We start from the raw sequence: 72089 nt of genomic DNA on the forward strand, positions 1-72089 counted from the left end.
TACTTTACAAAATCATGCCGATCACTTCAAAAAATTTTAAGTGGCATGATGATCAAGCTCTCACATGGGACATTTAAGATATAAAACTCAAATTTCAGCAAGAGTAATAAACTACTTTACCTAATCACAATTCATAAAGAGAAGGCATTATGCAAATTGAAGCTTTAAAATCATTTCCACTTCAAAAGGACCAAACCTTACTCTTCCACTAAAATCTAAGTGTTACTTGATAGCTTTCGAATATAGTATGATGAACTAATCTCTCCCCCCAACCTAATTCTTTTTCAACACTTAGCAAACTGACCAAATTCAATAGGCTAAGAACACACCCTTTTGTTTCACAATTTTTTTTTCATTGTAGGAGTACAAGGCTTAAAGGTATTCTTTTCTAAATTGTCCATGTAACGGGGGTCCATCGATGACTCCCAACCAATTAAGGCTTAGGGCATCAAGCTTTAAGGATCTTTTAACCACTAGCTCCTCGGATTTTACCCCGGACTTTTGAGAATGAATTTCAATACCCAAGCACCTACAATATGTTAAACTCCACCTATTCACCCATGTACCGAGCATTGAGATCGGTGACTCCCAACCAATGAAGGCTTAGGGCACCAGGCTTTAAAGATTTTCACCATATACCCCTCAAACCTTGCTCGGGTTTCAAGGCAAGCAAACATTTTTCTTTCTTTCTCTTTTTTTTTTCAAAGGCTCATTGGCCTTTTATAAGGTGTCCTAACACTATTAAATGAGGTTAAAGGTACCAAGTCTAAATTTTCCTAAGTCAAGAAGGAAACAATTTTTCATCTTATAATCGAAACCTATTGTGCACAGTGTGTGAAAAGCTTAAAGTGGAAGAACTAAGCTTGAATTCAATAGAAGTTTCAACAATTCATCAACTTTAGTAAGCATAATATAAACTCTAAGTCAAGTGAAAAACAAAAATTCAATTTCTCTCATTTTAATTTGAGAACTTTTCCTTAATAACTATGGAGAGTAAAATAAAAACTTAAAAATTTTTAAAATTAAACAAAAATCAACTAAATTACCAAAATAGCTTAGCATTAACAACAAAAACTTCCTTCCTCAACTCTCCCCCCAACCAAGCTGAACATTGTCCTCAACGTGGCATGAGCGATTTGAAATTACAGGGAAGGAAGTGGTGCCTCCTGAATGATATCAAGTTCGAGTAGAATAGGAGAAACCACATGTTTCAAAAACAGTAAAAGATATGAGTAGAGGAAATAAAATAAAATAATACTAAGTATGCTCACAAATTGATAGATTTGTATTACTTCATGAAAGTACAATATAAAAGAGACCAAGTAATACAACTAATCCCAATATATGAAATATCAAAAGCATGGGATTACAAGTGCTACTATGGTAAGGAAAACATAAGGGAAATACATAAAGGAAATATATAAAGGAAACTATGTAAATGATCAGATAGAGGTTGGAGGATGATGTGGAGATGATGGCTCAACTACTTCTGCCTCTCCTGTAGTCGGCTCCTCAGAGGGCATAGTCTGCTCTACGAAAGGAGGGACTTGAGATGGCTCTGGTGGGATAGGAATGGCATGCTTAGGAGCTGATATAATACCCAGATGGTGCTGAATCTGCCTCAGGATGGCAGTATGCTAGGTCTAAGTGGCGATAATCTGCCCCTGATGAGCACGAAGAGCTGTCATCTGCTGAGTGAGGATGCTCTGAGAAGTGGCCAATGCCTGGAAAGTGTGGCATAGGCCTCTATACTCGGAAATGGGTATAGCAATCCTAGGCTCAGATGAAGGAGATGGCTCAGATGTAACTGGAATAACAGGGGGAGTCCGTGGTGTGGCAGGAGGAGCAGAGGGTGCAACCTCAGGTATAGGCTCTAGAGAGGCCACTGTAGGGGCAGGTGGTGTAATGTCAACTGGTATCTCAACCGGTTGTGGCTCTTCTGGCTGCTCTGCATGTGGAATCTCTAGATGCTCTGGTCCAACTAGGGCTCCCGGCTCTGCACCATATGCTGTCATACTCGTCCATTTTTCGAGAGTGAATATCTCTCGACAAATACGTCTACGCTCAAGCAGAGGGTCTGATGGGTATCCCAAGTGCTCCAAAATCTGGCATAGCAATCTAGGGAAGAGAAGTGGAATGGCATCCACTTTGAGCAGCTTCTTCCTATGGACCTTCTCTTCAAAGTACAGAAGAGTGTCCATAATGAGATGATGAGGGCCAAAGAAGAATCCCTCAGATATCCTGAACAATGCCTCTAGCAAAACTTCCCTCCTCTGCACCCAATGTTGAAGTAGAAAGATGTTATGGCACAGGAGTGCATCAATGAAGAACATGCTGGGGGGGAGCTCCTTCCTCAACAGATACTGGCGCGAGGATGCCTCTCTGGACAGAATGTGGACTATGTCACTCTGTGCAGGATGAGTCCAGACTTGAAAATCCTTTGGACGTGCTGACTCATAGGGAATACGGAGCGCCTCTGCTATGTGCCTGGCTCCCAGAATACCATGGTGTCCGTCTATGGTGAAGTGGATAACAGTAGGATCCCGAACCGTGTGTGTGGTCATGGACTGATAAAAGTCCAATGCGATACGGGGATAGAAAAAATCCCTAGGAGTTAGGAGGTGCTCCATATGGTACCTTTGCAGCAGATGGAAGGAATCCCTGAGCTTAGGTTGAAGTCTGAAAGTGGCTATGTCAAAACAGAGCTCGGAATGGAATAGTCTTGCCCTGTAATCCAAATTACCCTCAATGGGTGGTTGAGTGACCATTGGACGTCTGATAACCACCTTAGGAGTCATGCCTGAGAGAATCTGAGACTCTTTGGCTGGTGGCTGATTACTACTCAAAACATGTTATTTTGTAGCTTGTAATTAGCTCTTTTAAACACCCTTGAGTAGTAATTATTACCTTTTAACTCAATTGGCATGTTAGGGACCCTTGCAATCGTTTTTAATCAAATTGTGTTAAGTTTTGGTGTTTTTGATAGCTTTTTGCTCACCAAAGCAATTTAAGAATGAGGGAGAGCTGTATATAGTTCATGGAAAAGCTTTTGGAAGCTCAAATTCATGAAGAAACCAAGCTGTGGAGCCTCATAGTCCTTTGCCTTAGTCGTTCAAAGTATGCAAGGAAAAAGCAATGGAGAGAGGAAAACAGAGTAAGGAAAATATAGGACAGCAGCTACAGTATTCATTCGCACTTTTGGAGCAATTCCCGAAGTCCATTTTCTACATGCTATATACCATTTCAAAGCTCAGGAAGTCAAGAATCCAACGCTTCAAACCGTGTACGATTTGGAGCTGAAATGAGGAATCTATGGCCTTCGAAAGTCAACTGCATCAAGCTAAGGGACAATTTCGCACCTTGCGAATTTGGAACTTCAACGTGCGAAATTTAAAGTGGATGGCAGCTGTGTAGTCATGGTGAAGCCTAGCATTCGAAGTTGATTTTACAACTTGCAAACTTGGATCTCAACGTGCGAAAGTGGATTCTAAGTTGCAAAATCAACTTGCAAAATTTTCGCAAATCACCATGCAACGTGTGAAACTGGGATATTTGTGCCGACTCTTTTTCTTCTGATATTTTTGTGTCTAAATTTCCATTTTCTCCTTGTATTCAGCCACTCGTGTAATTCCTTAGCTAGGAAGTATCTAAGAAAGGGTAAATTACCTTCCTATATAAACTCTCTTGTAAACACTAAAAAAAGGACTCTCGGGGAGCTTTTTCCAAGAGACCAACTTATGTATATTTTATACTTAGTGAAATACAGAGATCTCTTTTACTTTCTTTTTCTCTCTACTATTTTCTTTTTCTTGGAATCCAAACAACCTCTGAGGATGTTTTCCCAGAAGATGAGAGGCTAAACTTTTGGTTTCTTGGAGTGAAGGAAGCTAGGTGAAAAGTCCAGATGCTAAAATGGAAAACTCTCGTGCATTAAATACAGGTAGTTGGAGTTCATAAATGGCTTTTAAATCTAAAGTTTTGCTTTAAATCCCTTAGAATCACTTTGAATGGCCAATACATGGTAAGCTTTAGGTCTCTGTGGATACTTATTGCTAGATCCACATCAGACCATTAGTTATCATGTACGAGCCATTGGAAAGTGGTTCAAGGTGAAGACCCATAGTGTCTAAAGCCATTAATGGAACTTAACTACCGCTTCTATTGACTTTTTATGGATTAAATCTTCATTGTTAAACCTATACCGGTTCGGGAAACAACCATCCTTTATGTTGTTGTCCCTAATACGAGGAAAAAAATCCAGAATTTCCCACTTTGCATTCTGAACTTGATCCTAGCAACCTCTAGCTCCGGGAGACTTTCTTTCTTTCATTTCTACCTAGTTCTATATTAGTTTAGTTCCAAACACCACTTTCAAGACAAATTTTATTTTCTTTTAAACTTTAAGTTTTTGACAAAGGAAATCATCAGACTCAATTTCTAATCTTGAGTCTATCACTGGTAGAGTGAAAACCCATCCCTGAGTTCGACCCTAGAGCTGCTATACTATAGTAGCTTTGCTACGCCAGTATAAGGTCATAGGATTTATAAATATTTTTTATTAAAATACTCAACTGGGCACGAATCAGTGGTTGAGGCTTTTTGACAGGTGTTTGAGATGGCTGAGGCTCTGATTCAGGCTCTAAAGACGGCTCTGTTAAATCAATTGGCTCTGATACCTTGGCTTTCTTCTTTGGGGGACCGCTACATGACTTTTTGGCTTTCGAAGAGCTCGCCCCGGCCATGGTGAGTGACCTCCTTGTCTGATAGCGCCTCGAATGAGGACTCATGGGTGCGTCCTCAACCGGAGGTGGGACAACCAGTGGTCGCGGAGGCTCGGGAATGGCAGCTTGGATAGGGCTCTCTCTTAGGATTCTTAGGCGAGTTGATGGGGGAGAGGACTTAGCTCCTCGAGTTTTGGCATGGCTATCTCAGGGAAGGTGGCCGGAGGTGCGCGCGGCTTAGCTCAGGCAGAGGGGGGTCAGACGGAAGGTTGCTCTGGTTTGGCTCCTCTTTGGCACCTATTTGAAGTTCAAATGACCGGTTAAAAACGAAATATGGAATTTATAACGTTTAAAAGGATGCCAAGGGATGGTTTTTATTTTCACAGCAGATGATCGATTTCGCGGCAAGGGGTCAATTTCGCAGCGGAGAGGCATTTTTGCAGCCCATTTCGCAGCTGTGAAATGGCACTCGTGTGCCAACGGGAGGTTTCGTAGCTGTGAAACCACCTGCGAAATGAGGGTGTGGCTGCGAAAATGGGAGTTTTTAGGCGTGGAGGATTTCGTAGAGCATTTCGCAGCTGCGAAATTGAGGGGGAGGGGCTACGAAATGGCACTCATGTGCCAAGAGGGTGTTTTGCAGCTGTGAAAATTTTCGTAGAGGGGGGTATGGGGCTGTGAAATCACTTCGCAACCATGGGGTGATTTCACAGCGGCTTCTTGGGGCTGCAAAATTATTTTGCATCCAAGGGCCATTTTTGCAGGAGCCCTTTTTAGGCTGCGAAATCTCGCAGACCATGAATTTTTCCTTGCTTTTGAGCTCCTCTTAATTCCTAGAGACCTTCCTTCAATTTCTTTGCAATTCCTCCTAAATTAGATCATTCGAAAATATTAAGTTACATACAAATATTACAATTTAAGACCAAAATTAAAATAAAAATAATCACAAAAGCTTTTAAATTAACAAAATTAAACAAAAATATGGACTTTGGTGAAACCAAGTCCATCTAACCCTTTTCTGATTAGGCTCTCTATGGCTCAAGGAGGTTGATTTCCTCATTTTCTTGCTTGAATGGCTCAATGAATGGCTTGAGACGATGGCCATTGCCTTTAAAAGTGTCTGTGCTATTGGAATTCAGTAATTCCACCACTCTATTGGGACACACTTGGTGAATAATGAAAGGACCTATCCACCTTGATTTGAGCTTCCTAGGAAAGATATGTAGCCTTGAGTCATAGAGTAAGACTTTTTGTCCTTTCCGAAATTCTTTGTTGGAGATTAATTGATCATGCCACCTCTTCATCCTCTGTTTTGCAACTTTGGAATTGATGTAAGCATTGATTCGTTCCCAATTGGTGTCTCAGCTGATTCATGTCCTCTCAATGGTCCCTGACAGTGGTACCATTTGATTCGTGTCCAGCTGGTGTCCCTTGATTGTGGTCCTCAGGGAGTAATCAACAAAATTTATAACCTATTACACCATGTACTAGGATAGCCTTAGCTAGCATAGCATAGTGGCTCTAGGGTCGTTCACTGAGATGGGTTTTCACTCTACAATTGATATTAATTCAAAGTTGAATTGGTGCCTTTTCATTTCAAGGTTAGCTTTAAAAGAAAACATAAAGATGTTTAAATGAAAAAGGTTTGGTTTTAAACTAACCAAAAATAGTAACTGATTTTACTTACAAAGAAAAGTGTTTCTTGGAGTTTAGATCACTAGGTTCAGGTTCCTCATACAAAAAGGAGAGTTCCGGTCACTTGTTTCTTTTCCTCGCATTAGAGAATTAACTTATAGTTAATTCTCTAACCGGTGTGGTACAGATGCTTCCCTTTAATGGGTTCAAACACTAAATCCCTCTCACTGATGCAACTTGCAATGGCTCGTGCCTCTCGCCTAGGATTTGCCATTCAAGGTGATCTTTAACCTTGGATTCCCTTCACAAGCTCGCAAGAGATAACTAATGGATGTCTCCTTGGAGTCCAAAAGCTTACCAAGTGTTGGCTATTCTAGAAAATCCTACCTTCAAACCACCTCCCAAAGGCTCGCAAGAGATAAACAAGTGCATCTCAATGGATGGAGATCACTTGCCTTATCAAGTGTTGGCCCAGGTGAGTTAAAGGCATTTTAAGTTAACTAAAAAGATAAAAACCATTAACGGGTCATACTTTCTCTTCATTAAAAACTAAAACAACAAAACTTCCAATTTATGCATGAAGAAACTTACCCGGCTTTCTTCACTCCAAGAGACGAAGAGCCTAGCCGCTCATCCTCTGAGGAAAAATCCTCAGAGTTTGGTTGGCTAGAAATAAAAAGAACGAGAAAACAAAAATATGACGAAGAAACAGAGCAAGTGCTCTGTTCGTCGATTCCATATCTATCTTTCTTAAAGAAAATTACAAACTATATATAAGAGGTTATTCACCCTTTTGTTCTTACTTAACGACTAAGGAATCCTATGATAGGTGGGTTACAAGGAGAATTTGGGGATTTAGACATCAAATATCTAAAGCAAAATATCTCAAAAAGTCGGTCGGAAATATCAGGAAGCTTCAGGAGAAATTCCGCTGCACTATGCAAAATTAGCTGTCGGGGGAATCTAAATTGTCGGCCGCGGATGCTCTCCGGGTAAGCGCTATCAAAGGATCCGAATATGTCTGACCGGACAGAATTCCGAATGTAAGGTATCCGGAGAAGGTGAAACGTCCTCCTCTCCCATCTGGTTGTGCGATATCCAGATAAGGTGAAATGTCGGCGGACGAAATTCCTGATGTTAAATATCCGGAGAAGGTGGAAATTCAGCCAGATAGAATTCCTCCCCGGGCGGAATGAGCTATGTCGTGCGTCGCTATCCGGAGCAACTCCATCCGGATTCGCCAAGAGGACATGCGCCGCCATGCTATCCGGAGCAACTCCATCCGGACGATAGCATATCCTATCTGGATATGTTGTCCGGATGGAAAACATTGACTAAAGTGAGCAAGCCTTACTACAACTCACGTTCCGCCGCCCTCAGATGGTGTGTCCGGACACCCTGTCCGAACACCTTTGCTATGGATTCCAAAGAACTCTCCTCAATCTCGAATTGCTTTGGTGATCAAAAAGCTATCAAAACACCAAAACTTAACACAATTTGATTAGAATTGATTGCAAGGGTCCTTAATATGTTAATTGGGTTAAAAGGTGATAACTACTACTCAAAAGCGTTTAAAAGAGTTAACTACAAGCTATCAAATAGCACTTTTTGAGTAGTAATCAAGCATCATTTCTTAATTCCTCCATCTCATTAAGGTCTAAGCAGCTCTTTGCCCCGGCCCTGATCAAGTCCATGTTTAACTTCTTGATTGCCCACCAAGCCTTATATTCAACTTCCACGGGGAGATGGCATGCTTTTCCATAGACTAGGCGATAGGGAGACATGCTAAGAATAGTCTTGTAAGCTGTTCTATATGCCCATAGTGAATCATGAAGCTTAATAGACCAATCTCTTTTGCTCGTGATCACCACCTTCATCAATATGTTCTTGATTTCCCTGTTGGCTAACTCAACTTGCCCGGAAGTCTGAGGAAGATAAGGTGTGGCTACCTTATGCTTCACTCCATACTTGGCTAATAGGGTTTCAAAAGGTTTGTTGCAAAAATGAGTACCTCCATCACTGATAATGGCCTTGGGCACCACAAATCTTGAGAAGATATTCTCCTTAAGAAACTTGAGAACCACCCTGTGATCATTGTGTTTACAGGAGATTGCCTCAACCCATTTAGAAACATAGTCCACCCCCACAAAGATATAAGAGTTACCAAAAGACATTGGGAAAGGTCCCATGAAGTCAATGCCCCAAACATCAAAGAGATCAACTATTAGAACGGGGTTCATGGGCATTTGATTTCTTTTTGTAAGCTTCCCGAGCCTTTGGCATCTATCACAACTCCTACACATGATGTGGGCATCTTTGAAAAGTAATGGCCAACAAAACCCTGATTGCAACACCTTCATGACCGTTTTCTGAGAGGCAAAGTGGCCTCCACATGCATTCTCATGGCAATGGTTGAGGATTCCTTGTTCCTCTTCTTCAGGGACACACTTCCTTATTATTTGGTCTGCACAATACTTGAAAAGGAAAGGCTCTTCCCAATAATAAGCATGAATCTTTGCAAAGAAGTGCTTTTTATCTTGTGCTTTCCACTCACTTGGAACTTCACCAGTAACTAAATAGTTAGCAATATGAGCATACTAAGGAGTTTTTTGCTAGCAACATAAGTGATTCCTCAGGAAATTCATCATTAATAGGTAAGACATGGGAATTGTGTGCTATAGCCAACCTTGAAAGGTGGTCAGCTACCACATTCTCCACTCCTTTCTTCTCTCTGATTTGGAGATCGAACTCTTATAGTAAAAGAATCCATCTAATCAACCTTGCTTTTGCATCTTGCTTTGTCAATAAATACTTCAAGGCTGAATGGTCAGTGAAAACAATGATGAAAGACCCTACTAGATAAGCACGAAACTTGTCTAAGGCAAACACCACAGCTAGCAATTCTTTCTCTGTAGTTGTGTAGTTCCTTTGAGTTTCGTTCAATGTCTTGCTTGCATAGTAGATCACATAGGGCTTTCCATCTTCTCTTTGGACAAGCACAGCTCCTATTGCAAAGTCACTGGCATCACACATTACTTCAAAGGGTAGTTGCCAGTTAGGAGCCCTCACTATTGGAGCAGTTGTCAAAAATTGCTTCAATTGATCAAAACTCTTTTGACATCTTTCATCCCATATAAACTTAGCATCCTTAGCCAAAAGTTCACAAAGAGGCTTTGAAAGCTTAGAGAAGTCTTTTATAAACCTCCTATAGAACCCTGCATTGCCAAGAAATTGCCTTACTCCTTTCACAATTGTTGGGGATGGCAATTTGACAATAAGTTCCACCTTTGCTTTATCAACTCCAATGCCTTTCTCGGAGATGATATAGCCAAGGACAATTCCTTGATGTACCATAAAGTGGCATTTCTCCCAGTTGAGCACCAAGTCCTTTTCAATGCATCTGTGAAGAACCGCTTCCAAGTTGACTAGGCATTCTTTAAATGTACCTCCATATATGGTGATGTCATCCATGAAAACCTCCATAATTCGCTCCACCATATCACTGAAGATACTAAGCATACATCTTTGGAATGTTGCAGGTGCATTGCATAAACCAAAAGGCATTCTTCTGTAGGCATATGTTCCAAATGGACATGTGAAAGTGGTCTTCTCCTGATCTTCAACATTAATTTCAATTTGAAAATACCCGGAGTACCCGTCCAAGAAACAATAAAAATGATGGCCAGAGACTCTCTCCAACACTTGATCAATAAATGGCAATGGAAAATGATATTTCCTTGTCACATCATTCAATTTTCTATAATCAATACACACCCTCCAACCTGAAGTGAGGCGTGTAGCAATTTCTTCCCCTTTTTCATTTTGAACCACAGTAATCCTTGACTTCTTTGGTACCACTTGAGTAGGACTTACCCAAGGACTATCAGATGTGGGATAGATAATACCTGCTTGAAGTAGCTTCAACACCTCAGCTCGCACCACCTCTTGTAAATGAGGATTCAATATTCTTTGAGGTTGACGAATTGGTTTAGCTTCTTCCTCCATGTATATATGATGCGTGCAAACCAAAGAACTGATGCCTTTCAGGTCAGATATTTGCCATCCTATTGCTTTCTTGCACCTCTTGAGAACTTCAAGTAGAGAAATCTCCTGATGATTAGTAAGAGATGAAGATATAACAACATGCATTGTTTATTTTCTTCCAGGTATGTGTATTTCAACTCCATGGGCAAAGGCTTCAAATTGAGCTTTGGGGTCTCTTCTTTAGCAGCTTCTTGTGCCTCCTCTTTATTGAACAAAGGTAGAATCTCTTCTCTCCTCCTCCAACTTTGTAGAGTAGTGATGCGACTCATGGTAGCTTAGCTTTAAAGGCGTATCAATAAAATTTATACCTTAAATACTATTACTAAAGTAGCCAAGCTACTATAGCATAGTGGTTCTAGGATCGTTCACTGGGAAGGGTTTTCGCAAACACTAGTGATATTCAAATTATGAAAATAGGTGATTTTCTTATGGATGTTAGCTTTAAAAGAAGATGTAAATGTTTTAGAAAGATTTAAACTAATCTAAGCTAACATTAAAGACTAAAATGAAAGGGTGTAAAAACAAGTTTCTCAAAGATAGGATAGCTATGCTCTGGCTCTTATGCAAATTGGAAATCTCAGGATAGGCTCCTCGCGTTGGGGTTGCAACTATGGTGATGCTTGCTTCTCGAACCGGTATGGATTTAGCAAATCAAGTTTTAATCCTTTAAAATGGCAAAACAGATGGTAGTGAATTTCATCAATGGTTATTCACCTTAGACTTCCTTTGAATGGCTCGTAAGAGATAACTAATGGTCTAAAGCCAAAAGCTTACCAAATATTGGCAACTCAAAGTCATTCCAGGTGATAAACTCACCTTTCAATGGCCATTGAAATTGGTTCTAACGGATTAATGCAAAACTTGGAATTGAAAATCTCACCTTCCAATAGTTCGTAGGAGATAACTAATGGATAGAAATCCAAAATCTTATCAAGTATTGGCCGTTGGATGTTGTCTAGAGGAAATAAAAACCAAACTTTACATTAATGAACCATTAATGAAAAACGACTACCTTACCTTCCAGGTGCGAGAAATTTCCATGGGATTGCATCCAAGCCATCACATAACATCCATACTGTGAGAAACTAAAAGTTTTAGCCAATCATCCTCTAAGGAAAAGCCCTCAGAGGCTGTTTGGCTACTAAGAAAATAGAAATGGGGAAGAACGGGAGAAGAGAGAAAAACAGAGCTTTATATATTTCTAAGTTAATGTACAGAGGATCGATCCCCCAATATATTTTGGAGGCGTTGTGCACCTCTATATATAGCAAAATTACAAGATAAAGCCTTATGTCGGTTGAATACAAGGTTACAAAAGGAATTTACACGAGAAAATATCAAGCTAAAAATATCTGGGAAGTCGGTGGTGCGTGCGTGGAGAAACAGAGGAAATTTGGCAAGGTAAAAGGTTACTTGCGAAATTTTGGCAAGGTGAATTACTCATGATGCGAAGTGCCATATTTTCGCATCATGAGTAAATTCACCTTGCCAAATTTGGCAAGGTGCATTTTCTCCTTGCGAAAATTGCATTTTGGCAAAGTACTTTGCCTTGCCTTACGAAATGGTTATCCCTTTGTTTGTGCTCGTGTTTCCACTTGAAATTTAAGCCTGTAAACTTCCAAAATCCTTGCTTTAACTTGTCCAAGTAACTCCTCCATCATTTGGCATGCTTGAATTGATTCATAAGCTAATAAAAACATGTAAACTTGCCACAAAATGGTTAAAACCAATTACTAAGGACCTTAATGAATTAATTGGGTTAAATGAATATGATTACTACTCAAAGATGCTTAAAACCATTATAATTAGGTCTACAAAATAGCACTTTTTGGTAGTAATCAAGTAGCAAGCACATCAGAGGGTTCAGGCAACCCTTCTTCAAGATCCCCAAGACTTTCATTCAACTTGTCTTGCAGATTCTGATTACAGTGCTCCTCCACTAGAGTGTCAATAATGCATACCTCTTCTGGACCTTCTTCTTCTTCCGGAGTGATTAGCTTTTTGGACATATAAAAGATATTGAGCTCAAGTGTCATAAAGCCAAAAGTGAGTTGCATAAGTCCATTCCTACAATTGATGATTGCATTTGAGGTAGCAAGAAATGGCCTTCCAAGGATGATAGGAACATAATTAGATTCCTTGACAAGGGGGTCCGTATCAAGAACAACAAAATCTACTGGATAGTAGAAGTTATCAACTTGAACTAGGACATCTTCAATTATCCCCCTTGGAATTTTCACTGATCTATCAGCTAGATATAGCGTGATTGATGTTGGCTTCAATTCACCAAGTCCCAATTGCTTGTAGACAGAGTATGGTAGCAAATTCACACTTGCTCCCAAGTCTAACAAAGCTTTCTCCACTACCTTTCCTCCAATCATGACTGAAATGGTAGGACATCCCGGATCTTTGTACTTCAAAGGAGACTTGCATTGTATGATAACACTTACTTGCTCAGTCAAGAAGGCTTTCTTATTCACATTCAACCCTCTTTTGATAGTACACAAGTCCTTTAGGAATTTTTCATATGTTGGAACTTGTTTAATCATATCCAGCAATGGAATATTGACTTTCACTTGTCTCAATACTTCAAGGATTTCTGATGCATTTCTGATCCCCTTTTTCCCATGCAAAGCTTGAGGAAAAGGTGGAGATGTGTGTTTCTTCAGCATTTCTTCCTTAATAAGCACTTTCTCCGAATTTGCATTCACTGTTGAATCATGGTCCTCTTTCCCTTCACTGATATCTTTCTTCTTTCTTTTGATTTCCTTCCTCTTCTTTGTCTCTTCTTCCTCTTCAACATGTGGCTTGGGTGTTGGCAACTCAACCTTTTTACCACTCCTTAGAGTGATCAAGGCTTTAACATCTCTCACCTGTGAGGATTCTCCCTCATGAGTTTCCACTTCATGGATACCCTTGGGGTTTTGGTGAGGTTGAGAAGGAAATCTACCCTTCTCTTGCACTGTGTTCAGGTTAGTGAGCCTTGAGATTGAGTATTGGAGATTATCTATCTTCTGAGATAAGTCATTTTGCATCCCATCCATCCTTTTATTCAATGTATTCTCTACACTGTCAATTCTTTGACTGAGTTGAGCATTGATGGATTTTTGGTCTCCAACAAAATCTCCCATAACCTTGCTGAGATTCACTATTGCTTGTTCAAGACTTGAAGCTTGTTGAGATGCTTGAGTTGGCTGTTGGTACTGAGGTGCTCTTGGCTTCCATGAAAAATTTGGATGGTTTCTCCAACTTGAGTTGTAAGTATTTCCATACGAAGCATTGTTATTGGGCTTGAATTGTCCAATGACATTTGCTTGATCTCCAAACATTTCCCTAGTAGATGGAATTGTAGGGCACTCCTCCACCAAGTGTTCATAAGATTGACAAATAGGACATGGCTTTACTTGCACTGGTGTTTCAGCAACAGCTTGCACTTCATGCATCTTTTTCAGTTCTAGCTCCTCCAATCTTCTTGTCATAGTTGCAAATTTTGCTTTCATATCAACATCTTCATTCAAGGTGTACATCCCAGCCTTAGCATTGAAAGCATTCAGTTGAGACTTCATTTTCCCCACTTCTCCTTTGTTCGGTTCATCCCATCCGCTTGAAACTTTAGCTACATAACTCAAGAAATCCATAGCCTCCTCTGGATTCTTACTCATGAAATCTCCTCCACACATTGTCTCGAGGAGTTGCTTCATTGAGGAAGACATCCCATCATAGAAATAACTTACCAACAGCCATGTATCAAAACCATGGTGAGGACAAGAATTTATGGCTTCCATGTATCTTTCCCAACACTCATAGAATTTCACATTCTCTTTAGTTGAGAAGTTCGAAATTTGCCTTTTCAAGCCATTTGTTCTATGAGTAGGAAAAAACTTCTTAAGGAATTCAGCCTGTAAATCAGTCCAAGTACGGATACTCCTTGGCCTTAAAGAATTAAGCCAAATCTTAGCCTTATCCTTTAAAGTAAAAGGAAATATCTTAAGCCTCAGCAAGTCGATTGAAGCTCCTCCTTCTTGGAATGTATTACGAATATCTTCAAATTCCTTGATATGTGCATAGGGATTCTCACTTTCCATCCCATGGAAAGTTGGTAGAAGTGGTACAATATGTGGTCTGATCACTAGCTGCTCTGTAGGGGGCACTATACATGATGGTGCACTCATACGAGGTGGATGCATGCGGTCCCTCATTGATCTGAATTCATTGGGATTGTCTTGATGACCATGGTGACTATGCTGATCTTCAGGGGTAGCTTCCATGATATTCAAGCTCAATTCCAATTCCTTGATATGAGGTGTTTCACATTTAACAAGCCTTCCTCCACTGTCTCGTATCCAATTTGGCATACACAACTAGTATCAACTGTAACAAAAACAAAAACAAAAACAAAAGAAAACAAGACTACAACAAGATTAAAATTAACTAAAACTGAATTAAAAGATATGTTAGAGTATGAACAAGTAAAAGAAACAATTAAAAGAGTTAGTAAAATGAAAGAAAAATCACCAAACTTGTGATGAAAATCACAAGTACTCTGAAATAATATCACTGTGAAGTTGGCACCTTCCCCGGCAGCGGCGCCATTTGATTCGTTCCCAATTGCTGTATCAGTTGATTCATGTCCTCTCAATGGTTCCCGACAATGGCGCCATTTGATTTCGTTCCCAATTGGTGTACCTTGAGTTTGGTCCTCAGACAGGAGTAATGAACAAAATTTATAACCTATATCACCATGCACTAGGATAGCCTTAGCTAATATAGCATAGTGGCTCTAGGATCGTTCACTGGGAAGGGTTTTCAACTTACAACTGATACCAATTCAAAGCTGAATTGGTGCTTTTTCATTTCAAGGTTAGCTTAAGAAGAAAACATAAACTTTGGTTGAAAAAGGATTTGTTTTAAGCTAACTAAAAAGAAAGTAATGGGAATTACTTATGAAGAAAAGCGTTCCTTGGAGTTTTAGGTTCACTGGGGTCAGGCTCCTCATGCAAAAACAGAGCTTCGGTCACTTGAATCTTTTCCTCGCATTAGAGAATTAACATATAGTTAATTCTCTAACCGGTGTTGTATAGATATTTCCCTTTAATGGATTTCAGCACTAATTCCCTCTCACTGATGCAACTTGCAATGACTCGTACCTCTCACCTAACATTTACCATTCAAGGTGATCATTAACCTTGGACTTCCCTTCTCAAGCTCGCAAGAGATAACTAATGGATGTCTCCTTAGAGTCCAAAAGCTTACCAAGTGTTGGCAATTCTAGAAAATCCTACCTTCAAGTCACCTCTCAAAAGTTAGCAAGAGGTAAACTAGTGCATCTTAATGGACGGAGATCACTTGCCTTACCAAGTGTTGGCCCAAGTGAATTGAAGGCGTTTTAAGTTAAATAAAAACATAGAAATCATTAACAGGTCACATTTTTTCTTCATTAACAGTTGAAACAACAAAACTACCAATTCTTGCATTTGGGGCCTTACCCGGCTACCTTAGCTCCAAGGAACTAAAATCCTAGCCACTCATTCTCTGAGGAAACATCGTCAGAGCTTGTTTGGCTAGTAAGAAAAAATAAATACAATACAATCAAATTGAGTAGGTAAGGCAAAGCAAAGCTCTGTATTTTTACTTCCTTCAAAACTATACAAAAAGTTGTCTCTGAGAACAAGCTCCCGAGATATCTCTGTGTAATGAAAATTGAAAAACAATATATAAAAGGTTATTCACCCTTTGTTCTTGCTTAATAGCTAAGGAATCCTATGATTGGTGGGTTACAAGGAGAAAATGGGGATTTAGACATCAAATATCTGAAGAAAAAGATCTAAAAATGTCAGTCGTAAATATCTGGAAGCACTCAGGAGAATTTTGCAGGCGTGCAAGATGGCTACGAAATTTTGCAAGCTGAAGGACACCATTTCGCAGCCAAAGGCTGATTTCGCAGCTAAAGGCTGATTTCGTAGCCTGCGAAATTGACCTTCAGCTTGGTGTGATCGGCTTGCTCTAACTTCTTCATTTCAACTCCGAATCGTTCACCGTTTGAAGCACTAGATTACTAACTTCCCGAGCTTCGAAATGACATATAGTATGCACGAAATGAGCTCCAGGAAGTGTTCCAAAAGTGTTCAACAGTTGCTATCCTCTTGAATTCTTCATGTTAGATTTCTCTCTTTGCTTTCCCTCCTTGCATTCATGATTTTCTTTTGGCAAAGCATTATAAATCTTCAAAGCTTTGGTTCTTCATGTTAATGAGCTTTTAATTGCTTTGCCATGGATTCCATAGAACTCTCCTCAATCTTGGATTGCTTTGGTGATCAAATTACTATCAAAAGCACCAAAACTTACACAATTTAATTAGAAACGATTCCAAAGGTACTTAATATGCTAATTGAGTTAAAAGGTAATAACTACTACTCAAAAGTGTTTAAAAGAGTTAATTACAAGCTACAAAATAACACTTTTTGAGTAGTAATCAATCCTTGAGTTATAGATCCTCCTATTATGTGTTCAATTGACATATCGTAGCTCTTAAAGAGCTTATGCCAAGTTCCACTTAAGGAGTTACTATGGCCATAGTTTCCATGAATATACCTGATTCGTCCCCAATTGGTGTACCTTTGATTCAGTCCTCAGATGGGAGTTATCAACAAAATTTATAAACCTAATTCAGCATATACTAAGGTAGCATAGCTAGCATAACATAGTGGTTTTAGGATCGTCCACAGGGATGAGTTTTCATTTCACACATGATATTAGTTTAAAGAATTGGATTGGTACCTTTTCTTTTATAAGTTAGCTTTAAAAGAAAACATAATCTTTGGTTGAAAAAGGTTGGTTTTAAGCTAACAAAAATAGTAACTGATTTTAATTACAAAGAAAAGGTTTATTGGAGTTTCAGGTCACTAGGTTCAGGTTCCTTATATAAAAGGGGAGATTCCAGATCTTTTCCTCGCATTGGGGATTTAACCTATAGCTATCCTCCCAACTGGTGTGTTATAGTTGTTTCTCTCTAATGGTTTCAATGCTAAATCCCTCTCACTGATGCATCTTGCAATGGCTTGTACCTCTCACCTAGCATTTTCCATTCAAGGTGATCCTTAACCTTGGATTACCCTTCAAAAGCTCGTAGGAGATAACTAATGGATGTCTCCAGGGAGTCCAAAACCTTACCAAGTGTTGGCTATCCTAGGTAATCCTACCTTTAAACCACCTTCCAGAGGCTCGCAAGAGATAACTAATGGATCTCTATGGATTGAGTCCGAAAAGCTTACCAAGTGTTGGCCCAGGTGATTATAAGGGATTTTAAGTTAACTAAAAATATAAAAACCATTAACAAGTCACAACCTTCTTCCATTAAAAACTGAAACAAGGAAAACTCCCACTTTTGTATTCGGGTCCCTTACCTAGCTTCCTTCCGTCCAAGAAACAAAAAGTCTAGCCACTCATCCTCTGGGAAAACATCCTCAGAGGTTGTTTGGCTAGAAAGAAAATACAATCAAAGTGAGTAGGTAAGGCAGAGCAAAGCTCTGTATATTTCTTACTAAAAAATGTACAAGTGATCACCAAGAATGTCTTCCGAGATTGTGTGATAGATATTACAAAAAGAGATATGTTAAGACATATATAGAGAGATATTTTTAACCCCTCCATTAGATATCTTAAATATCTAAAAAGATCTTTAACTTATTACAAGGAGAGAATAGATAATTACACAAAATATCTTGAGGTAAAAATCTAACAGAGTCGATGCAGAAATATCTAAAGATTACATGAAGATTTCGCAAGTCAGATATGGAGTTGCTAAAATTTCGCAAGGCTGAAAAGGAGTTGCGAAATTTTCTTCTGGCTTGCGAAAATTCCACAAGAGTTAAAAGGGTTGCGAAATTTCCTTCTGTCTTGCGAAAATTTTGCAAGAGTGAAAAGAGATTGCGAAATTTCCTTCTGGCTTGGGAAAATTTCGCATGGGGTTGCGAAATTCTTCAGTGTTAGATTCTTTCTCTGATTCTCTTCCTTGCACACTTGATTGATTTGGAAAAGGCTTTGAAGCTCTCCAAAACTTGGATTCTTCATGTAATTTAGCTTCAATCTTGCTTTGCCATGGATTATACCAAGCTCTCCCTCATTCTTAGCTTGTTTTAATGATTAAAAAGCTATCAAAAACATCAAAACTTGCCAAAAACTGATTAGTAACACTTGCAATGGTCCTTAATGTGCCAATTGAGTTAAAATGTATTAATTACTACTCAAAAATGTTTAAAAGAGTTTATAAGAAGTTATAAAATAGCACTTTTTGAGTAGTAATCACTTCCCCCAACAGACATATTGCTAGTCCCTTAGCAATAAAGGAGAGAAAAACAAAAATAAGACAGTAAAATAATTTACAAATTCATGCTGATCACTCCAAAAAATCATAAGTGGCATGATTGTAAAGTATACTCTCACATGGAATATTAAAGAAACAAAGCCCATCCATCAACAAGAGGATATAAAAAATCTTACCTGATCATAATTCATAAAGAGTAGGCATTATGCAAATTTAAGCATCAAAAGAATTTCCACTCCTAAAGGTCTAACCCTTACTCTTTCACAAAAATCTATGTGTCAAGCTTATTAGTTTCCAAATATAGTACTCTGAACTAATCTCTCCCTCCAACCTAGTTCTTTTTCAGTCTTAAGCAAACTGACCACTTCCAATATGCTAAGAACGCACCTCTTTTATTTCACAATTTTTTTCTTGTAGGTGTGCAATGCTTAAGGTATTGTTTTCTAAAGTGTCCATGTAACGGGGGTCCATCAATGACTCCCAACCAATCAAGGTTTAAGGCATCAAGCTTTAAGGATCTTTCGATCACTAACTCCTCAGATTTTACCCCGGACTTTTGTGCATGAAATTTAATACCCAAGCACCTACAATATGTTAAACTCCACCTATTCACCCTTGTAACGAGCATTGAGGTCAGTGACTCCCAACCAATCAAGGTTTAGGGCACCGGATTTTAAAGATTTTCACCATATACCCCTCGGACCTTGCTTGGGTTTCAAGGCAAGTGTAACACTTTATTATTTTTTCATTATTTTTTTCAAAGGCTCATTGGTCTTTTATAAGGTATCCTAACACTATTAAAACGAGGTCGAAGGTACCAAGTCTAAATTTTCCTAAGTTCAGGGGTGAGATAGTTTTTCATCTTATAAACGGAACCTAAAGTACACAGTGTGTGGTAAGATTAAAGTGGAAGAAATAAGGTTGAATTCAATAGGAGTTTCAATAATTCATCAACATTAATAAGCATAATACAAACTCTAATATTTAAGTAGAAAGATAAGAATTCAATTTCTCCCATTTCGTTTTGAGAATTTTTCCTTAATAACCATAGAGAGTAGAGTAAAAACTTTTAAAATGAAGTAAAAAATTTAAAATTAAGCAAAAAGTACTATTTTAACAAAATAACTTAGCATTATTAACAAAACTTCCTTCCTTTACTCTCCCACCAACCAAGATCAACGTTGTCCTCAATGTGTTAAGATCGATTGAAATATAGGGATGAAGTGGTACCTTCTAAGTGGCATGGAGTCTGAGTCGTATAAGAGAAACCACATGATTCAAAAAACAAAAGATTAATGAGTAAAGGAGATAGAAAAGAAAATGCCAAGTATAAACAAAAATGATATGTATATATTACTCTGAGAAAGTACAATGAGATGATCATGTAATACATCTAATCCTAGAATATAAAATATCAACACAAGTAATAATGTCTACTAACATACTAAGTAAATACAAAATAAAGAAATGATCAAGGGGCAGGGTTCTTTGGTGGAGATGATGGCTCTATGGCTGCCTCGTGAGTGGCCTGGGCAGGAACATCGGCTCCGATGGTCTCCTGAGCTAGAATAGCCTCCTCAGCTAGAGCTATGGGCTTTGATGGTCCCGGAATACCAGTCTGAGGTGGTGGCAAGAATCCCATATGCTGCTAAATCTGACAAAGGATAGCAGTATGTTGGTCTTGCTGAGCATGTATGTCTACCATCTGTCAGAATAGAGCATTGTGCATAGTGGTTAGTGTCTTGAACAAATTTATCATGGCAGGAAACTCCGTGCCAGATATAGTGATAAAGTCTCCAATATAGGAGGTGCAACTGGTGGAATAGGAGGTGTAGCAGGAGGATCAGTAGGGCTGGCCTGAGACATAGATGGTGTAGCAGGGGTGGGTGGAACAGACTCTATGGGACACTCGTCCTACTGTGCCTACTTAGCTTGTGTTGGCACTAGAGATGGTGGCTTAGGTGGGGCTACTTCAGGTGCTTACTCCATTAGATTCTTACCTGCCAATTGTGTCCATTGGTCGAGAGTGAAATGCTCTCAACAATGGTGGCGACGCTCAAGGTGGGGCTCGGTAGGATAGCCCATATGCTCCAATATATGGCAGAGCAGCCTCGGAAACAACAATGGGATAGTGTCGGCTCGTTGTAGCTTCTTTCTGTGAACTTTCTCCTCAAAGTATAGGAGAACGGCCATAATCAGGTGATGTGGGCCAAAATAGAAGCCCTCGGCTATCCTGAATAATGCGTCCAAGATGGCTCATCATCTCTGCACTAGATACTGAAAAGGGAAAATGTTGGACCACAACAATACATCTACTAGGAGCATCCCCGATGGAAGCTCCTTACGTAGAATAAATGAATCTCCAGAAGTCCCTCTCGATAGGATGCGGACCATGTCTCGCTGAGATATAGGGGACCACTGCCTGAAATGTGTTGGATCCTCTGGTTGAAATGGAATATGGAGAGCCTCAGCAATGTGCCTAGCCTCTAAGATACCCTGTCGCCTGTCAATGCTGAAATGAATGGTGGTGGGACTCTGATTACTACTCAAAAAGTGCTATTTGATAGCTTATAATTAATCCTTTTAAACACTTTTGAGTAGTAGTTTTGGCCTTTTAACTCAATTGGCATGTTAAGGACCCTTGAAAGCAATTTTAATCACTTTGTGTAAGTTTTGGTGTTTTTGTTAGTATTTTGATCACCAAAGCAATTCAGGTTTGAGGAGAATTTTGAGGAATCTTGGGCAAAGCTTGGAAGTCATTTTCCAAGAGTAAATCCGGAATGCAAGGAGAAAAAGTAAAGAGAATCTGCCATGAAGCATATTCTTGATGATAGTTGTAGCAGCCACTTTTGGAGCACTTTATAAAGTCCAATTGATGCATGCTATATACCATTTCAAATCTCAGGAAGTCAACAATCCAATACTTCAAACGGTACGCAATTCGGAGTTGAAACGAAGAAGTTACAGCCATTGCAAGTCAATCACTCCAAGCTGAAGGAAGCATTTTGCAAAGTGTTGCGAAATCACCCTTTTGTTGCGAAGTGATTTCGCAGCCTTTTTGTACAGTAGGGTGTATTTCCTTCTGAAGTTGCCCGATATATGCCACAAGCTGGAAGCTGGGAACCTCAAGATGGAAGCCAACTTCGCAGCCCTGCGAGAATAGCCTTTTGTTGCGAAGTGATTTCGCAGCCCTTCTTGAGTGTCTGCGAAATCTCTTGGACACCATTTTCTCTTGCGAAATGGTTCCTGGAGCATCCTGATATTTGCTACCGACATTTGGAGATATTTTCTATTAGATTTTTTGTTGTCTAAATCCCAAAATACTCCTTGTAAGCCACCAATTACAAGATTCCTTAGCTTTTAAGTTAGTAAAAAGAGAAAATATCTATGTAATAATTAGTTTTATATTATGTTCATATAAGTACCTCTCGGGAGCCTGTTCTCAGGGAGAGAGATCCTTTTGAAAAGCTTTGGGGTAAGTAAGTAAAGTTCAGTTCTTTGTATTGCTTTACCTTCTCACTTTGTATTTTTATTTTCTTACTAAGTTATGAACTCTCTGAGGAATTTTCCCCAGAGAATGAGTAACTAAACCTCTAATTCCTTGGAGCTAAGGTTGCCGGGGAAAGGTTCCAAGTGCAAGAATGCAAAGCTTTGTGGTTTCAGCCATTAATGAAGAGGAAGTGAAATCCTTTAGTGATTTCTATGTTTTTAGTTAACTTAAAACGTCTTAGAGTCACCTGGGCTAACACTTGGTAAGGCAAGTGATCTCCAACCATGGAGATGCACTAGTTTACCCCTTGCGAGCCTCTGGGAGGTGACTTTAAGGTAGGATTTTCTGGAATTGCCAACACTTGGTAAGCTTTTGGACTCCAAGGAGACATCCATTAGTTATCTCTTGCAAGCTTGAGAAGGGAAGTCCAAGGTTAAAGATCATCTTGAATGGTAAGTGCTCGTGAGAGGCATGAACCATTGCAAGTTGTATCAGTGAGAGAATTAAAGTTGAAATCCAATTAAAAGATGTATCTGTACAACACCGGTTAGAGAATTGACTATATGTTGATTCTCTCACGCGAGGAAATGAACCAACTGACCTGAGCTATGTCTTTTGCATGAGGAACCTCCCTAATGAACCTGACTCTCCAAGGAATGTTTTTCTTCCTAAGTTATTCCCATTACTTGTTTTGTTAGTTAGTTTGAATCTAAATCTTTACCAATCAAGGTTTGAGTTTTATTTCTTAAGCTAACCTTGAAATGAAACACTACCAATTCACTTTGAATTGATATCATTTGTAAGTTGGAAACCCTTCCCAGTGAACGATCCTAGAGCCGCTATACTATAGTAGCTTTTTCTTTGCTACCCTAGTATATGGTGTAATAGGTTATAAATTTTGTTGATTACTCCCTCATCCAAGGAGCAGCAGCTGGACACAAATCAGCTGAGACACCAATTGGGCACGAATCAAATGGCGCCGTTGCCGGGGAAGGTGTCAAGTTTATAGTGATACCATTTTAGAGCACTTGTGATTTTTCATCACAAGTTTGGTAACGTTTCTTTCACTTTACTAATTCTCATTCTTTCTTTATTTATTCATAATCCAAGTTTATCTTTTAAATTCAGCTTAGTTTAATTTTGTTTTTCGTAGCCCTGTTTTCTTTTGTTGTCCTTTATTTTCATTTTAGTTGCAGATAGATACTAGTTGTGTATGCCAAAGTGGATACGAGACAGTGGAGGAAGACTTGTTAAGTGTGATACACCTCATAACAAAGAATTTGAGTTGAGCTTGAATATCATGGAAACTACACCTGAAGATCAGCATAGTCACCAAGGTCGTCAAGACAATCTCAATGAATTCAGATCAATGAGGGACCATATGCATCCACCTCGTATGAGTGCACCATCATGTATAGTGCCCCCTACAGAGCAGCTAGTGATCAGACCGTATCTCGTTCCACTTCTACCAACTTTCCATGGGATGGAAAGTGAGAATCCGTATGCACACATCAAGGAATTTGAAGATGTTTGTAATACATTCCAAGAGGGAGGAGCTTCAATTGATTTGATGAGGCTTAAGTTATTTCCTTTTACTTTAAAGGATAAGGCCAAAATTTGGCTTAATTCTTTAAGGCCAAGGAGTATCCGTTCTTGGACTGACTTACAAGCTGAATTCCTCAAGAAATTTTTTCCCACTCATAGAACAAATGGCTTGAAAAGGCTAATTTCAAACTTCTCAGCTAAAGAGAATGAGAAATTCTATGAGTGTTGGGAAAGATATATGGAAGCTATAAATGCTTGCCCTCACCATGGCTTTGATACTTGGCTATTGATGAGCTATTTTTATGATGGTATGTCCTCCTCAATGAAGCAACTTCTCGAGACAATGTGTGGAGGAGATTTCATAAGTAAAAATCCAGAGGAAGCTATGGATTTCTTGAGCTATGTAGCTGATGTTTCAAGGGAATGGGATGAACCAACCAAAGGAGAAGTGGGGAAGATGAAGTCTCAACTGAGTGCTTTTAATGCTAAGGCTGGGATGTATACCTTGAAAGAAGATGATGATATGAAAGCAAAGTTGGCAGCTACGACAAGAAGATTGGAGGAGTTGGAGCTGAAAAGAATACATGAAGTGCAAGCTGTTGCTGAAGCACCAGTGCAAGTGAAGCTTTGTCTTAATTGTCAATCATATGAACATTTGGTGGAGGAATGCCCTGTAATTTCAACTGAAAGGGAAATGTTTAAAGATCAAGCAAATGTTGTTGGACAATTCAGGCCCAATAACAATGCGCCTTATGGAAATACCTACAACTCAAGTTGGAGGAATCATCCAAATTTCTCATGGAAGACCAGAGCAACTCAATACCAACAGCCGGATCCACCATCTCAACAATCTTCAAGTCTTGAACAAGCAATGGCTAATCTCAGCAAGGTAGTGGGAGATTTTGTTGGAAACCAAGAAGCCACCAATGCTCAAATCAATCAAAGAATTGACAAAGTGGCGAGTATTTTGAATAAAATGATGGATGGAATGCAAAATGATATGAACCAAAAGTTTGATAACATCCAATATTCAATTTAAAGGCTTACAAATTTGAATACACTGCAATAAAAGGGAAGATTTCCTTCTCAACCCCACCAGAACCCCAAAGGTGTCCATGAAGTGGAAAGCCAAGAGGGAGAATCATCGCAGACGAAAAATGTCAAAGCCTTGATCACTCTAAGGAGTGGTAAAAAAATTGAGAAGCCAACACCCGAGCCATATGTGGAGAAAGAAGAAGAGATAAAGAAAGGGAAAGAAATGGAAGATAAAGAGAGTGAGATCAGTGAAGAAAAGAAGGACTCTGATTCAACAATGAATGCAATTCCAGAGAAGGAACTTATGAAGGAAGAAATGCTGAAGAAATCAACTTCTCCACCTTTTCCTCAAGCATTACATGGGAAAAAGGGGATTAGAAATGCAGTTGAAATCCTTGAAGTATTGAGGCAAGTGAAAGTCAATATTCCACTGCTGGATATGATTAAACAAGTTCCAACGTATGCAAAATTCCTAAAGGACTTATGTACTATCAAAAGAGGGTTGACTGTAAACAAGAAAGCCTTCTTGACTGAGCAAGTAAGTGCAATCTTACAATGTAAGTCTCCATTGAAGTACAAAGACCCGGGAAGTCCTACCATTTCAGTCATGATTGGAGGAAAGATAGTGGAAAAAGCCTTGTTAGATTTGGGAGCAAGTGTGAATTTGCTTCCATATTCCGTCTACTAGCAATTGGGACTTGGGGAATTGAAGCCAACAGCAATCACTCTATCTCTAGCAAATAGATCAGTAAAAATTCCAAGGGGGGTAATTGAGGATGTCTTGGTTCAAGTGGATAATTTCTACTATCCAGTAGATTTTATTGTTCTTGATACAGATCCTACTGTAAATGAAGCTAATTTAGTTCATATCATCCTTGGAAGGTCATTTCTTGCTACCTCAAATGCAATCATCAATTGCAGGAATGGGCTGATGCAACTCACTTTTGGCAACATGACACTGGATCTCAATATTTTCTATATGTCTAAAAAGCAAATCACTCCGGAAGAAGAAGAAGGTCCAGAAGAGCTGTGAATTATTGATACTTTGGTGGAGGAGCACTGTAATCAAAATATGCAAGACAAGTTGAATGAAAGTCTTGTGGATTTTGAGGAAGGTTTGTCTAAATCTCCTACTGTGCTTGCTACTCTACAAAGTTGGAGAAAGATAGAAGAGATTCTACCTTTGTTCAATAAAGAAGAAGAGGCAGTTGCTGAAAAAGAGACTCCAAAACTCAATCTGAAGTCTTTACCTGTGGAGCTGAAATATACATATCTTGAAGAAAATAATCAATGTCATGTTGTGATATCTTCATCTCTGACCAGTCATCAAGAGAATTGTTTAATAGAAGTTCTCAAGAGGTGTAAGAAGGCAATAGGATGGCAAATATCCGACTTGAAAGGCATTAGTCCTTTAGTTTGTACTCATCATATATATATGGAAGAGGAAGCAAAGCCAATTCGTCAACTTCAAAGAAGATTGAATCCTCATTTACAAGAGGTGGTGCGAGATGAGGTGCTGAAGCTACTTCAAGCAGGAATCATTTACCCTATATCTGATAGCCCTTGGGTGAGTCCTACTCAAGTGGTACCAAAGAAGTTAGGGATCACAGTGGTTCAGAATGAAAAAGGAGAAGAAATTACTACACGCCTCACTTCAGGTTGGAGGGTGTGTATTGATTATAGAAAGTTGAATGTTGTAACCAGGAAAGATCATTTTCTATTGCCATTTATTGACCAAGTGCTGGAGAGAGTCTCTAGACATCCGTTCTATTGCTTCTTGGATGGGTATTCAGGGTATTTTCAGATTGAAATTGATGTGGTAGATCAGGAAAAGACCACTTTTACATGTCCATTTGGAACATATGCTTACAGGAGAATGCCTTTTGGTTTATGCAATGCACCTGCTACATTTCAAAAATGTATGTTGAGTATTTTCAGTGATATGGTGGAGCGAATTATGGAGGTTTTCATGGATGACATCACCGTATATGGAGGTACATTTGAGGAATGCTTAGTTAATTTGGAAGCAGTTCTTCACAGATGCATTGAAAAAGACCTGGTGCTCAACTGGGAGAAATGCCATTTTATGGTACGTCAAGGAATTGTCCTTGGCCATATCATATCTGAAAAAGGCATTGAAGTTGATAAAGCAAAGGTGGAGCTTATTGTCAAATTGCCATCCCCAACAACTGTAAAAGGAGTAAGGCAGTTCCTTGGCCATGCAGGGTTCTCTAGGAGATTTATAAAAGGTTTTTCAAGTCTTTCAAAACCTCTTTGTGAGCTGTTAGCTAAGGATGCTAAATTTATATGGGATGAAAGGTGTCAAAATAGCTTTGATCAATTGAAGAAAATTTTAACAACAACTCCAATAGTGAGAGCCCCTAACTGGCAATTACCTTTTGAACTGATGTGTGATGCCAGTGACTTTGCTATAGGAGCTGTGCTTGGCCAAAGGGAAGTTGGGAAGCCCTATGTGATTTACTATGCAAGCAAAACACTGAATGAAGCTCAAAGGAACTACACAACTACAGAGAAAGAATTGTTAGCTGTGGTATTTGCTTTGGACAAATTTTGTGCTTATTTAGTGGGGTCTTTCATCATTGTCTTCACTGACCATTCAGCCTTGAAGTATTTATTGACAAAGCAAGATGCAAAAGCAAGGTTGATTAGATGGATTCTTTTGTTACAAGAATTCGATCTCCAAATCAAAGATAAGAAAGGAGTGGAGAATGTGGTAGCTGACCACCTTTCGAGGTTAGTTATAGCACATAATTCCCATCCCTTGCCTATTAATGATGATTTTCTTGAAGAATCACTCATGTCCCTAGTGAAAACTCCTTGGTATGCTCATATTGCTCATTATTTAGTAACTGGTGAAATTCCAAGTGAGTGGAATGCACAGGACAGGAAGCACTTCTTTGCCAAAATTCATGCTTATTATTGGGAAGAGCCCTTTCTTTTTAAGTATTGTGCAGATCAGATCATAAGGAAGTGTGTCCCTGAAGATGAGCAGCAAGGGATTCTATCTCATTGTCATGAGAATGCATGTGGAGGCCACTTTGCCTCTCAGAAAACAGCTATGAAGGTGTTGCAATCAGGGTTTACCTGGCCATCTCTTTTCAAAGATGCCCACATCATGTGTAGGAGTTGTGATAGATGCCAAAGGCTTGGAAAGTTAACAAAAAGAAATCAAATGCCTATGAACCCCATTCTAATAGTTGAGTTATTTGATGTATGGGGCATTGACTTCATGGGACCTTTCCCAATGTCTTTTGGTAATTCTTACATCTTGGTAGGGGTGGATTATGTTTCTAAATAGGTTGAGGCAATCCCCTGTAAACAAAATGATCACAGGGTGGTTCTCAAGTTTCTTAAAGAGAACATTTTCTCAAGATTTGGGGTGCCCAAAGCCATAATCAGTGATGGAGGTGCTCATTTTTGCAACAAACCTTTTGAAGCTCTGTTATCCAAGTATGGAGTGAAGCATAAGGTGGCTACACCTTATCATCCTCAAACTTCTGGGCAAGTTGAGCTAGCTAACAGGGAAATAAAGAATATATTGATGAAAGTGGTGAATTCCAGCAGAAAGGATTGGTCTATTAAGCTTCATGATTCATTATGGGCATATAGAACAGCTTATAAGACTATTCTTGGCATGTCTCCCTATCGTCTAGTCTATGGCAAAGCATGTCATCTCCCTGTGGAAGTTGAATACAAAGCTTGGTGGGTAATAAAGAAGCTGAACATGAACTTGATCAGAGCCGGAGAAAAGAGATATCTAGACCTTAATGAGATGGAGGAATTAAGAAATAATGCTTATATCAATTCCAAAGTTGCAAAACAGAGGATGAAGAAGTGGCATGATCAACTAATCTCCAACAAGGAATTTCAGGAAGGGCAAAGAGTTTTACTGTATGACCAAAGACTCTATATCTTTCCTGGGAAGCTCAAGTCAAGGTGGATAGGCCCGTTCATTATTCATCGAGTATATTCCAATGGAGTGGTGGAATTATTGAATTCAAATGGCAAGGACAGCTTTAGAGTCAATGGATATCGTCTCAAGCCATTCATGGAGCCATTCAAACCAGAAAAGGAGGAAATCAACCTCCTTGAGCCTCAAAAAGCCTAAGTAAAGAAGGGTTTGATGGACGTGGTTTTACCACAGTCCAAAATTTTTGTAAATTTTGTAAATTTCCAAGTTTTTTTCCATACTTTTGATCTTAGTTTTTGATCTTAAATCATGTTTTTATGTGTGTTTTAATCTTTTTGAATGATCCCAGGTGGAAGAAATTGCAAGGAAATTGAAAAAAAAAAATCGGGAAGAAATCGGAGCAAAATCAGAGCAAAAACAGAGTAAAAACAGAGCTCTGCGAGATTTCGCAGCCTAAAGAAAACTTCTGCGAAATGAGCATTTTGTTGCCAAACCATTCCGCAACACTTTGGGATTCTCTGCGAGAATTTTCGCAGCTGCGAAGGCGAGTTTGGCACACGAGTGCCACTTCGCAGCACAGGAGCCCCCATTTCGCAGCTGCGAAACGGCTGCGAAGCGGTAAAGCCCAGATTTCGCAACAAAAGTCCCATTTCGCAGGGTATTTCGCAATTGCAAAAGCGATTTTGGCACACGTGTGCCACTTCGCAGCACAGTTACATTCATTTCGCAGCTGCGAAACGCATTGCGAAGTGGCTGCGAAAATGGCGTTTGCTGCGAAATTGGCATTTTTCTATGAAACTCAAATTGACCCTTAGTCTTCCGTTATTACTATATATACCGGTCATTTGAGCTGCGAAAAGGGTTTCAAAATAAAGCGCGCCATTCTCGCAGGCTGTTCATCTCCTTCCTTGAGCCTCACCGCGCAAGTCTCCGGTCATCCTCTCCGATCATCCGTTCCGGCCAAATTTCGGCAACCCGAAATTGCGCGAACTAGAGGGGCTAAGTCTTCCTCTCCTTCAAGCCGCAAGAAAAGCCTGCGAAAGAAGCCAGTTCCAGATCCCATCTCTGAGCCTCCGCAGCCGAAAGCAATTTCTCGTCCGGTGAAGACTGCGCCGCAAAAGCCTCCAACGAGGCGTTACCTTACCAAGTCAGGGGGTCGGCCACTGCAAAAGAGACCCAGGGTTGAAAGCTCAGAACCCATTGACTTGACTGAACAATCTCCAAAGCCTTCGCCGGTTTTATCTCCGGTTTTATCTCCAGTATCCTCGCCAGTTCCATCTCCAGTGCCATCTTCGGCGCCGCCAGCAGAGCCTAAAGAGCCTCAGCCACCACTTCCCGAGCCCCAAATTCCATCTGAAATAGCTCCGGAAGAAGTAATCAGGCGGCCAATGCTAACTCAGCCCCCAATTGAGGGAAATTTGGATTGTAGAGCTCGGCCATTCCACTCCGAGCTATGCTTTGACATAGCCACATTCCGATTGCAGCCGGAGCTTGCACAGTCATTCAACCTGCTGAGGAGATACCACATGGAGCACCTACTGACTCCGAGAGACTTTTTCTACCCGAGGGTAGCCATGGATTTCTATCAATCCATGACAACCAAACAAGTCAGGGATCCAACTTTAATTCATTTCACTATTGATGGGAGGCATGGCATATTGGGAGCACGCCATATAGCTGAAGCCTTGCAAATTCCCTACGAACCAAGCCAATTCGATAATTTTAAAGCTTGGACCAGTCATACTGAGCTGGAGATGGTGCACACCCTGTCCAGAGAAGCTGCCACGCGATCACATTTGTTGAGGGGGGAGCTTCCTCCAATCATGCTTCTGATTGATGCATTTTTGCGTCATAACCTCTACCCATTGCAGCATTGGACTCAAAGAAGAGGAGTCCTCTTAGAAGCCCTATACAAGATGTCTGAGGGATTTTTCTTTGGGCCTCATCATCTAATTCTGGCAGCCCTTCTCTATTTCGAAGAGAAAGTACACAAAAAGAAGCTTCAGAGGGCTGATACCATTCCCCTCCTCTTTCCAAGGCTGCTATGCCAAATTCTGGAGCACTTGGGGTATCCTTCTGAGCCTCAGCTGGAGCGCAAACGCATTTGCCGTGAGCTATTTACTCTCGACAAATGGAACAACATGACAGCTTATAGAGTTGACCAGCCTGAGCGCCCACAGCCAACTGCTAGGAGAGCATCTCCACAACACATACCTGAGGGTATAACAGTTGCTGCTCCTACCATTCCCAGAGCTCCACCAGTTGCTCCAGCTTCATCTCAGCCATCCACTTCAACTGAACCGAGGATGGCCATTCCCATTTCTGAATACAGAGAGTTATGCCATTCATTGGAGACCCTCACAGCATCTCAGAGCAGCCTTGCTCAAGAGATGGCAGCCATTAGAGCATGCCAAGAGCAGATGTTGGCCACTCAGGCTCAACACACTACCATCTTAAGGCAGCTCCAGCTTCATTTCGACCTGCCACCAGCTGTTAAGCCCTCCACTTCTACCACAGCAATGCCACACTCTCATCCAGCAGAGCCTCAGGCCCCATCTGAAGCACCAGCTGAAGAGGCAGACCCATCTGCCTAGCCCCAGCACCACCCACTCATCAGAATATATATATATATATATATTGCTTTTCTTTTATGTATTTCATTTTTTTTTAGTTGAAAAGAAATCCCATTATTTTGGTACTATATTTGGGATTGCTTGTATTGCTTTTCTTTTACATTGTACTCAAATGGATTCAAAGTAATACAAGTTTAATATTTCTTGTTAACCTTTAGCATTAAGTTATCCTTATTTCCTTTTCTCACATATTCTATTCTTTTTGAAACATGTGGTTTCTCCAATCAGTATTCGAATTTGATATCACTCAGGAGGTACCACTTCCTCCCTTTAATTACAATCACTCATATCACATTGAGGACAATGCTCAGTTCAGTTGGGGGGGGGGGGGGGGGGGGGGGGTGGGGGGGATGAGGAAGGAAGTATGCTAAGTTAAAGGAAGTATGCTAAGCCTTTTTGGTAATGCAATTATTTTGGTAAATTAGTTGTAGTTTTTGTTTTTTTACTCTTTTTACTCTATTCTCCATGAATCTTGAGGAAAAATTTTCAAATTAAAATAGGAGAAATTGAACTGTTGTTTTTCACTTGACTTAGAGTATGGATTATGCTCACCAAAGTGGTTCAATTGTTGAAGCTTCTATTGAAATTGAATTTAGTTCTTCCACTTTAAGCTATTCACACACTGTGCACATTAGATTCCGTTTATAAGATGAAAAGTTATTTCCCTCTTGACTTAGGATAATTTTAGGACTTGGTACATTTGACCTCATTTGATAAATTTGAAACACCCTGCAAAAGGCCAATGAGCCTTTGAAATAAAGAAAGTTGTTTGCTTGCCTTAAAACCCGAGCAAGGTCTGAGGGGTATATGGTGAAAATCTTTGAAGCCTGGTGCCCTAAGCCTTAATTGGTTGGGAGTCACCGACCTCAATGCTCGTTACAAGGGTGGATAGGTGGAGTTAGCATATGGTAGGTGCTTGGGTATTAAAAATTCATTCTCAAAAGTCCGGGGAAAAATCCGAGGAGTTAGTGGTTGAAAGATCCTTAAAACTTGATGCCCTAAACCTTAATTGGTTGGGAGTCATCGATGGACCCCCATTACATGGACAATTCAGAGAGAATACCCCATAAAGCCTTCTAAAAAAAAAAAAAGTGTGTTTTTTCTTTATTGATTTTGGTCAGTTTGCTAAGTGTTGAAAAAAGATAGGTTGGGGGGAGAGATTAGTTTAGCATATTATTCTCGGAAGCTAAGGAACCAATACACATAGATTTTTGTGGAAGATTAAAATTCGTTCTTTGAAAGTGGAAATGATTTTAAAACTTCAGTTTGTATAATGCATTCCCTTGATTGACAGTGTTTAGCATAGTTTGTTATAACTCTTGTTGAAATTTGGGTTTGTATTTCTTCAATGTTCCATATGAGAGAATTAGATCATCATGCCATTTGAAAATTGTTTTTCAGCATGATGTTGTAAATTATAGGTTAGTTTGCTTTTTATTTTCAATTTTTCTCTCCTGTATTGCTAAGGGACTAGCAATATGTCAGTTGGGGGGAGTGATTACTACTCAAAAAGTGCTATTTGATAGCTTATAATTAATCCTTTTAAACACTTTTGAGTAGTAGTTTTGGCCTTTTAACTCAATTGGCATGTTAAGGACCCTTGAAAGCAATTTTAATCACTTTGTGTAAGTTTTGGTGTTTTTGTTAGTATTTTGATCACCAAAGCAATTCAAGTTTGAGGAGAATTTTGAGGAATCTTGGGCAAAGCTTGGAAGTCATTTGCCAAGAGTAAATCCGGAATGCAAGGAGAAAAAGTAAAGAGAATCTGCCATGAAGCATATTCTTGATGACAGTCGTAGCAGCCACTTTTGGAGCACTTTCTGAAGTCTAATTGATGCGTGCTATATACCATTTCAAAGCTCAGGAAGTAAACAATCCAATGCTTCAAACGGTGCACAATTCGGAGTTGAAACGAAGAAGTTACAGCCATTGCAAGTCAATCACTCCAAGCTGAAGGAAGAATTTTGCAAAGTGTTGCGAAATCACCCTTTTGTTGCGAAGTGATTTCGCAGCCTTTTTGCATAGTAGGGTGTATTTCCTTCTAAAGTTGCCCGATATATGCCGCAAGCTGGAAGTTGGGAACCTCAAGATGGAAGCCAACTTCGCAGCCCTGCGAGAATAGCCTTTTGTTGCGAAGTGATTTCGCAGCCCTTCTTGAGTGTCTGCGAAATCTCGCAGACACCATTTTCTCTTGCGAAATGGTTCCTGGAGCATCCCGATATTTGCTACCGACATTTGGAGATATTTTCTATTAGACTTTTTGTTGTCTAAATCCCAAAATACTCCTTGTAAGCCACCAATTACAAGATTCCTTAGCTTTTAAGTTAGTAAAAAGAGAAAATATCTATGTAATAATTAGTTCTATATTATGTTCATATAAGTACCTCTCGGGAGCCTGTTCTCAGGGAGAGAGATCCTTTTGAAAAGCTTTGGGGTAAGCAAGTAAAGTTCAGTTCTTTGTATTGCCTTATCTTCTCACCTTGTATTTTTATTTTCTTACTAAGTTATGAACTCTCTGAGGAATTTTCCCCAGAGAATGAGTAACTAAACCTCTAATTCCTTGGAGCTAAGGTTGCCGGGGAAAGGTTCCAAGTGCAAGAATGCAAAGCTTTGTGGTTTCAGCCATTAATGAAGGAAGTGAAATCCTTTAGTGATTTCTATGTTTTTAGTTAACTTAAAACGCCTTAGAGTCACCTGGGCTAACACTTGGTAAGGCAAGTGATCTCCAACCATGGAGATGCACTAGTTTACCCCTTGCGAGCCTCTGGGAGGCGACTTTAAGGTAGGATTTTCTGGAATTGCCAACACTTGGTAAGCTTTTGGACTCCAAGGAGACATCCATTAGTTATCTCTTGCGAGCTTGAGAAGGGAAGTCCAAGGTTAAAGATCATCTTGAATGGTAAGTGCTCGTGAGAGGCATGAACCATTGCAAGTTGTATCAGTGAGAGAATTAAAGTTGAAATCCAATTAAAGGATGTATCTGTACAACACCGGTTAGAGAATTGACTATATGTTGATTCTCTCACGCGAGGAAATGAACCAACTGACCTGAGCTATGTCTTTTGCATGAGGAACCTCCCTAGTGAACCTGACTCTCCAAGGAATGTTTTTCTTCCTAAGTTATTCCCATTACTTGTTTTGTTAGTTAGTTTGAATCTAAATCTTTACCAATCAAGGTTTGAGTTTTATTTCTTAAGCTAACCTTGAAATGAAACACTACCAATTCACTTTGAATTGATATCATTTGTAAAATGGAAACCCTTCCCAGTGAACGATCCTAGAGCCGCTATACTATAGTAGCTTTTTCTTTGCTACCCTAGTATATGGTGTAATAGGTTATAAATTTTGTTGATTACTCCCTCATCCAAGGAACAGTAGCTGGACACAAATCAGCTGAGACACCAATTGGGCACGAATCAGACTCTGGGCGCCCTGAGTAGTCATGGACTGATAGAAGTTCATTGCCACTCTAGGGTAAAAAAACTCCCTAAGAGTCATAAAATGCTCGAGATGGTACCTCTGGAGCAGTCCAAATGAATCCCGAAGGTCCGACTGTTGTCGCATAGCCTCAATGTCGAAATAAAGCTTAGAATGAAATGACATGGCTCTATAATTTGAATTGCCCTCAATGGGCGGCGCGGTAACCATAGGCCTCTTGATGATGGCTTCCGGAGCAATGCCGGAAGGATGCTGAGAATCCGTTGGGGCCTGAGAATTAGGCTGTGAATGTCTAGACGTCTCTTTAGGGTCTGAGGTCCTGGCTCTCTTTGGTGGAATGTGGTGTACTAATGGCTCAGCGGGCGGAGAAGTTGGTGGTCTCCATGTCGAGTATCAGTGCTGAGGAGGGCTAGAGGGTACCTCACCCTCAGAAGATGGAACGGTCGGTGCCTGAGGGGCCTAAGATGAATCTTGAGGAGTAGAGATGCTTGGACTGCCTCGCGAGATATTGACAGGTCTGTATGGCCTCCTCTGATGCACGCCATGGCTCAAATGGGGTGAGAGGCGTAGGTCTCTTCTTCAAATTGGTGGTCGCGGGGCGTGGAATGGAAAGAAAACTGCTTCGCAAGGTAGCATTGACCTTTTCACAATAGAGGATGGATTGTACGAAATAAACAGAGGCTTTGGAGGTCTTTAAATAGGATTTTTAAAAGATTTTTGGCTTTCATACTGACCGTTGGCTTCCCACTAACCGTTGGCTTTTCGTACAGAGGTTGTTGGAATTCGCAAGGCAAATTTCGCATGGATTTCACAAGGCAAAACGGGTTTGCGAATTGTTGGCAGCCCTTGCGAAATTTTCGCAAGGCATTTGTGGGGTTGCGAAAATTTTCGCAAGCTGGATTTGGGGTTGCGAAATATTCACAAGGCATTTGTGGTGTTGCGAAATTTTTGCATGGCATTTGTGGTGTTGCAAAATTTTCGCAAGACGCTTGTGGGGTTGCGAAAATTTTTGCATGCCCTGTGAAATGCTCTATTTTTCCTCCGTTTTGGAATTCCCCTACATTTGATCATCAAAAATTAAATTAAGTCACTATAAGATAAAATTAAAGCAAGAAATTTCAATTTAAAACATATACTAAATCATTAAAACTTGAAATTAATATTAAAACAAAAAATTATGGACTTAGTGTCTTTCGACAGACTAAGTCCATCTACCTATTTGTCTTTTTAAGCTTGATGTGGTTCAAGAAGGTTGATTTCCTCATTGTCTCTAGAAAATGGCTCCAGGAATGGCTTGAGACATTAACCATTGACTTTGAAACTCTCGGTGTTGTTGAGTAGCTCTACTACTCAATTTGAATACACTTGTTGGATAGTGAACGGACCTATCCACCTTGACTTCAACTTTCCCAGGAAGATGTGGAGCTTAGAGTCATAAAGTAAGACTCTTTGTCCCTTCTGAAATTCTTTGTAGGAGACTAACTGATCATGCCACCTTTTCAATCTTTGTTTTGCAATGTTTTAATTAATGTAGGTGTCATTTCTCAATTCCTCCATCTCATTAAGGTCTAGAAATCTCTTCATGTAGACTCTGTTCAAGTCCATGTTGAGCGTCTTGATTGCCCACCAAGCTTTGTATTACACTTCAACGGGGAGATGGCATGTTTTTCCATAGACTAGGCGATAGGGAGACATTCCAAGAATGGTCTTGTAAGCTGTTCTATAAGCCCATAGTGAATCATAAAGCTTAACAAACCAATCTCTTCTTCTTGTATTCACCACCTTCATCATTATGGTCTTGATCTCCTGGTTGGCTAACTCAAATTGCCCAGAAGTCTGAGGGTGGTAAGGTGTAGCTACCTTATGCTTCACCCCATACTTGGCTAAGAGAGTTTTGAACAACTTGTTACAAAAACGAGTACCCCCATCACTGATTATGGCTTTGGGTAATCCAAATCTGGAGAAGATGTTCTCTTTGAGAAATTTGAGAACAACTCTATGATCATTTCATTTGCACAGGATTGCTTCAACCCATTTAGAAACATAATCCACTCCCACCAAGATGTAGGAATAGCCAAAGGACATAGGAAAAGGTCCCATGAAGTCAATGCCCCATACATAAAAAAGATCAACTATTAAAATGGGGTTCAAAGGCATCATGTTCTTACGTGTTAATTTCCCAAGCCTCTGGTATCTGTCACAGCTCCTACACATGGTGTGGGCATCTTTGAAAAGTGATGGCCAGCAAAAACCCGATTGCAACACCTTCATAGTTGTCTTCTAAGAAGCAAAGTGACCTCCACATGCGCTTTCGTGGCAATGACTGAGGATCCCCTGTTGCTCTTGTTCAGGGATGCACTTCCGTATTATTTGATCTGCACAATATTTGAATAGGAATGGCTTTTCCCAATAGTAGGCATGAATTTTTGCAAAGAAGTACTTCTTATCTAGTGCTTTCCACACACTTGGAACTTCTCCGATAACTAAATAGTTAGCAATATGAGCATACCAAGGAGCAGCTTCTATCAACACGAGTGACTCCTTTGGAAAATCATCATTAATTGGCAAACTATGGGAATTATGTGCAATGGCTAGCCTTGACAGATGGTCGACTACCACATTCTCCACTCATTTCTTGTCTTTGATATGAAGATTGAATTCTTGAAGCAAGAGAATCCATCTAATCAGCCTTGCTTTTGCATCTTGTTTGGTTAGTAGATATTTCAAGGTTGAGTGGTCAGTGAAAACCACAATGAAAGACCCTACTAAGTAAGCGCAGAATTTGTCTAAGGCAAAAACTACAGCCAACAATTCTTTCTATGTGGTTGTGTAGTTTCTTTGAGGGTTATTCAATGTTTTGCTTGCATAGTAGATCACATAGAGCTTTCCATCTTCTCTTTGCCCAAGAACAGCTCCTTTAGCAAAGTCACTGGCATCGCACATCACTTCAAAGGATAATTGTCAGTTGGGAGCTCTCACTATTGGAGCGGTTGTCAGCAATAATTTCAATTCTTCAAAACTCCGTTGACATCGATCATCCCATACAAATTTAGCATCCTTAACCAATAGCTCACAAAGAGGTCTTGCAAGTTTAGAGAAATCTTTAATAAACCTCCTATAGAACCCAACGTGGCCAAGGAATTGCCTTACTCCTTTGATAGTTGTTGGCAATGGCAACTTGACAATCAGTTCAATTTTTGCTTTGTCCACTTCAATGCCTTTCTTTGAGAGAACATGCCCAAGGACAATCCCTTGGGGTACCATGAAATGACATTTCTCCCAATTAAGCACCAAGTCTTTATCAATGCATCGGTTCAGCACAACTTCTAAGTTGACTAAGCATTCATCAAATGCACTTCCATATACGGTGATATCGTCCATAAAGACCTCCATAATATGCTCCACCATATCACTGAAAATGCTTAACATGCATCTTTGGAATGTTGCCGGTGCATTGCACAAGCCGAAAGGCATTCTTTTGTATGCATAGGTTCCGAATGGACAAGTGAAAGTGGTCTTCTCCTGATCTTCAACAAAAATTTCTATTTGAAAATACCAGAAGTAGCCATCCAAGAAACAATAGAATGGATGGCCTGAGACCCTCTCAAGCACTTGGTCAATAAACGACAATGGGAAGTGGTCCTTCCTTGTTACAGCATTCAACTTTCTGTAATCAATACACACCCTCCAACTTGAAGTGAGGCGCGTAGAAACTTCTTCTCCCTTATCATTTTGCACCACTATGATCCCTGATTTATTTGTCACGACTTGCGTAGGAGTCACCCATGGGTTATCTGATATGGATTAGATAATATCGACCTGAAGTAGCTTAAGCACCTCAGCTCGTACCACCTCTTGCATGTGAGGGTCCAACTTTCTCTGGAGTTAACGAACTAGCTTAACTTCTTCTTCCATGTATATATGATGAGTACAGACTAAAGGGTTGATCCCTTTCAGATAAAATTTTTTCCATCCTATCGCCTTCTTGCATCTCCTGAGGATTTCAAGTAGACAATCCTCCTTAATAGTTGTAAGAGATGAAGAAATAACAACAGGGCTCTGCTTGTTCTTTTCCAGGTATGCATACTTCAACTCCGAGGGTAATGGCTTCAGAATAAGCTTTGGGGGCTCCTCCTTAACGGCTTCTTGTGTCTCCTTCTCATTGAATAAAGGGAGAATTTCTTCCCTCATCTTCAAAAGAGGCAGAGTAGCAAGCAAATCTAAGGGTTCAGGTAACCCTTCATCAAGATCCCCAAAAATCTCGTTCAAATCTTCTAGCATCTTTCGATCACAATGCTCCTCCATTATGTTGTCAATCATGCACACCTCTTTTGGTCCTTCTTCTTCTCCCAGATGGAATTGTTTATTGCACATATAGAAGATATTGAGCTCCAACATCATGTTTCCAAATGTAAGTTGCATGAATCCATTCCTACAATTGATGATAGCATTTGAGGTAGCTAGGAATGGTCTTCCAAGTATGATAGGAATTCAGTTAGTTCCTTTGATGACCGGGTCCATATCTAGAACAACAAAATCCACTAGGTAGTAAAATTTGTCAACTTGAACTAAGACATCTTCAATCATACCTCTTGGAATTGTCACAAATCTATCAGCTAGAGATAGAGTGATTGATGTTGGCTTCAACTCTCCAAGTCCCAATTGATTATAAACAGAGTAGGGTAGTAAATTCACACTTGCTCCCAAGTCCAACAAAGCTTTCTCCACACATGTCTCTCCAATCATCACTGAGATGGTAGGACAGCCCGGATCTTTGTATTTCACTGGAGACTTGTACTATATAATGAAACTTACTTGCTCAATTAAGAAGGCCTTCTTACTCACATTCAACCCTCTTTTTATAGTGCATAAGTCGAAACTTGTTTGATCATGTCTAGCAAAGGGATGTTAACCTTCACTTGCCTCAACACTTCAAGAATTTCTAATGCATTGTTGATTCCCTTTTTGCCATGCAAAGCTTGTGGGAATGGTGGAGGCATGTGATTCTTTATCCTTTCTTCTTGATTGATGGTCGTCTTCGGTTTTTCATTCACATTAGCTTCAAGATCCTCCTTTTTTGTACTGTTCCCTTTCCTATTTTCTTTTACTTTCTCCTTCTTCTCTTTCTCTGCTTCACTCTCCGATTCTTGCTCTGGCTTAGATGTAGGCAGATCAACCTCTTTACCACTCCTTAGAGTGATCATTGCTTTAACTACCCTTATATGAGAAGATTCTCCCTCCTAAGCCTCCACTTCATGGATATCGTTGGGATTCTGATGAGGTTGAGAAGGAAATTTTTCTTTCTCTTGCACTGTGTTGAGATTGGTATGCCTTGAGATTGAGTATTGGAGATTATCTATCTTCTGAGATAGATCATTTTGCATTCCATCCATCCTTTTGTTCAAAGTACTCTCTACACTGTCAATTCTTTAACTAAGCTGAGCATTGATGAATTTCTAGTTTCTAACAAAATCTCCCACGACCTTGCTAAGATTCACAATGGCTTGTTCAAGATTTGAGGCTTGCAGGAATGCTTGGCCAGGTTGCGTGTACTGGGGTGCCCTTGGCTTCCAAGAGAAATTCGGATGGTTCCTCCAATTCGAATTGTAGGTGTTGCCATATGAAGCATTGCTATTGGGCTTAAATTGTCCAATAACATTTGCTTGATCGCTAAACATTTCTCTCACAACTGGCATCGTAGGACACTCCTCTACCAAGTGCTCAAAAGATTGACAAATGGAATACAGCTTAGTTTGCACTGGTGTTTCTGAAATGGCCTGCACTTCTCGTATCTTCTTCACTTCAAGCTCCTCCAATCTTCTTGCCATAGCTGCAAATTTCGCTTTCATATCGATATCTTCATTCAAAGTATACATTCTAGCCTTAGCATTAGAAGCATTTGGTTGAGACTTCATTCTTCCCACTTCTCTGGCATTCGGCTCATCCCATCCACTTGAAACTTCAGTTACATAACTCAAGAAATCCATGGCTTCCTCTGGATTCTTACTCATGAAGTCTCCTCTGCACATTGTTTCTAAGAGTTGCTTCATTGAGGAAGATATATCGTCGTAAAAATGGCTCACCAATAGCCCTATGTCAAAGCCATGGTGAGGATCAGCATTGATATCTTCCATGTATCTCTCCTAACATTCATAGAATTTCTCATTCTCCTTAGTTGAGAAGTTTGAGATTTTCCTTTTCAAGTCATTGGTCCTGTGAGTCAGGGAAAATTTCTTGAGGAATTCAGCTTGCAAATCAGTCCAAGATCGGATACTCCTTGGCCTTAAAGAATTAAGTTAGACCTTGGTCTTGTCCTTTAAAGTGAAAGAAAATAGATTGAGCCTCATTAAGTTGATTAAAGCTCCTCCTTCTCAGAAAGTATTGCAAACGTCCTCAATTTCCTTGATATGCGCATAGGGATTCTCACTTTCCATCCCATGAAAAGTAGGTAAAAGTGGCACAATATGTGGTCGAATCACTAGATGCTCTGTAGGTGGCAATATACATGATGGTGCACTCATACGAGGTAGATCCATGCGGTCCCTCATGGATCAGTATGCGTTGATATTCTCTTCTGGAGCATGTTGACTATGCTGATCCTCAGGTATAGCTTCCATGACTTCCACTTCCAATTCCAACTTTGTTTCGTGAGGATTTTTCATTTTCACAAGTCTTCCCTCACTGTCTCGTATCCAATATGGCATACACAACTAGCAATAACTGAAACAAAAACAAAGAAAAACAAAAAGAAAAATTAAGGTTAACTAAAAGCTAAATAAAAGATAAACTAAAAAGAGAAACAAATAAATAGAAACAAATAAAAAGTTAGTAAAGGAAAAGTAAAATCACCAAACTTGTGATGAAGATCACAAGTGTTCTAGAAAGATCATATCACTCTAAAGTGGCACCATCCCCGGCAATGGTGCCATTTGATTCATCCCCAATTGGTGTACCTTTGATTCAGTCCTCAGACGTGAGTTATCAACAAAATTTATAAACCTAATTCACCATATAGCATAGCATAATGGTTTTAGGTTTATAAACTAATATATGGTGAATTAGTTTATAGCATAGCATAATGGTTTTAGGATCGTCCACAGGGATGAGTTTTCATTTCACACATGATATTAGTTTAAAGAATTGGATTGGTGTTTTTTCTTTTATAAGTTAGCTCTAAAAGAAAACATAATCTTTGGTTGAAAAAGGTTGGTTTTAAGCTAACCAAATTAGTAATTGATTTTAATTACAAAGAAAAGGTTTCTTGGAGTTTCAAGTCACTAGGTTTAGGTTCCTTATACAAAAGGGGAGATTCCAGATCTTTTCCTCGCATTGGGGATTTAACCTATAGTTATCCTCCCAACCGGTGTGTTATAGCTATTTCCCTCTAATGGTTTCAACATTAAATCCGTCTCACTGATGCATCTTGCAATGGCTCGTACCTCTCACCTAGAATTTACCATTCAAGGTGATCCTTAACCTTGGATTACCCTTCAAAAGCTTGTAGGAGATAACTAATGGATGTCTCCAAGGAGTCCAAAAGCTTACCAAGCGTTGGCTATCCTAGGCAATCCTACCTTTAAACCACCTCCGAGAGGCTCGCAAGAGATAACTAATGGATCTCTATGGATTGAGTCCGAAAAGCTTACCAATTGTTGGCCCAGGTGATTATAAGGATTTTAAGTTAACTAAAAATATAAAAACCATTAACGGGTCACAACCTTCTTTTCATTAAAAACTAAAACAAGGAAAACTCCCACTTTTGTATCCGGATTCCTTACCTAGCTTCCTTCCATCCAAGAAACAAAAAGTCTAGCCACTCATCCTCTGGGAAAACATCCTCAGAGGTTGTTTGGCTAGAAAGAAAATACAATCAAAGTGAGTAGGTAAGGCAGAGCAAAGCTCTATATATTTCTTACTAAAAAATTTACAAGTGATCACCAATAATGTCTTCCGAGATTCTCTGATAGATATTACAAAAAGAGATATGTTAAGACATATGTAGAGAGATATTTTTAACCCCTCCATTAGATATCCTAAATATCTAAAAATATCTTTAGCTTATTATAAGGAGAGAATAGATAATTACATAAAATATCTTGGGGTATAACTCTAATAGAGTCGATGCAAAAATATTTGCAGATTACATGAAGATTTCGCAAGTCAAATATGGAGTTGCGAAAATTTTGCAAGGCTGAAAAGGAGTTGCGAAATTTTCTTCCGGATTGTGAAAATTTCGTAAGAATGAAAAGAGGTTGCAAAATTTCCTTCTGTCTTGCAAAAATTTTGCAAGAGTGAAAAGAGGTTGCGAAATTTCCTTCTGGCTTACAAAAATTTGGCAACGGGTTGCAAAATTCTTCAGTGTTAGATTACTTCTCTGATTCTCTTCCTTGCACACTTGATTGATTCAGAAAAGACTTTGAAGCTCTCCAAAACTTGGATTCTTCATGTAATTTAGCTTCAATCTTGCTTTGCCATGGATTATACCAAGCTCTCCCTCATTCTTGGCTTGTTTTAATGATCAAAAAGCTATAAAAAAAAACATCAAAACTTGCCAAAAACTGATTAGTAACACTTGCAAGGGTCCTTAATGTGCCGATTGAGTTAAAAGGTATTAATTACTACTCAAAAGTGTTTAAAAGAGTTTATAAGAAGCTATAAAAGAGAACTTTTTGAGTAGTAATCAATACCTCCTTAGGATCACTCAATGGGACACTCTATCTCAATCCCAGGAAATATCATGGTACCTTTATTAAGAATACCTATTACTACCGGCTTCCATTAACAATGAGCCAATCCACAGGGAATATATGATCAGTTTACAATTTCGCCCTTAGGTCAAAGCAACTACTAATTTCAGCACGAGCTCAATATTCTCTCAAGGTTGAGAGACAATACAATGAAACAGCTTGGTGAAAATGCACCTAAGTCATGTAAATGCAAAAGGTTGAGGCAAGAATGCTCATAGAGTATAATACATGGAATAAGGATGAATAACAGTGAAACTAGAACATCATTAAATAAATAATGAATTCCAAATTTATTACATCATGTCATGTTTTTAAGAGCTCTATCTTAACACTAGAGCCCTTATCTCATGACATAGAGTAGTTCATGTCAACCATAGACTTGAGTTGTTCATATCATCTAGAGCCTTGAGTTCACGACCATGAGTCATTCCTATCATCCATAACCTTGATGTGTTCATAACGTTTAAAGCCTAGTGCTCATGACTAAGAACCATTCATATCTTTTAGAGCACTGAGCCATTCATAGCATCTAGAGGCCCGAGCTCACGGGATCATGAGTTGTTCATATCATCCACAACTTTGAGTTGTTCATAGCATATTAAGTCTTGAGCTCACGACACTAGGTTGTTCATGTCATATACATCCCTAAACTATTCATAACATCTAGAGTCCTTATCTCATGACCCAAAGTAGATCATGTCAACCACAACCCTGAGTTGTTCATAGCATCTAAAGCCTTGAGCTCATGACCCGGAGTTGTTAATGTTATCCACAGTCCTGAACTATTCCTAACATCTAGAGCTCCAAGCTTACGACCTTCAGTTGTTCATGTCATCCATAACCCTTAGCTATTCATTGCATCTAGAGGCTTAAGCTTAGGGGATCTCGTGTTGTTCATATCATCCACAACTTTGAGTTGTTCATAGAATCTAGAGCTCTGAGCTATTCATAGTATCCAAGGCCCTGAGCTCATGACCGTTAGTCATTCATGTATTCCAATGCCTAGAGTTCCTCACGACCAATAATCGTTTATATTGTCCACAACCTTGAGAGATTAAGAGCACTTAGAGGTTTGAACTCACAGGATCCCGAGTCGTTCATATCATTCATAACCTCAAGCATTTCATAACATCCAAATCCATGAGCTCATGACATGGAGCAACTCATGTCATCCATAGGCCTACGTTGTTCATAGCATCTAGAGCCCTAAGCTCACAACCCAGAGTCATTCATGCCAACCATATACTTGATTTGTTTATATCATCTAGAGCCCTAAGATAACAACCTTAAGTAGTACATGTCCTCAACAGCCCTGAGTTGTTCATAACATTTAGTGTCTCGTGCTCAAAATGAAGAATCATTCATATAATCTAAATCCTTGAGTTCTTCATATCATCTAAAGGCCTGAGCTCACAGGATCCTAAGTCGTTCATATCATCCACAACATGGACTTGTTCATAGTATCAGGAGCCCTGAGCTCACAACACGACATCATTTATGTCATCTAGATCCTTGAACTATTTATAGCATCTAGAGCCTTGAACTCATGACTTGTAGTCATTCAGGTCATCCACAACCTTAAGCAGTTCCTAACATCTAGAGCCTTGAGCTCATGACCTTGAGATGTTCATGTCATCCATATTCGAGAGTTGTTCAAAACATCTAGAGCCCTAAGCTCACGACCTTAAGTCGTTCATGTCATCCATAACCTTGAGTTGTTTATAACATTTGGAGCCTTCTCCTCATGACCAAGAATCATTCATATCACTTGAAGCCCTAAGTTGTTCATAGCATTTAAAGGCCTGAGCTCACAGGATCTCGAGTCATTCATATCATCCACAACTTTGAGTTGTTTATAGCTTCTAGATCCCTAAGCTCACAACATGGACTCATTCATGTCATCCACATCCCTGAACTGTTCATAGTATCTAAAGCCCTTAACTCACGACCTAGAGTCGTTCATGTCAACCATAGCCCTAAACTGTTTATAACATCTTAAGCGTTGAGCTCACGACCTAGAGTTGTTCATGTCATCCAGAGCCTTGAGTTGTTCTTAACATCCAGAGCCCAAAGCTCATGATCTTGAGGCATTCATGTCATCTATAACCTTAAGCCATTCATAGAGCTCACGACTTGGAGTTGTTCATGTTTCCACAACCTTGAGCTATTCATAGCATCTAGAGGCTTGAGCTCATGGGATGCCGAGTAATTTATATCAGTCACAACTTTAACTTGTTCATAGAATCTAGAGCCCTAAACTCATAACCCTATGTCATTTATGTTATCCACATCCTTGAACTGGTCATAGAATCTAGAGCCTTGAACTCATGACTTGGAGCTATTCATGTCATCCATAAGCTTGTGTTGTTCCTAACATCTAGAGCCCTGAGCTCATGACCTTAAGACGTTCATGTCATCTATAGTTGAGAGTTGTTCATAGCATCTAGATCCCTAAGCTCATGACCTTGAGTCATTCATGTCATCCATAACCCTGAGTTGTTCATAACATTTGGAGCCTTCTCCTCATGACCAAGAATCGTTCATATCACCTAAAGCCCTAAAATGTTCATAGAATCTAAAGGCTTGAGCTCATAAGATCCGGAGTTTTTCATATCGTCCATAACTTTGAGATGTTCATAGCATCTAGAGCCCTAAGCTCACCACATGGAGTCGTTCATGTCATCCACCTCCTTAAACTATTCATAGCATGTAAAACCCTTAACTCACGACCTAGAGTCATTCATGTCAACCATAACCCTAAGCTACTCATAACATCTAGAGTGTTGAGCTCACAACCTAGAGTTGTCATGTCATTCTGAGCCCTGAGCTGTTCTTAACATCCAGAGCCTAGAGCTCACAATCTTGAGTCGTTCATGTCATCCACAACCTTAAGTTGTTCATGGAACTCATGACTTGAAGTTATTCATGCTTCCACAACCTTAAGCTATTCATATCATTTAGAGGCCTAAGCTCACGGGATCCCAAGTCATTCATATCATCTACAACTTTGAGTTATTCATAGCATCTAGAACCCTAAGCTATTCATAGCATCCAAAGCCTTAAGCTCACGACCTTCAATTGTTCATGTCACCCACAACCCTTAGTTGTTCATAACATTAAGAGCCTTGGGCTCATGACCAAGAATCGTTGATATCATCCCAACCATGAGCTATTCATAGCACCTAGAGGCTTGAGCTTATAGGATCTTAAGTCGTTCATATCATTGACAACCCCAAGTAATTCATTGCTTCCAAAACCATGAGCTCACGACATGCATATTAACCATAACCTTGAGATGTTCATACCATTTAGAGCCCTAAGCTCATGACCTGGAATCGTTCTTGTCATCCACAGGCCTGAGTTGTTCATAACATCTAGAGCACTGAGCTCATGTCCTTGAGTTGGTCATGTCATCCATATCCCCGATTCATTCATAACATTTAGCGTCATAGGCCCACGACCAAAAATTGTTCATATCATCCTCAACCTTGAGTAGTTCAAAGCATTTAGAGATCGTACCTCACGGGATCCCAAGTCATCCATATCATCCACAACTTTAAGCTATTCATAACATCTAGAGCCCTGAGCTAACAACATAAAGTCATTCATGTTAATCATAACCTTAACTAGTTCTTAACATTTAGAGCCTTTAACTCATGGCCAAGAATCATTCATATCATCTATAACCCTAAGCTATTCATAGCTCCTAGAAGCTTGAGCTCATAGGATTTTGAGTCATTCATATTGTCCACAACCTTAAGCTATTCATAGATTTTAGAGCTATGAGCATAAGACGTGGAGCAACTCATATCATCCATAGGCCTAAGATGTTAATAGGATTTAGAGCCCTGAGCTCAAGATTCAGTGTCGTTCATATCGACCAAAAATATGAGTTGTTCATAGCATTTAGTGCCCTAAGCTTAAGATTCAGAGTCGTTCATATCGACCATAAACATGAGTTGTTCGTAGAATTTAGTGCCCTAAGCTTACTACCTTGAGCTGTTCATGTCATCTATAGTCTTGAGCTATTCCTAAGATTTAGAGCCTTGGGCTCATGACCAATAATCATTCATTTCATCCACAACCCCGACTTGTTCATAGCATCCACAACCCTTAGCTCAGGACTTAGAGTAGCTCATGTCATCCACAAGCTTGAGTTGTTCACAACATCTAGAGTTGTGAGCTCACGACTTGGAGTTGTTCATCTCATTCACAATCTTGAGTTGTTCATAACATCTAAAGCACTAAGCTCATAACCCAGAGTCATTCATGTCAACCACTGCCCTGAGCTATTCATAGCATTTAGAGCCCTAAGCTCACGACCCAAACTTGTTCATGTCATCCATAACCCTGAGTTGTTTATAACATCTAGAGCATCGGGATCTTAACCAAGAATCATTCATATCATCCATAGCCTTGAGCTGTTAGTTGTTCATGTCAACCACAACCCTTAGTTGCTCATAGCATCTAAAGCCCTTAGCTCATAGGATCCTCGAGTCATTCATATCATGTACAAAGTTGAGTTGTTCATAGCATGCAATGCCTTGAGCTCACGACTCAAAGTAGCTCATGTAGTCAAATGCCTTGATTTATTCATAGCATGTTGAGCCCTAAGATCAGAGTCTTTCATGTCAACGAAATATCTAAGTTGTTCGTAGTATCTAGGATAATAAGCTCACGTACCGAAGTCATTTATGTCATCCATAGCTCCAAGCTCATGATGCAGAATCGTTCATATCATTTACAACCCTGAGCTTTTCATAGCATGTAGAGGCTTGAGCTCACAACCCGAAGTTTTTTATGTCAACCACCACCTTGGGTTGTTCATAGTTTGTACAACCTTGAGCTCACGACCTAGAGTTATTCATGTTATCCACAACCCTGAGTTGTATATAGTATCTAAAACCCTTAGCTCAAGACCTAGAGTTGTTTATGTCAACCAAAGCTCTAAGTTGCTCATAACATCCAAAGCCTTGAGCTCATGACCTAGAGGCGTTCATGTCATCTACAACCTTGAGTTCTTCATAGAATTTAGAGCCATAGATACACAACCAAGAATCTTTCATATCATCCACACCATTGAGTTGTTCATAGCATTTAGAGGCCTAAGCTCACATGATCCATAATCTTTCATATCATCCATAACCCTTAGCTATTATAAGCATCCAAGGCCTTAAGCTAACGACTTGGAGTAGCTCATGTAAGCCATAGTCTTGAGCTCTTCATAGCATTAAGAGTCCTAGGCTCAAAACCCAAATTCTTCATGTCAACCACAGCCCTGAGCTTGAGCTCATGACCTAAAGTCATTCATGTCAGCCATAGCTGTGAGTTGTTCATAACATTTATTGTCATTGGCTTAGGACTAAGAATCATTAATGTCATCCTCAACCTTGAATTATTCATAACATCTAAAGGTGTGAGCACATGGGATCCCGAGTCATTGATACCATCCAAAACATTGAGCTTTTCAAAGCATCCATGACCCTACGCTCACAACCTAGAGTAGCTCATATCATCCATAGACCTGAACTTTTGATAGCCTCTAGAGCCCTAACCTTCAACATACTATAATCGGAAACCAATAAACTTAACACTTAGATTTTTGTGGAAGAGTAAGGATTGGACCTTTGGGAGTGGAAATTCTTTTGATGCTTAAATTTTCATAATGCCTACTCTTTATAAATTGTGATTAAGCAAGATATTTGATGACTCTTATTGAAGGTTGGGTTTTGCCTCTTTGATGTTCCACGAGAGAGTATGATCCGCATCATGCCACTTGAAAATTTTTTGGAGTGATTAGCATGATTTTGTAAATTATTTTACTATCTATTTTTCTTTATCTCTCCTTCATTGCTAAGGGAGAAGCAATGTGTCGGTTGGGGGGAGTGATTACTACTCAAAAAGTGCCCTTTTATAACTTGAAATTAACTGTTTTAAACACTTTTAAGTATTAGTTAATACTTTTTAACTCAATTGGCACATTAAGGAACGTAGCAAGGGTTACTAATCAGTTTTTGGCTAGTTTTGGTGTTTTTGGTAGCTTTTTTATCATTGAAACAAGCAAAGATTGAGGGAGAATTTTGTGCAATTCATGGCAATGCAAGTTGAAGCTCAAATACATGAAGAATCTGAGTTTTGGAGCACTTGATAGCCCTTTTCCAAGCATGGTAATAGGTTGTCAAGTCAGTCAGAGATGCAAGGAAAAAAACTAGAGGAAGAAATCCAATATGTAGCAATTTTGCATGTTTATGCGAAAATTTTGCATAGCATGAGAAATCAAGAGGAAAAGCAGTTGCAAGACTGAGTGAAGGACAATTTCGCACACTGTGCGAAATTTCGAACACCCTGCGAAACCACAAGATGTAGCAAAAATGAATTTCGCACACCACGCAAAATTTCGCATGGTTTGTGAAATCTTCCTATGCACCGACTCCATTAGATTTTTATCTCCAGATTTTTGTGTAAATTACAATTTTCTCCTTGTAATCAACCAATGATAGGATTTCTTGGTTAGGAACTATAAAGGAGGGTTGGAAAGACTTCTCTATATAATATATTTTGTATAATCTTTTGTAATAAACGACACTTGTAATTCCCGTAGGAAGAAATATACAGAGCCCTTGCTCTGCCTTTCCTTCTCATTTTGTTTTCATTTTTCTTTCTAGCCAAACAACCTTTGAGGATGATTTCTCGGGGGATGAGTGGCTAAGTTTTACGTTTCTTGGAGTGATGGAAACTAGGTGAAGGACCTGGATGCAAATGTGGGAGTTTTCCTTGCTTTAAATGAAGGTAGTTGTTAACCATTAATGGTTTTTATTTCAGGTTTAGATATAAATCCCTTAGAATCACCTTGAATGTCCAATACTTAGTAAACTTTCCAGATTCTATGGATGCTTATTACTAGATCCATGATGTCCATTAGTTATCAAGTACGAGCCATTGGAAGGTGGTTCAAGGTGAGAATCGCCTTGAATGGCCAATACTTGGTAGCTTTCCGAATTCTATGGATGCTTATTGCTAGATCCATGGATGTTCATTAGTTATCAAGTACAAGCCATTAGAAGGTGGTTCAAGGTAAAGGTCTTTAGTGTTTGAAGCCATTAATGGGAAGCAACTACCATTTTTCATGAACCCTTTGGATCAAATCTTAATTGCTAAATACAAAACCAGTTCGAGAGATAACCATCCTTTATGTTATTGTCCCCAATGCGAGGAGAAGATCCAGAATCTTCTCCTTTGCCTAAGGAACCCGATCCTAGTGACCTAAAGCTCCAAGAGACATTCTCTTTGTAGTTAACTTCAATTGCTATTTTTGCTTAACTTAAAATCAACTTTTTCAACCACAATTCCATTTTCTTTAAAAGCTAATTTTCATAAGGAAAAGCACCATTTCATTACCTTCACTAAATTCATTTGTACGAAGAAAACCCATCCATGTGGACGATCCTAGAGCCACTATACTATAGTAGCCATGCTACCTTAGTGTAAGGTGATTTAGGTTTTATAAATTTTGTTGATAACACCAGTCTGGCACAAGAATCAAATGGCGTCATTGCTGGGGACAAATCACTCTATCTTAACACTAGAGCCCTTAGGTCATGGCCCAAAGTAGTTCATGTCAACTACAGATTGAGTTGTTCATATCATGTAGAGCCTTAAGCTCATGACAATGCGTCATTCCCATCATCCGTAGCCATGAAGTGTTCATAATGTTTAAAGCTTGGTGCTCACGACCAAGAATTGTTCATATCTTCTAGAGCCTTGAGCCGTTCATAGCATCCATAAGTCTGAGCTCACGGGATCATGAGTTGTTCATAGCATCTAGAGCCTTGAGCTCATGACATAAATTCATTCATGTCATCCACATTCTTAAACCGTTCATAGCATCTAGAGCCCTTAGCACATGACCCAAAGTAGTTCATGTCAACCACAACCCTGAGTTGAACATAACATCTAAAGCCTTGAGCTCATAACCTTGAGTTGTTCATGTCATCCACAATCTTGAACTATTCTTAACATCTAAAGCTCTGAGCTTACAACCTTGAGTTGTTCATGTCGTCTACACCCTAGAGTGGTTCATAGCATCTAGATCCCTGACCTCACGACCTGGGGTTATTCATGCCATCCACAACCCTTAACTATTCATAGCATCTAGAGGCCTAAGCCGAGGGGATCTCGGGTCGTTCATATCATCCAGAAATTTGAGTTGTTCATCGAATCTAGAGCCCTAATCTATTCACAGCATCCAGAGCCCTAAGCTCATGACCTTTCTTCATTCATGTCATCCAAAGCCCTGAGTTGGTCATGACCAAGAACCGTTCATATCATCCACAACCTTGAGCGATTGATGGCACCTAGAGGTTTGAACTCACAAGATCCCGAGTCGTTCATATCATTCACAACCTCAATCAGTTCATAGTATCCAAAGCTATGAACTCGCGACATGGAGCAACTCATGTCATCCATAGGCCTACATTATTCATCGCACCTAGAACCCAAAGCTCACAACCTGGAGTCGTACATGTTAACCATATACCTGCTCTATTTATATCATCTAGAGTCCTAAGATCACAACCTTGAGTAATTCATGTCCTCTACAGCCTTAAGTTGTTCATAACATTTAGTGCCTCATGCTCAAAACCAAGAATCGTTCATATCATCTAAAGCCCTAAGTTGTTCATAGCATCTAAACGCCTAAGCTCATGGGATCCCGAGTCATTCATATCATCCACAACTTTGACTTGTTCATAGCATTTAGAGCCCTGAGCTCACAACACGGTGTCGTTTATGGTATCAACATCCCTGAACTATTCATAGCATCTAGAGCCTTGAACTCATAACCTGAATTCGTTATGATCATCCATAACCTTGAGACATTCATGTCATCCATAGTTGAGAGTTGTTCATAGTATCTAGAGCCCTAAGCTCACGACCTTGAGTTGTTCATGTCATCCACAACCCTGAGTTATTCATAAACCAAGAATCGTTCATATCAATTGAAGCCCTAAGTTGTTCATAGCATCTAAAGGCTTGAGCTCATGGGCTCTCGAGTCGTTCATATCATCCACAACTTTGAGTTGTTCATAGCATTTAGAGCCCTGAGCTCACCACACAGAGTTGTTCATGTCATCCATATCCCTAAATTGTTCATATCATCTAGAGCCCTTAACTCACAACCTAGAGTCATTCATGTCAACCATAGCCCTGAATTGTTCATGTCATCTAGAGCCCTGAGCTATTCTTAACATCTAGAGGCCAAAGCTCATAATCTTGAGTCATTCATGTCATCTAGAGCCTTGAGCTATTCAAAGCATTTAGAGACCATAGTTGACAAGATCCCAAGTCGTTCATATCATCCATAACTCTAAGTTGTTCATAACATCTAGAGCCTTATGCTAACAACATAGAGTCCTTCATGTCAATCACAACCTTAACTTGTTGATAACATGAAGAGCCCTGAGCTGACAACCTTGAGTCATTCATGTCATTCATAACCCTTCCCAGTTCATAACATTTAGAGCCTTGGGCTAATGACCAAGAATCGTTCATATAATCCACAACCCTAAGCTATTCATAGCTCCTAGAGGCTTGAGCTTACAAGATTTTGAGTCGTTCATATTGTCCACATCCTTAAGCTACTCATAGATTTTAGACCCATGAGCTCAAGACACGGAGCAACTCATATCATCCACAGAGATGTTGATAGCATCTAGAGCCCTAAGCTCAAGATTCAGAGTCTTTCATATCCATCATAAACATGAGATGTTCATAACATTTTGTGCCCTAAGCTCACAACCTTATGTCATTCATGTCATCTACAGTCTGAGTTGGTCATAAGATTCAGAGCCTTGGGTTCATGACCAAGAATCATTCATATCATCCACAACCTTGACTTATTAATCACGTCCAAAGCCTTTAGCTCACGACCTAGAGTAGCTCATGTCATCCACAAGCCTGAGTTGTTCATAGCATCTAGAGTTTTAAGCTCACGGCCTGGAGTTGTTCATGTCATTCACAACCCTAAGTTGTTCGTAACATCTATAACACTGAGATCATAACCCAAATTTGTTCATGTCAACCACTGCCCTTAGTTGTACATAGCATTTAGAGCCCTAGGCTGACGACCCAAAGTTGTTCATGTCATCCACAACCCTAAGCTATTCATAACATCTAGAGCATTGGGCTCACGACCAATAATTTTTCATATCACCCATAGCCTTGAGCTATTCATAGAACTTAGAGCCTAGAACTCAAGACTTGGAGTCGTTCATGTCAACCACAACCCTTAGTTGTTTATAGCATCTAGTGCCCTCAGCTCACATGATCCCGAGTCATTTATATCATACACAAAGCTGAGTTGTTCATAGCATACAGTGCCTTGAGCTCATGACTCAAAGTAGCTCATGTAGTGCCTTGATTTATTCATAGCATGTTGAGCCCTGAGATCATAACCTGAAGTCGTTCATGTCAACCACAACTCTGAGTTGTTCATAGTATCTAGAACACTGAGCTCACGAACCAAAGTCATTGATGTCATCCATAGCTCTGAGCTCATGATAGAGAATCATCCATATCATTTAGAACCTTGAGCTTTTCGTAGCATGTAGAGGATTGACCACACGACCCAGAGTTGTTTCTCTCAACCACAACCTTGAGTTGTTCATAGTTTGTAGAGCCTTGAGCCTACAACCTAAATTTGTTCATGTTATCCACAACACTGAGCTATACATAGTATCTAGCACCCAGAGTTCACAACCCAAAGTCCTTCATGTCAACCAAAGCCCTAAGTTGCTCATAACATCCAAAGCCTTGAGCTTATGACGTACAGCTGTTCATGTCATCTTCAGCCTTGAGTTGTTCAAAGCATTTACAGCCATGGATACACGATCAAGAATCTTTCATATCATCCACACCACTGAGTTGTTCATAGTATCTATAGGCCTAAGCTCACATGATCTAGAATCTTTCATATCATCCACAACCTTGAGTTATTTCAAGCATCTAGCGCCCTGAGCTAATGACCCAGAGTAGCTCATGTCATCTATAATCCTAAGCTCTTCATAGCATAGAGCCCTAGGCTCACAACCCAAATTCTTCATGTCAACCACAACCCTAAGCTTGAGCTCATGACCGAGAGATTTTCATAGCATCTAGAGTCCTAAGCTCATGACTCGAAATTGTTCATGTCAACAACAACCCTGAGCTATGCATAGCATATAGTGGCCTGAGCTAACGAGTTGGAGTTATTCATATCATCCACAACCCTGAGCTATTCATAGCATTTAAAATCAAAGGCTCATCACCATGAATCGTTCGTATCATCCTCAGCCTTGAGTTGTTCATAGCATCTAGAGGCCTGAGCTCACAGGCTACCAAGTTGGTCATATAATCCATAACTCTGAGTTATTAATATTATCTAGAGCCTTAAGCTCACAACCTAGATTCGTTTTTGTTAACCAGAACCTTGAGCTGTGCGTAGTATCTGGAGCTCTAACCTTACGACTTAGAGTCATTCATGTTAACCATAGCCTTAAGATATTCATATTATCTAGAGCCTTTAGCTCATGACCTAGAGTCATTTACGTCATTTACGTCATTTATAGCCTGGAGCTGCTCATTGCATCTAGAGCCTTGAGGTCACAACCAGGAGTCATTCATGTTAACCACAACCATGTGCTGTTTATAGCATCTAGAGCCTTAAGTCCACGATCTAGAGCCATTCATGTCATTTACGACCCTTAGCTCATGATTCAGAATCATTCATCTAATCCACAACCTTGAGCTATCCATAACATCTAGAGGCTTGAGCTCAAGGGATCTCAAGTTGTTCATATCATCCATAATGTTGAGTTGTTGATAAAATCTATAACCCTGAACTCACAAGCCAGAGTAGCACATATATGTCATAACCCTATGCTATTCATAGCATCAAGAGCCTTAAGCTCATGACTCAGAGTCATTAATGTCAACCATAAATCTGAGTTGTTCATACCATCCCTGAGCCCGCGACTGGGAGTCGTATATGTCATTCACAACTCTGAGCTTTTAATTGCATCTAGATCCCTAACCTCATGACTTAGAGTCTTTAATTTCATCCATAACCCTGAGTTGTTCATAGTATTTGGACTCATAGGCTCACAACCAAGAATCATTGATATGATCCTCAGCCATAAGCTATTCATAGCATATGGAGGCCTAAGATCACGGGATACTGAGTCATTCATATCATCCACAATTGTGAGTTGTTCATAGCATCTAGAGCCTTGAGTTCACGACCCAAAGTTGTTCGTGTTAGCCACAACCCTGAGCTCACGACCTAAAGTCCTTCATGTCATCAATTGCCCTGAGCTTTTCATAACATCTAGTGTTCTAAGCTCACAACATGGAGTCGTTTATGTCCACCATAGCCTTGAGCTATTCATAGGATCCAGAGCCCTCAACACATGACTTGGAGTCGTTCATGTCATCTATAGCCCTGTATTGTTCATAGCATCTAGACCCTTGAGTTCATGACCCAAAGTCAATCATGTCAACCACTGCCCTGAGTTGTTCATAGCATTTAGAGCCACGGGCTCACGACCATGAATCATTCTTATCATCCACACCCCCTAGCTGTTCATAGAATCTAAAGGCCCAAGTCGACGAGATCCCGAGTCATTCTAATCATCCAAAACCTTAAGCTTTTCATAATATCTATAGCCTTATGTTAACTGATTACTACTTAAAAAGTGTTATTTTGTAGCTTGTAATTAACTCTTTTAAACGCTTTTGAGTAGTAGCTATTATCTTTTAACTCAATTGGCATATTAAGTACCTTTGCAATCATTTCTAATCAAATTGTGTAAGTTTTGGTGTTTTTGATAGTATTTTGATCACCAAAGCAATCCAAGATTGAGGAGAGTTCTATGGAATCCATGGCAAAGCAATTGGAAGCTCGTTAACATGAAGAACCAAAGCTTTGAAGCTTTATAGTCCTTTGCCACAAGCAAATCATGAATGCAAGGAGGGAAAGCAAAGAGAGAAATCTAACATGAAGTATTCAAGAGGATAGAAACTGTTGAACACTTTTGGAGCACTTTCTGGAGCTCATTTCATGCATACTATATGTCGTTTCGAAGCTCGGGAAGTTAGCAATCCAATTCTTCAAATGGTACACGATTCGGAGTTGAAATGAAGAAGTTAGAGCCATTGGAAGCCAATCACACCAAGCTAAAGGCCAATTTCGCAGCCATCTTGCACGCCTGCGAAATCCTCCTAAGTGCTTCTAGATATTTGCGATTGACATTTTTAGATCTTTTTCTTTAGATATTTGATGTCTAAATCCCCATTTTCTCCTTGTAACCCACCAATCATAGGATTCCTTAGTTATTAAGCAAGAACAAAGGGTGAATAACCTTTTATATATTGTTTTGTAATTTTCATTACACACATGATCTCGGGAGCTTGTTCTCAAAGACATCTTTTGTATAGTTTTGAAGGAAGTAAAATACAGAGCTTTGCTCTACCTTACCTACTCAATTTGATTGTATTTTTCTTACTAGCCAAACAAGCTTTGAGGATGTTTCCTCAGAGAATGGTTGGCTCGGCTTTTTGTTTCTTGGAGCTAAGGTAGCCGGGTAAGGCCCCGAATGCAAGAATTGGGAGTTTTGTTGTTTCAGCTGTTAATGAAGAGAAAGTGTGACCCGTTAATGATTTCTATGTTTTTAGTTAACTTAAAACGCCTTCAATTCACCTGGGCCAACACTTGGGAAGGCAAGTGATCTCCGTACATGGAAATGCACTAGTTTACCTCTTGCGAGTCTTTGGAAAATGACTTGAAGGTAGGATTTTCTAGAATTGCCAACACTTGGTAAGCTTTTGGACTCTACGGAGACATCCATTAGTTATCTCTTGCGAGCTTGAGAAGGGAAGTCCAAGGTTAATGATCACCTTGAATGGAAAATGCTAGGTGAGAGGCACGAGCCATGGCAAGTTGCATCAGTGAGAGGGAATTAGTGCTGAAATCCATTAAAGGGAAACATCTGTACAACAATGATTAGAGAATTAAGTATATGTTAATTCTCTAATGCAAGGAAAAGCTTCAAGTGACCGGAGCTCTGTTTTTGCATAAGGAACCTGACCCCAGTGAACCTAAAACTCCAAGGAATGCTTTTCTTCATAAGTAATTCCCATTACTTTCTTTTTAGTTAGCTTAAAACAAATCCTTTTTCAACCAAATTTTATGTTTTCTTCTTAAGCTAACCTTGAAATGAAAAAGCACCAATTCAGCTATGAATTTGTATCAGTTGTAAGTTGAAAACCCTTCCCAGTGAACAATCCTAGAGCCACTATGCTATATTAGCTAAAGTTATCCTAGTGCATGGTGATATAGGTTATAAATTTTGTTGATTACTCCTGTCTGAGGGCCAAACTCATGATACACCAGCTGGGTCCATGAATCAAATGGCGCCATTGTCAGGGACCATTGAGAGGACATGAATCAGCTGATACACCAATTGGGAATGAATCAAATGGCGTCGTTACCGGGGAAGGTGCCAACTTCATAGTGGTTTGATTTCAGAGTACTTGTGATTTTCATCACAAATTTGGTGATTTTTCTTTTATTTTACTAACTCTTGTAATTGTTTTTTTTTACTTGTTCATATTTCAACATATCTTTTAATTCAATTTTAGTTAATTTTAGTCTTTTTGTAGTCTTGTTTTCTTTTGTTTTTGTTTTTGTTACAGTTGATACTAGTTGTGTATGCCAAATTGGATACGAGATAGTGGAGGAAGGCTTGTTAAACGTGAAACACCTCATAACAAGGAATTGGAATTGAGCTTGAATATCATGGAAGCTACACCTGAAGATCAACATAGTCACCATGGTCATCAGGAGAATCCCAATGCATTCAGATCAATGAGGGACCACATGCATCCACCTCGTATGAGTGCACCATCATGTATAGTGCCCCCTACAGAGCAGCTAGTGATCAGACCGCATATTGTACCACTTCTACCAACTTTCCATGGGATAGAAAGTGAGAATCCCTATGCACATATCAAGGAATTTGAAGATGTTTGTAATACATTCCAAGAAGGAGGAGCTTCAATCGACTTGATGAGGCTTAAGCTATTTCCTTGTACTTTAAAGGATAAGGCCAAGATTTGGCTTAATTCTTTAAGGCCAAGGAGTATCCGCACTTGGACTGATTTACAAGCTGAATTCCTCAAGAAGTTTTTTCCTACTCATACAACAAATGGCTTGAAAAGGCAAATTTCAAACTTCTCAGCTAAAGAGAATGAGAAATTCTATGAGTGTTGGGAAAGATACATGGAAGCCATCAATGCTTGTCCTCACCATGGTTTTGATACATGGCTATTGGTGAGTTATTTCTATGATGGGATGTCTTCCTCAATGAAGCAACTCCTCGAGACAATGTGTGGAGGAGATTTCATGAGTAAGAATCCGGAGGAAGCTATGGATTTCTTGAGTTATGTGGCTGAAGTTTCAAGGGGATGGGATGAACCAAACAAAGGAGAAGTGGGGAAGATGAAGTCTCAACCAAATGCTTTCAATGCTAAGGCTGGGATGTACATCTTGAATGAAGATGTTGATATGAAGGCAAAATTTGCAGCTATGACAAGAAGATTGGAGGAACTAGAATTGAAAAAGATGCATGAAGTGCAAACTGTTGCTGAAACACCAGTGCAAGTCAAGCCATGTCCTATTTGTCAATCTTATGAACACTTGGTGGATGAGTGCCCTACAATTCCAGCTGCTAAGGAAATGTTTGGAGATCAAGCAAATGTCATTGGACAATTCAAGCCCAACAACAATGCTTTGTATGGAAATACTTACAACTCAAGTTGGAGGAATCATCCAAATTTTTCTTAGAAGCCAAGAGCACCTCACTACCAACAGCCAGCTCAACCATCTCAACAAGCTTCAAGTCTTGAACAAGCAATAGTGAATCTTAGCAAGGTGGTGGGAGATTTTGTTGGAGACCAAAAATCCATCAATGCTCAACTCAGTCAAAGAATTGACAGTGTAGAGAATACTTTGAATAAAATGATGGATAGGATGCAAAATGACTTATCTCATAAGATAGATAATCTCCAATACTCAATCTCAAGGCTCACTAACTTGAATACAGTGCAAGAGAAGGGTAGATTTCCTTCTCAACCTCACCAAAACCCCAAGGGTATACATGAAGTGGAAACTCATGAGGGAGAATCTTCACATGTGAGAGATGTTAAAGCCTTGATCACTCTAAGGAGTGGTAAAAAGGTTGAGTTCCCAACACCCAAGCCACATGTTGAAGAGGAAGAAGAAGAAGAGACAAAGAAGAGGGAGGAAATCAAAGGAAAGAAGAAAGATATCAGTGAAGGGAAAGAGGACCATGATTCAACAATGAATGCAAATCCGGAGAAATAGCTTATTAAGGAAGAAATATTGAAGAAACACACCTCTCCACCTTTTCCTTAAGCCTTGCATGGGAAAAAGGGGATTAGAAATGCATTAGAAATTCTTGAAGTATTGAGACAAGTGAAAGTCAATATTCCATTATTGGATATGATTAAACAAGTTCCAACATATGCAAAATTCCTAAAGGACTTGTGTACTATCAAAAGAGGGTTGAATGTGAATAAGAAAGCCTTCTTGACTGAACAAATAAGTGCTATCATACAATGCAAGTCTCATTTGAAGTACAAAGATCCGGGATGTCCTACCATTTTAGTCATGATTAGAGGCAAGGTAGTGGAGAAAGCTTTGTTAGACTTGGGAGCAAGTGTGAATTTGCTACCATACTCTGTCTACAAGCAATTGGGACTTGGTGAATTGAAGCCAACATCAATCACTCTATCTCTAGCTGATAGATTAGTGAAAATTCCAAGGGGGATAATCGAAGATGTCTTAGTTCAAGTTGATAATTTCTACTATCCAGTAGATTTTGTTGTTCTTGATACGGACCCCATGGTAAAGGAAGCTAATTATGTTCCTATCATCCTTGGAAGGCCATTCCTTGCTACCTCAAATGCAATCATCAATTGTAGGAATGGACTCATGCAACTCACTTTTAGCAACATGACACTTGAGCTCAATATTTTTTATATGTCTAAAAAGCAAATCACTCTGGAAGAAGAAGAAGGTCCAGAAGAGGTATGCATTATTGACACTCTAGTGGAGGAGCAGTGTAATCAGAATATGCAAGACAAGTTGAATGAAAGTCTTGGGGATCTTGAAGAAGGGTTGCCTGAACCCTTTGATGTGCTTGCTACTCTACAAGGTTGGAGGAGGAAAGAAGAGATTCTACCTTTGTTCAATAAAGAGGAGGCACAAGAAGCTGCTAAAGGAGAGACCCCAAAGCTCAATTTGAAGCCTCTGCCCATGGAGTTGAAATACACATACCTGGAAGAAAATAAACAATGCCCTGTTGTTATATCTTCATCTCTTACTAATCATCAGGAGATTTCTCTACTTGAAGTTCTCAAGAGGTGCAAGAAAGCAATAGGATGGCAAATATCTGACTTGAAAGGCATCAGTCCTTTGGTTTGCACGCATCATATATACATGGAGGAAGAAGCTAAACCAATTCATCAATCTCAAAGAAGATTGAATCCTCATTTGTAAGAGGTGCTGCGAGCTGAGGTGCTAAAGCTACTTCAAGCAGGTATTATCTATCCCATATCTGACAGCCCTTGGGCGAGTCCTACTCAAGTGGTACCAAAGAAGTCAGGGATTACTGTGGTTCAAAATGAAAAGGGAGAAGAAATTGCTACACGCCTCACTTCAAGTTGGAGGGTGTGCATTGATTATAGAAAATTAAATGCTGTGACAAGGAAATATCATTTTCCATTTCCATTTATTGATCAAGTGTTGGAGAGAGTCTCTGGTTATCCTTTCTATTGTTTCTTGGACGGGTACTCCGGGTATTTTCAAATTGAAATTGATGTTGAAGATCAGGAGAAGACCACTTTCACATGTCCATTTGGAACATACGCCTATAGAAGAATGCCTTTTGGTTTATGCAATGCACCTGCAACATTCCAAAGATGTATGCTAAGTATCTTCAGTGATATGGTGGAGCGAATTATGGAGGTTTTCATAGATGAAATCACCATATATGGAGGTACATTTGAAGAATGCCTAGTCAACTTGCAAGCAGTTCTTAATAGATGCATTGAAAAGGACTTGGTGCTCAACTGGGAGAAATGCCACTTTATGGTACATCAAGGAATTGTCCTTGGACATACCATCTCCGAGAAAGGCATTGAAGTTGATAAAGCAAAGGTGGAACTTATTGTCAAATTGTCATCCCCAACAACTGTGAAAGGAGTAAGACAATTTCATGGCCATGCAGGGTTCTATAGGAGGTTTATAAAAGACTTCTCAAGGCTTTCAAAGCCTCTTTGTGAACTTTTGGCTAAGAATGCTAAGTTTATATGGGATGAAAGATGTCAAAAGAGTTTTGATGATCAATTGAAGCAATTTTTGACAACTGCTCCAATAGTGAGGGCTCCTAACTGGCAACTACCCTTTGAAGTGATGTGTGATGCTAGTGACTTTGCTATAGGAGCTGTGCTTGGCCAAAGAGAAGATGGAAAGCCCTATGTGATCTACTATGCAAGCAAGACATTGAACGAAACTCAAAGGAACTACACAATTACAGAGAAATAATTGTTAGCTGTGGTGTTTGCCTTAGACAAGTTTCGTGCTTATCTAGTAGGGTTTTTCATCATTGTTTTCACTGACCATTCAGCCTTGAAGTATTTATTGACAAAGCAAGATGCAAAAGCAAGGTTGATTAGATGGATTCTTTTACTACAAGAGTTCGATCTCCAAATCAGAGACAAGAAAGGAGTGGAAAATGTGGTAGCTGACCACCTTTCAAGGTTGCCTATAGCACACAATTCCCATGTCTTACCTATTAATGATGACTTTCCTGAGGAATCACTTATGTTGCTAGAAAAAACTCCTTGGTATGCTCATAATGCTAACTATCTAGTTACTGGTGAAGTTCCAAGTGAGTGGAAAGCACAAGACCAAAAGCACTTATTTGCAAAAATCCATGCTTATTATTGGGAAGAGCCTTTCCTTTTCAAGTATTGTGCAGATCAAATAATAAGAAAGTGTGTCCCTGAAGAAGAGCAACAAGGAATCCTCAACCATTGCCATGAGAATGCATGTGGAGGCCACTTTGCCTCTCAGAAAACAACCATGAAGGTGTTGGAATCAGGGTTTTATTGGCCATCACTTTTCAAAGATGCCCACATCATGTGTAGGAGTTGTGATAGATGCCAAAGGCTCAGGAAGCTTACAAAAAGAAATCAAATGCCCATGAACCCCATTCTAATAGTTGATCTCTTTGATGTTTGGGGCATTGACTTCATGGGACCTTTCCCAATATCTTTTGGTAACTCTTATATCTTGGTGAGGGTGGACTATCTTTCTAAATGGGTTGAGGCAATCCCCTGTAAACACAATGATCACAAGGTGGTTCTCAAGTTTCTTAAGGAGAACATCTTCTCAAGATTTGGGGTGCCCAAGGCCATCATCAGTGATGGAGGTACTCATTTTTGCAACAGACCTTTTGAAACCCTATTAGCCAAGTATGGAGTGAAGCATAAGGTAGCCACACCTTATCACCCTCAGACTTCCAGGCAAGTTGAGCTAGCCAACAGGGAAATCAAGAACATATTGATGAAGGTGGTTATCACGAGCAGAAGAGATTGGTCTATTAAGCTTCATGATTCACTATGGGCATATAGAACAACTTACAAGACTATTCTTGGCATATCTCCCTATCGCCTAGTCTATGGCAAAGCATGCCATCTCTCTGTGGAAGTTGAATATAAGGCTCGGTGGGCAATCAAGAAGTTAAACATGGATTTGATCAGAGCTGGGGCAAAGAGGTGCTTAGACCTTAATGAGATGGAGGAATTAAGAAATGATGCTTACATCAATTCCAAATTTGAAAAACAGAGGATGAAGAGGTGGCATGATCAATTAATCTCCAACAAGGAATTCCGGAAAGGACAAAGAGTCTTACTCTATGATTCAAGGCTCCATATCTTTCCTGGGAAGCTCAAGTCAAGGTGGATAGGTCCTTTCATTATTCACCAAGTACATCCCAATGGAGTGGTGGAATTACTGAATTCCAATAGCATAGACACTTTTAAAGTCAATGGCCATCGTCTCAAGCCATTCATTGAACCATTCAAGCAAGAAAATGAGGAAATCAACCTCCTTGAGCCATAGAGAGCCTAATCAGAAAAGGGTTAGATGGACTTGGTTTCACCAAAGTCCATATTTTTGTTTAATTTTGTTAATTTAAAAGCTTTTGTGATTATTTTGATTTTAATTTTGGTCTTAAATTGTGTTATTTATATGTAACTTAATCTTTTTGAATGATCTAAATTAGGAGGAATTGCAAAGAAATTGAAGGAAGGTCTCTGGGAATCAAGAGAAGCTCAAAAGCAAGGAAAAATTCATGGTTTACGAGATTTCGCAACCCAAAAAGGGCCCCTGCGAAAATGGCCCTTGGCTGCAAAATAATTTCGCAGCCCCAAGAAGCCGCTGCGAAATCGCCCCATGGCTGCGAAATGATTTTGCAGCCCCATACCCCCCTCTGCGAAACACCCTCTTGGAGCACGAGTGCCATTTCGCAGCTTCCCCCCCCCCCCCCCCCCCCCCTCTCAATTTTGTAGCTGCGAAATACGTTGCAAAATCCTCAAAGCGTAAAAACTCCCATTATTGCAGCCACACCCTCATTTCGCAGGGGGTTTCGCAGCTACGAAACCACCCCTTGGCACATGAGTGCCATTTCGCAGCCCTCCACCCTCATTTTGCAGCTGCGAAATGGGCTGCAAAAATGCCCATCCGCTGTGAAATCCACCACTTGCTGCGATATGGACCATCTGTTGCGAAAATAAAAACCGTCCCTTGGCGAAAATAAAAACCGTCCAAAGAGGAGCCAAACCAGAGCAACCTTCCGTTTGACCCCTCCACCTTAGCCAAGCCGGGCGCACCTCCGACCACCTTCTCTGAGATAGCCATGGCCAAAACCCGAGGAGCTAAGTCCTCGTCCCCATCAACTCGCCCGAGAATCCCAAGAGAGAGCCTTGTCCAAGCTACCATACCCGAGCCTCCACGGCCACTAGTCATCCCACCTCCGGTTGAGGACGCACCCATGAGTCCTCCTTCGAGGTGCTATCAGATAAGGAGGTCACTCACCATGGCCGGGGCGAGCTCTTTGAAAGCCAAAAAGTTAGGTAGCGGTCCCCCAAAGAAGAAAGCCAAGGTATCAGAGCCAATTGATTTAACAGAGCCGTCTTTAGAGCCTGAATCAAAGCCTCAGCCATCTCAACCACCAGCCAAAGAGTCTCAGATTCCCTCAGGCATGACTCCTGAGGTGGTTATCAAACGTCCAATGGTCACTAAGCCACCCATTGAGGGTAATTTGGATTGCAGGGCAAGGTCATTCCACTTCGAGCTCTACTTTGACATAGCTATGTTCAGACTTCAACCCGAGCTCAGAGATTCCTTCCATCTGCTGCAAAGGTACCATATGGAGCACCTCCTGACTCCTAGGGATTTTTTCTATCCCCGTATAGCATTGGACTTTTATCAGTCCATGACCACACACCAGGTCCGCGATCCTACTGTCATCCATTTTACCATAGACGGACGCCATGGTATTCTGGGAGCCAGACACATAGCAGAGGCACTCCGCATTCCCTATGAGCCATCACGTTCAGAGGATTATCGAGTCTGGACTCATCCTGCATAGAGCGACATAGTTCATATTCTATCCAGAGGGGCATCCTTGCGCCAGTATTTGTTGAGGAAGGAGCTCCCTCCCAGCATGTTCTTTATTGATACACTCCTGCGCCATAACATCTTTCCACTTCAGCATTGGGTACAGAGGATATGAGTTTTGTTGGAGGCATTGTTCAGGATATCTGAGGGATTCTTCTTTGGCCCTCATCATCTCATTATGGCTACTCTTCTGTACTTTGAAGAGAAGGTCCATAGGAAGAAGCTGCTGAGAGCGGATGCTATTCCACTACTCTTCCCGAGATTGCTATGCCAGATTTTGGAGCATTTGGGATACCCATCAGACCCCCAGCTTGAGCGTAGACGTATTTGTCGAGAGATATTCACTCTCGACAAATGGACGAGTATGACAGCATATGGTATAGAGCCGGAAGCCCTAGATGGACCAGAGCATCCAGAGATTCCACATCCAGAGCAGACAGAGGAGCCACAGCCGATTAAGATACCAGCTGACATGAGAGCACCTGCCCCTACAGTGCCCTCTACAGAGCCGATACCTGAGGTTGCACCCTCTGCTCCTCCTGCCACACCACGGACTCCCCATGTTATTCCAACTACATCAGAGCCCTCTCCTTCATCTGAGCCTAGGATTGCTATATCCATTTCCGACTATAGAGGCCTATGTCACACTTTCCAGGCATTGGCCACTTCTCATAGCATTCTCACTCAGTAGATGACAGCTCTTCGTGCTCATTAGGAGCAGATTATCGCCACTCAGACCCAGCATACTGCCATCCTGAGGCAGATTAAGCACCATCTGGGTATTCCACCAACTCCTGAGCACCCCATTCCTATCATGTTAGAGCCCACAGAGCCATCACATGCCCCTTCTCTAGTAGAGCAGACTATGCCCCCTGAGGAGCCGACTACAGGAGAGACAGAGGCATCCACCCCCAGCATTTAGACCTCTACAGCTGAGCCATCATCCTCACATCATCCTCCCGCCACTATCTGATCATTTGCATAGTTTCCTTTATCTATTTCCAATATGTATTTCCTTACTATAATAGAACTTGTAATCCCATGCTTTTGATATTTTATATATTGGGATTGGTTGTATTACTTGTTTTCCTTTATATTGTAGTTTCATGAAGTAATACAAGTCTATCACTTTTTTATCACTCTTAGCATTATTTTTATTTCAATTCCTCTACTCATTTCTTTTATTGTTTTTGAAACATGTGGTTTCTTCTATTCTACTCGAACTTCATATCATTCAGGAGGCACCACTTCCTCTCTGTAATTTCAATCACTCATGCCACGTTGAGGACAATGTTCAGCTTGGTTGGGGGGAGAGTTGAGGAAGGAAGTTTTTGTTATTAATGCTAAGTTATTTTCATAATTTAGTTGTTTTTTGTTTAATTTTAAAATTTTTTAAAGTTTTTATTTTACTCTTTGTGGTTATTAAGGAAAAATTCTCAAAATGAAGTAAGAGAAATCGAATTTTTGTTTTTCACTTAACTTAGAGTTTGTATTATGCTTACTAAAGTTGATGAATTGTTGAAACTTCTATTGAATTCAAGCTTAGTTCTTCCACTTTAAGCTTTTCACACACTGTGCATAATAGGTTCCGATTATAAGATGAAAAACTATTTCCCTTTTGACTTAGGAAAATTTAGACTTGGTACCTTTGACCTCATTTTAATAGTGTTGGGACACCTTATAAAAGGCCAATGAGCCTTTGAAAAAAAAAAAAAGGAAAGAAAAAATGTTTGCTTGCCTTGAAACCCGAGCAAGGTCTAAGGAGTATATGGTGAAAATCTTTAAAGCCTGGTTCCCTATGCTTTCATTGGTTGGGAGTCACCGACCTCATTGCTCGTTACAAGGGTGAATAGGTGGAGTTTAACATACTGTAGGTGCTTGGGTATTGAAATTCATTCTCAAAAGTCCGGGGTAAAATCCGAGGAGCTAGTGGTTGAAAGATCCTTAAAGCTTGATGCCCTAAGCCTTAATTGGTTAGGAGTCATCGATGGACCCTCGTTACATGGACAATTTAGAAAAGAATACCTTTAAGCCTTGTACTCCTACAATGAAAAAAAATTGTGAAACAAAAGGGTACGTTCTTAACCTATTGAATTTGGTCAGTTTGCTAAGTGTTGAAAAAGAACTAGGTTGGGGAGAGAGATTAGTTCATCATACTATATTTGGAAGCTATCAAGTAACACTTAGATTTTAGTGGAAGAGTAAGGTTTGGTCCTTTGGAAGTGGAAATGATTTTAAAGCTTCAATTTGCATAATGCCTTCTCTTTATGAATTGTGATTAGGTAAAGTATTTGATAACTCTTGCTGAAATTTGAGTTTTATATCTTTAATGTTCCATGTGAGAGCTTGATCATCATGCCACTTAAAATTTTTTGAAGTGATCAGCATGATTTTGTAAAGTATATTACTATTTAGTTTACTTTTTCTCTCCTTTATTGCTAAGGGACTAGCAATATGTCGGTTGGGGAGAGTGATTACTACTCAAAAAGAGCTATTTTGTAGCTTGTAATTAACTCTTTTAAACAATTTTGAGTAGTAGTTATTACCTTTTAACTCAATTAGCATATTAAGTACCTTTGCAATCATTTCTAATCAAATTGTGTAAGTTTTGGTGTTTTTGATAGTATTTTGATCACCAAAGCAATCCAAGATTGAGGAGAGTTCTATGGAATCCATGGCAAAGCAATTGGAAGCTCATTAACATGAAGAACCAAATCTTTAAAGCTTTATAGTCCTTCCGCACATCATGAATGCAAGGAGGGAAAGCAAAGAGAGAAATCTAACATGAAGCATTCAAGAGGACAGCAACTGTTGAACACTTTTGGAGCACTTTCTGGAGCTCATTTCATTTATCCTATATGTCATTTCGAAGCTCGGGAAGTCGTTAATCCAATGCTTCAAACGGTGTGCAATTCAGAGTTGAAATGAAGAAGTTAGAGCCATTGGAAGCCGATCACACCAAGTTGAAGGCCAATTTTGCAGGCTGCGAAATGGTGTCCTTCAGCTTGCAAAATTTTGCACCCATCTTGTACGCCTACGAAATCCTCCTGAGTGCTTCCAGATATTTGCGACCGACATTTTTAGATCTTTTTCTTCAGATATTTGATGTCTAAATCCCCATTTTCTCCTTGTAACCCACCAATCATAGGATTCCTTAGTTATTAAGCAAGAACAAAGGGTGAATAACCTTTTATATATTGTTTTGTAATTTTCATTACACACATGATCTCGGGAGCTTGTTCTCAAAGACATCTTTTGTATAGTTTTGAAGAAAGTAAAATACAGAGCTTTGCTCTGCCTTACCTACTCAATTTGATTGTATTTTTCTTACTAGACAAACAAGCTTTGAGGATATTTCCTCAGAGAATGGTTGGCTAGGCTTTTTGTTTCTTGGAGCTAAGGTAGTCGGGTAAGGCCCCAAATGCAAGAATTGGTAGTTTTGTTGTTTCAGTTGTTAATGAAGAGAAAGTGTGACCCGTTAATGATTTCTATGTTTTTAGTTAACTTAAAATGCCTTCAATTCACCTGGGCCAACACTTGGTAAGGCAAGTGATCTCTGTCCATGGAGATGCACTAGTTTACCTCTTGTGAGCCTTTGGAAGGTGACTTGAGCGTAGGATTTTCTAGAATTGCCACACTTGGTAAGCTTTTGGACTTTACGGAGACATCCATTAGTTATCTCTTGTGAGCTTGAGAAGGAAAGTCCAAGGTATTAGATCACCTTGAATGGCAAATGCTAGGTGAGAGGCATGAGTCATGGCAAGTTGCATCAGTGAGAGGAAATTAGTGCTTAAATCCATTAAAGGGAAACATCTGTACAACACCGGTTAGAGAATTAACTATATGTTAATTCTCTAATGCGAGGAAAAGATTCAAGTGACCAGAGCTCTGTTTTTGCATAAGGAGCCTGACCCTAGTGAACCTAAAACTCCAAGGAATGCTTTTATTCATAAGTAATTCCCATTACTTTCTTTTTAGTTAGCTTAAAACAAATCCTTTTTCAACCAAAGTTTATGTTTTCTTCTTAAGATAACCTTGAAATGAAAAAGCACCAATTCAACTATGAATTGGTATCAGTTGTAAGTTGAAAACCCTTCAGAATGAATGATCCTAGAGCCATTATGCTATATTAGCTAAAGCTATCCTAGTGCATGGTGATATAGGTTATAAATTTTGTTGATCACTCCTGTTTGAGGACTAAACTCATGATACACCAGCTGGGTCCACGAATCAAATGGCGCTGTTGTTGGGGACCATTGAGAGGACATGAATCAACTGATACACCAATTGGGAATGAATCATTAACGACAAGAGAAGCTCATGTCATCGAGAGTCGTGGGCTATTCATAGCATATAAAGCCCCGAGCTCATGACCTTGAGACGTTTCTCTCAACAATAGCCTTATGCTGTTCAGAGCATCTAGAGCCTTGAGATCATAACCCCAAGTCTTTTATGTCAACCATAACCTTGAGTTGTTCATAGCATCTAGAGCCTTGAGCTCATGACCCCAAGTTGAACATATCATACACAACCTTGAGTTGTTCATAACATCTTGAACCCTAATCTCATGACCTAGTATTGTTCATGTCAACCATAACCATGAGCTATTCATAGCTTCTAGAGTCTTCAACTCATGACCTGGAGTCATTCATGTCATCCGCAGTCCTGAGTTGTGCCTAACATCTAAAGCCTTGAACTCATGACCCATAGTCGTTCATGTAAAGCAAAACCCTGAACTGTTCATCACATCTAGAGCCCTGAGCTCAATACTTGGAATAGCTCATGTCATCCATAGCCTTAAGTTACTCATAACATCTAGAGCCTTGAGCTCACATGCAGGAGTCGTTCATGTTAACCATAGTCATGAGTTATTCATAGCACTTAAAGCCCTGAGCTCATCACTCCAAGCTGATCATGTTATGTACACCCCTAAGTTGTTCAAAGAATCTAGAACTCTCATCTCATGACTCGGAGTCATTCATGTCAACCACAACCTTGAGTTGTTCATGCCATCTAGAGTGCTTAGTGAACGACCCGGAGTCATGCATGCCAATCACTACCATGCATTGTTCATAACATCTAAGGCCTTGAGCTCATGATCCGGAGTCGTTCATGTCATCCATAACCCTGAGCTTTTCATGCCATCTAAAGCCCTAAGGTCACGGCTCAAAGTCATTCATGTCATCCATAACTCTGAGCTTTTCATTGCATCTAGAGCCCTAGGCTCACAACCCAAATTCATTTATCACATCTACAACCCTTAGCTATTGATAGCATCTGCAGCCTCGAGCTTAAGACCTAGAGTCGTTCATGTCATCCATATCCTTATGTTGTTCAAAACATCTATAACCCTTATCTTATGACCCACAGTCATTCATGTCATCCATAACCTTTGGCTTTTCATAGTATCTAGATCTGTAAGTTGATGACCCGAAGTCATTCATGTCGACTACTGCCTTAAGTTATTCATTATGCTAAAAACCCTAAGCTCATAACCTAGAGTTATTCATGTCATCCACAACCTTGAGCTTTTCTTAACATCTAAAGACTTCAACTCACAACTCGGAGTCCTTCATGACTTCCACAACACTGAGTTGTTCATAACATTTAGAACCTTAAGCTCATGACACGAAGTCGTTTATGTCATCCACAACCCTGGTATGTTCATAGCATCTAAAGCCTTAATATCATGACCTGGAGTCATTCATGTCAACCACAACTGTGAGTTATTCATACCTTCTAGAGAACTTAGCTCATGACCTAGAGTCTTGCATCTCAACCACTACCCTGCGCTATTCATAGCATCTAAAACCCTAAGCTCATGACCCGAAGTCGTTCATGTCATCCCTAACCCTGATTTTTTCATACCATCTAGATTCCTAAGCTCATGACTCGGAGTCATTCATGTCATCCAGAGTCTTGAACTATCCATAGCATCTAGAGCCTTAAGCCCTCGACTTGAAGTCATCTATGTCATCGATATCCCTGAACTATTCATAACATGAAGAAGCCTAATCTCAAGACCCAGAGTCATTCTTATCAGCCACATCCCTGAGTTGTTCATAGCATCTAAATCTGTTAGCTCACAACCCCGATTTGTTCATGTCATCCACACCCTTGAGCTTTTCATAGCATATAGAGCCCTCATCTCATGACCTAGAGTCATTCATATCAACCACTGCCCTAAGTTGTTCATAACATTTAAATCCCTAAGCTCATACCCCAAAGTCGTTAATGTCATCCACAACCCTATGATTTTGGTAGCATCTATAGCCTTAAGCTCATGACCTTAAGCAATTCTTGTCATCCATAGCCCTAAGCTGTTCATAGCATCCTAAGCTCTAAGTTCACGACACGAAGTCATTTATGTCATCCATAGCCTTGAGTTGTTGATAGCATATAAGGCCCTAAGCTCACAACCTAGAGTTGCTCATGTGAAACACCACCTTGAGTCGGTCATAGTACTCAGACCCCTAAGCTCATGACCCGAAGTCATTCATGTCATCCATAGCCCTCACCTGTTCATAGCATCTAGAGCCCTAAGCTCAGGACCTAGAGTCGTTCATGTCAACCATAACCCTGAGCAGTTCATAGCATCTATAGCCCTAACCTCTCGATCCAAAGTCATTCATCTCAACCATAGTCGTGAGCTACTCATCTCATCTAGAGCCCTCAATTCAGAAGCCAAATTCGTTCATGTCATCTAGAACCCATAGCTTTTCCTAGCATCTAAAACCCTGAGCTCACG

At 39.9% G+C, this 72089-nt stretch overlaps 1 protein-coding gene and 1 pseudogene across 1 annotated transcript; one reads left to right on the forward strand and one right to left on the reverse strand.

The window, feature by feature from the left end:
- Positions 1-1643: 1643 nt before the first annotated feature.
- On the reverse strand, positions 1644-13039 carry LOC132253097 (uncharacterized; the record flags this gene model as incomplete). Its single annotated transcript, XM_059734490.1, has 6 exons — positions 1644-2176; positions 2336-2567; positions 5885-6057; positions 7981-8648; positions 8784-8925; positions 12685-13039. Coding segments are annotated over 6 exons (2103 nt in total), but the record flags the coding sequence as incomplete, so codon positions are not given.
- A 7323-nt stretch (positions 13040-20362) lies between these two features.
- LOC132253098 (uncharacterized) lies at positions 20363-31315 on the forward strand (annotated as a pseudogene).
- The last annotated feature ends 40774 nt before the right edge of the window (positions 31316-72089 follow it).

Source organism: Vitis vinifera, chromosome 18 (assembly GCF_030704535.1).
Source record: "Vitis vinifera cultivar Pinot Noir 40024 chromosome 18, ASM3070453v1".
In the NCBI taxonomy this organism is placed as follows: Eukaryota; Viridiplantae; Streptophyta; class Magnoliopsida; order Vitales; family Vitaceae; genus Vitis; species Vitis vinifera.